The 72,089-nt window shown below is 42.2% G+C and overlaps 1 protein-coding gene and 2 long non-coding RNA genes across 5 annotated transcripts; all 3 read right to left on the reverse strand.

Moving 5' to 3' along the window:
• Positions 1 to 13,434: 13,434 nt before the first annotated feature.
• LOC311119890 (uncharacterized protein) lies at positions 13,435 to 14,759 on the reverse strand (the record flags this gene model as incomplete). The annotated part of the gene is made up of 5 exons (XM_084194540.1): positions 14,532 to 14,759; positions 14,334 to 14,420; positions 14,091 to 14,229; positions 13,803 to 13,977; positions 13,435 to 13,554 (listed from the first exon to the last, which is right to left on the reverse strand). The coding sequence occupies exons 1-5, from the start codon at positions 14,677 to 14,679 to the stop codon at positions 13,435 to 13,437; spliced, it is 669 nt and encodes a 222-aa protein (XP_084050666.1). The 5' UTR covers positions 14,680 to 14,759.
• A 9,321-nt stretch (positions 14,760 to 24,080) lies between these two features.
• Positions 24,081 to 33,122, reverse strand: LOC311119908. The gene is made up of 3 exons (XR_014612042.1): positions 33,064 to 33,122; positions 32,181 to 32,338; positions 24,081 to 26,519 (listed from the first exon to the last, which is right to left on the reverse strand). It is a non-coding gene; the product is annotated as an uncharacterized lncRNA (long non-coding RNA).
• A 15,455-nt stretch (positions 33,123 to 48,577) lies between these two features.
• Positions 48,578 to 54,708, reverse strand: LOC311119909. 3 transcript variants are annotated; one of them, XR_014612043.1, is made up of 3 exons: positions 54,663 to 54,708; positions 53,718 to 53,883; positions 48,578 to 51,184 (listed from the first exon to the last, which is right to left on the reverse strand). It is a non-coding gene; the product is annotated as an uncharacterized lncRNA (long non-coding RNA). The 3 variants fall into 3 exon arrangements; XR_014612044.1 differs by having other exon boundaries at positions 54,609 to 54,664; XR_014612045.1 differs by lacking the exon at positions 54,663 to 54,708 and adding an exon at positions 54,358 to 54,659.
• Positions 54,709 to 72,089: the final 17,381 nt, after the last annotated feature.

A 72,089-nucleotide genomic window follows, 5' to 3' on the forward strand; every position in this document is an offset into this window, starting at 1 on the left:
TGGAGATAGCAACAGCCAAATCAATAATTCGCTATTCCTCCTCTCTGTTCAAGACATGGCATTATATCGTACATGGCCAGAGCATGACGTATTATGGTGTGATTCGAAAAAACCAATCCCTAGTCTTCTCTCCCTCACTCCCCATCTCTTCTCTCCATTAACATCAGTAATGCTTTCCAGATGTTACAACCAAGTAGAGCAAAGTTCATCTGTTACACAATTTTGTAAACGTCAGCACAATCCTAGACTCTTAAGATACTACACCCTCACAGAGTGCAAAGAACCTTGGCGTGACCCTAGACAACACCCTGTCATTCTCTACAAACATCAAAGCTGTGACTCACTCCTGCAGGTTCATGCTCTACAACATCCGTAGAGTACGATCTTACTTCACACAGGAAGCGGCGCAGGTCCTAACCCAGGCGTTTCTCATCTCCTGTCTGGACTACTGCAACTCGGTATCATGTTATTAACATTAAAAAATATATATTAAATGCTCTTATTACATGCTAAAACAAATAGTGTTGCGTTTTTGCTCTCCTCTGATTGGCAGGTAAGCCATCAATCAACTACAAAGTAGCAGTAGGTGGGATCTCCACTCATAACAATAGTAACAATGCAAAACAAAACGTTTTACAATAAGATTCACATGGATACATTAATTCTGCGTAACAAATCACCAAAAAAAAGTAGAATGGTAAGGTATAAGATATTATCAAGTGTATTTCCAGAGTGAATAGAGAGAAGTTTGGTAGGAGACCTTACTGGCCGTGAGAAAACAGAAGAGTGTCATGTCTGTGGTTGACATTACCTATAAGTACTGATGGGCAGAGCTGGCTTCCTGCCCCCATGATGCCTCTTCCTAACAACCAACACATCCTTCGCTTCACAATAAAAATGTGTGAACATCTTTCTGGAGAACAATTAATATACAATAAGGAAATAGAAAAATATCACAATTAAAATCCTTTAAAATAAACGCAACAACATAATTTGACCACACTAATAGGCCTATGGCTTCTGTTCTTCCGTATGTCCCATCAGCTACACTAAAACCTGGTTGAAGGGATTGTCTAATCAAGGAGAGACTTTTAGATTTCTTCAAAACAATTAAACTTTATTATTTAATTACTGCAGTAATGGAGTTGGTCAGGAACCACCCGGGAGGTAGTTTCTGAGAACTCAAAGAGCAGAACTGGGTTACAGCTGTTTATTGAAAAGACACATCCTTCTGAATACATGACAAACAGATGTGTGGAATGGGTCAAAAGGTTAGGATTTGTATGAAAGAAATGAATAACTCACAGCAGACAGTACCTGCTGTGAAGACTGTTCTCATTGTATGGAAACTAGGGTTTAGCCCCCAAGACGAGGTTCTTCTTATCAGCTATTCATAACAGATCTCATCCTTGGTACCTTACACACACAGACACCAATTCAGTCTATGAAATGCAGGCTCAGTCACACCGGAGACATCTCCCTGTCATACACCACTAATAATAGAATGGAATGTGGATGTTGGTTTTATCACCTAGTCATCATTTAATCAGTTGCCAGCCCAAGCTTCAGAGGCTCAACTGAGTTCACACACAGATGAAAGAGTTCCAAGAACCCTATTCTATTGCATAAAACAACCATTCGATGCATAAACAGTATGATAACAATTTTGTAATTATTCTACCATAAAGGCTTCTCTCCTGTGTGTATACGTTGGTGTGTGATCAGGGATCCTGAATGATTGAAGCTCTTCCCACACTGATCACAGCTATAAGGCTTCTCTCCTGTGTGTATAAGTTGGTGTCTAGTCAGGTGCCCTGATTGATTGAAGCTCTTCCCACACTGATCACAGCTATAAGGCTTCTCTCCTGTGTGTATGCGTTGGTGTGTAGTCAGGTCTCCTGATTGACTGAAGCTCTTCCCACACTGATCACAGCTATAAGGCTTCTCTCCTGTGTGTATGCGCTGGTGTGTAGTCAGGTCCCCTGAATGATTGAAGCTCTTCCCACACTGATCACAGCTATACGGCTTCTCTCCTGTGTGTATGCGCTGGTGTGTAGTCAGGTTTCCGGATAGAGCAAAGCACTTCCCACACTGATCACAGCTATAAGACTTCTCTCCTGTGTGTATGCGCTGGTGTCTAGTCAGGTCTCCTGAATGATTGAAGCTCTTCCCACACTGATCACAGCTATAAGGCTTCTCTCCTGTGTGTATGCGTTGGTGTGAAATCAGGGATCCTGAATGATTGAAGCTCTTCCCATACTCATCACAGCTATAAGGCTTCTCTCCTGTGTGTATGCGTTGGTGTATAATCAGGGATCCTGATTGATTGAAGCTCTTCCCACACTGATCACAGCTATAAGGCTTCTCTCCTGTGTGTATGCGTTGGTGTGTACACAGGTTTCCTGATTTAATAAAGCTCTTCCCACACTGATCACAGCTATAAGGCTTCTCTCCTGTGTGGATGCGTTGGTGTGTAGTCAGGGTTCCTGAACAATTGAAGCTCTTCCCACACTGATCACAGCTATAAGGCTTCTCTCCTGTGTGTATGCGTTGGTGTGTAGTCAGGTGTCCTGATTGATTGAAGCCCTTCCCACACTGATCACAGCTATAAGGCTTCTCTCCTGTGTGTATGCGCTGGTGTATAGTCAAGTCTCCTGATTGTTTGAAGCTCTTCCCACACTGATCACAGCTATAAGGCTTCTCTCCAGTGTGAATCCGCTGGTGAATTATCAGTTCTCTCTGTTTAGCAAAATTCTTCCCACAGTCAAAGCAGCGGTGGTAAAGTTTATTTCCTATAAGTCTCTGCTGGTGTTTATTGAGACGTTCTGATCTGGAGAGACTCTTCTGGAGAATCTTCTTGTCAGCATCATGATGTTGTTGAGGCTCCCCAGATGATAAGCCACTCCCACTGAGATAGCAATGGTTAGGGCTGTCCCCTGTGAAACAAAGATATTGAATAGCATGGACATCTGAAATCAGGCTACCTGATGGGACTTTGATAAATGCTGAAAATTGCCAATCTAAATAAACGTACTACCACAGCGACCATTTAATTTTTGAGAAGCATATTTGATTCCGATTTAGGACATAGAAATAGTTTTCACATACAAACTTTGTAAGATGCATACTTTCAGTTTTTCCCGAACTCACCGCACTCGCGCAAAAGGAGGAAGCTTGCACTGCTCGTGCTAGCACATGTGCAGACAAAATATTTACATGTCCGAAATAATTTGAAAGATTGCTCAGAAAACCAGGTGTTTTTAACAGCGTTACTTGATTGCCACCTTAAGCCAATTAAGATATGCAGAGTAAGGTGTTTACATGACTAATGCCATACTCGGACTACTGCCATAACTAGTTTAATGTCAAATTATGAGTCATGTGTTGGATTCTAGCTTGAAATAAACCCATTCATGTTACCATACTAGAACTTATTGATTACTTTCCATGTATAAGGAATGTATATGTTGGGGTCAATGGAGGGTGGATAGGAACTAAGTGTTTGGAAAGTTACTGAGTGAGACAAGGGGGAGTGCTGAAAGTGTACATTCTGTCGAAACATGTTATTGTTCATATCATGGCTCCTAAGGAGGGAGGCAAAGGGCAACAGTCTGGTTTCAGTCACTGATAAGGTAGGACAGCCGTGGATTAGGGAGGACTGAGGAATTCATCCTGAGGTCAGGTCAGATGAAGTGAGAAGAAACAGTCATATTTCACACACATATACTTCCACGCCCACAAAGGTTCTAGCATCAGGCAGGGGCATGACTACAACAGTGAGAGGAACCAATTAAGTTCCTGCCTAGCAACAGAGATGTATTGGCTGTCTAGATGTGCAAGGAGTTGACTCCGCCTAGTAGGAGGGTATAAATATACGTGCTTGTGTAATCATGTCTTTGTCTTTGCAGCTGTATTAACCAGTGGGTGAAGTAACTTGGTTTGAGCTTTTTCTAGTTGTCTGTGAGTTTTTACTCTATTTGTTCAGAACAAACAGAGTAAAAACGATCACATGCGAACATACTCATTGTAAAGCACTAGTTATTTTGTTGCTTTGACAAAGTCATTTCTGAAGATTATTATGAATGTTATTAGTAATTGATTTACGTCTGTACCTCATTTTAAGTTAAACCCTGTTACTCTCGTTTTAATATAGTGAAACTATTTCTTAAAAAAACATGTTTCCAAAATAAATATTGAACATCTAATAGTCAAATCATACAGTAAAATCAGGTGAGCTGGTTCTACTCTTTGTCAATTTACTGCTGTTTTGTGGTGGAAAACTGAGCAAGTCAACCCTTTTACCCATACATAGACATGCTAGAAATGTTTTAACAATTACATTTTTTTGTTTAGATTGCATTCAATTACCACTCCCTGTTTCACAAAACAACCTTCCATTACTCCTGTCACAGGGGGTTTTATGGCTGATTTAAAGGACTATTTTACCCATGTAATCTGGTGGTTTTGTTGTTTTCCGTAGTCCCCTGTTACGGTCAACACTGTTACTTTATTTGGCACATAGGCACTTAGTGTAGTAATATTTTTATTAAATGTCTTGAGAAGGTAAAACATGTTTTTTTTATTAAGTTTTTACAGGTATTTTCATCAATATATAATTAATCAATTAATGACTAAATTGCATAAAGATGGCAGAATTCTTATATGATGCCATTGTTTTAGCACTCTCCACTGAGTTTTGAAACTACGGTGCGCGACACTGTTCAATGTTCCAATTAAATCAACACAATCTACTTCTTTGGATTTTCACATTTCCGGTGTCTTGAAGCTAAAATTGGGATCATGTTTACAATGCTAATGACCATACCAAAAAACAGTAAAGGAGAGCAATGTACAATACAGTGAACTTAGCAAAACAAGAATTTGTGGTAAGTATATGCGGGCCGCCATCTTTATGCACCTCCACTATTGTTACAGAAGCAGTCTGTAGTGAAATCAAATCTCCATCTTCCTTCTCTTCTCCTCCTCCTCTCTCAGTTCCACTCTGCCCCGGTGTTTTCCTGCAGTCGACCAGACCCTGCAGTAAAGCGGTACCGGGAGGCTTTTGACCTGGGGACTCTGGGAGGGTGGAGGGGAATGGGCTAGCTTTGTCCTGTTGGCCACAATAAATATTAAACAGTTTATCATTAAACCAAATATTTGATTAATTTAGTCTACACCTCTGATTGATTTGGGAGCATCCCTCGAATATCTCATTTTTCCTGAAATGTTCAATCATTCACTACTTCCCACAAATCTAATAGCATTGGGTTGGTGGAGACATGGGCTAGTCAGTTTCCACCATATTTCTTATACCAGTCATTTCCTTTCAAAACAGAGAGGAAGAGGCGACTTGTGGCTTATTTGATCGAAAATACATTTCGTAATGATTAGGTTGTTACGAGTGTACTGATAAAAGTAGGACACGTGACATGACAGAAACTTTGAGAAAAACACTAGTGCCAGGTCGACACTAGTTACCACAGCCACACATTCCTAAACCACACCTATTATTTCAACAATTTACTTTCTTAAAATGTAATATTAAACCTAACCTTAACCACACTGCTAACCTTATACCTGACCCTAACCTTAAAATCAAAAAAGCACATTTCTGTTACATGAATTTCTACGATCTATATTTTTGACTTTGTGGCTGTGGTAACGACTGCCTTCCATTTTTTAAATACATTTATTTTCATTGCCATTACATATTAGAAGGCAATCGCTGGCAATTAATTGTTGGGTTAACTTACAGGAACATGGGGTGTGTCATCCCACAAAAAGGGGTGATACAGAAAAGTTGGGAGCATGAACGTGGACAGAATAAAACCTTTGTGGGTGGGTGATAAGCAGGCGAGGCAGATGGGATTGTATGGCAGGGACTTTAGCCCCATGGTACCTATCCCTGTGAGTCCACCATGGCTATTCCCACCTCCAGTAGTTGATTTACAAGTGTTGGAGAGAGTACGGAAAGACAGGGAGGGGGTTGATCCATGTGAGTTCTTTAAAAAGCGACTGAAAACGGTAAATCTGTATTTTTTGGACATATATACAGATGGATCAAAAGACCCATGGACAGGTAGGACTGGATCAGCCTTTGTTAAACAGGAAAGTGGGTTGGCTGTGTACATGGCAGAGCTGATGGCCATACGTTTAGCCTTGCAATGGGTGGAGGAAGTCAAGCCAGACAGAGTAGTTATATGTTCTTACTCATGTGCTGTGTTGATAAGTCTGCAATCATTTAGCTAACATAGCAGACAAGGCCTGCTATATGAGGGAATACAAATTCATGCCCAGATGAGACAGCTGGGTGTCCATATAAGCTTTGCTTGGGTCCCGGCCCATGTGAGGGTGGAAGGGAATGAGGAAGTAGATATGCTAGCTAAACAGGCCCTTAGGAGACAGGAGGTGGAGGTGCCAATAAGCAAGACAGAGGCTAAGGGAATGATATGGGCAGTGGTGGTGCAGAGATGGCAGGAGCAGTGCAACAGTGACACTATTGGCAGGCATCTATTCATTGTTTACATTTTAGTCATTTAGCAGGCAATGTTATCTAGAGCGACTTACAGGAGCAATTGGGGTTAAGTTGCTCAAAGGCACATTGACAGATTTTTCACCTAGTCGGCTCGGATTACTGGCCCAACACTCTAAACCACTAGGCTTCCTGCCGCCCCTATTCCAGGTACAGAGTAAAGTAGGGGAGGATGGTAGGAATGGACAGAAGAGAGGAGGCCATCCTTACAAGGCTAAGGGTGGGACACAGAAGATGGTGTATTTTCATTGTGAGTGGCCACTTCCGAGTATCTGGTCATATAATGGATAATCTGATTTTCAAATCAGTGGAGGTGAACAAGTGCACACTTTGAGAGGAGGGAGAGATCATTAAGTACTAGACACAGATTCTTACACATGATATAGTAGTAGGTTACCTTGAAGGAAAAAAAATCCCAACAAGTTGTACAGTCTTTTTTTTGACCAGCCATTAACTCGAAACAGATGAATGTGGAGGATCAAATTTACATTTTAGTCATTTAGCAGACGCTTTTATCCAGAGCGACTTACAGTTAGTGAGTGCATACATTTTCATACTGCCCCCCCCCCGTGGGAAACGAACCCACAGCCCTGGCGTTGCAAGTGCCATGCTCTACCAACTGAGCTACAGGGGACAAATATGATAAAAACTAGGCCTGTACATTTTATACAGCAGGCCTATACTGTTAAAAGGAAACCCGACCTACCGGATCCATTGGGGAAGCTATTGTTTCTTCAGCGTTTCTTCATCAGACATTCTGGCTCACACTGGCCATGCAATAGCAAAATACACAACTATCTCGATTTAAGAGCTCGTTGCAGAGATATTAGAGAAAGGAGGATCTAGGAATCCCATTCGGCAATGAATGGAGGAACGTATAACGCCTCACCCAGCAGACTGTCGAACAATCGCGTTCACGTTGTCATGCTGGGTCACGCGGTTGCTAAGTTAATCGTAACGCAATCCCTTCTCAGAGTCAGGGTATGAGTCCAGAAACCGGCATATTTTCCTCAACACTAGGTAATGTCACGATTCCAACGCTATACGATATTACAGAGAACAAGTAAATTATCTCACGTATAGGAAAAGATTTGCAATGACGAAATTTGTCTCCTTCTTCTTCGTTGAGGTTTAACGGCGGTTGCATTACCGCCACCTACTAGACTGGAGTACAACTCCCTTATATTCTATTTGAAAAATTAAATGAAGTAAAGAAATACCCTACCGTCTAACACTATAATCACAAATTCAAAAATATTAGTAATAATTAACACCACCCTACTCCACTATTTAAATATATTAATTCCTACCGCATGCCCTCAACCTGAAATGATGGGACATCACCACTTAACACTCCCTGTAACTCTTCTGATGTATCGCACACCCAAATACCTCTCTGCAGCTGCCACCACAACCTCAACATTTCTGATCCCCAACCCCTTGGCCACCCCTACAATTAGCACATACCACTACTTTCCCCAATGCTACACATTCCTTTGTCTCATGCCCTTCTGCACAATACTCACACCTTGGAACCTCCCTCCTGCATACTGCTGCCACATGCCCATAAGTTTGACACCTGTAACATTGTAATGTATTTGGCACATAAGCTCGTACAGGATAACTGATATATCCTAACTTCACTTTGTCAGGCAAAGACTCAACTTCAAAACTAAAAAGAACAGACAATGACTCTTCTGTTTCCCCACTCTCACCACCCTGTTTGCGTCGCACCAAACGACGAGCATCACAAACACCGGGAATCTTCCCCTTCAGTTGGTCCACTTTTACATTTACTGCTACCCCAGTAATCACTCCTTTCAATGGTGCCCTTTTCTTATTGTTTCCCCCATTTGTGTAAATCTGAGCGCCTTCTCCCTCTGACCAACGAAACACAAACAATTATCACTAGACCACTTCTGGTTACCCTCACCGATTCCACTATACACAAAGCTTTTTTCACCCATCTTGAAACCACAAATGGATCAGCCAAAAGGCAAGGGTCCACTTTTTCCAAAACCTTCACTCCTACTGTCATCTTTATCCTGACCCTCTGTGCAAGCCTCGGCCTCCGAGTACTTCACCACACCAACTACCTCCGATACTTCACCCTCATTCACTTCCATTTCTCCTCCTGTCTTCAGCTCACTCTGCTTACATTTTCTACCATTCTTCTTTAACAAACCTTCTCCCTTTTTTCCGCCATTTTTAACTGACTCAACCTTACAATCTTCCTCCCTCTCTCTCTTAGACCTCCTCTGCCTCTCTTTTTCCCTCCAAGTATACGTCTCCTTATGATAATACTGCACTTCTCCTGACATACATCCGTTTCTTGCTTTCTCAAGGAACGCCATTTATGAGGCTCTCCCATTTGGGCCACAACGACAAAACAAAACATCCAGATCTTCTTCTTCTTCTTCCCTCCTTCTTCAGTGGACTTTAATGGTGGTTGGCATCCAATATCTTGCATTACCGCCTCCAACTGGACTATAGTATAAATCCATTATACTTTAGGGACAGGCAGAAATGTATGCAATTACTGTATTTCCCGGGAGAGGGTCATGCTTTTTCAATTTCAGTCAGGGGGAGATTTTTGTAAAAAAAAAAAATATTCCAGGGGAGGGTCATGCAATTTGTAAATATTGCTGCTGTGATGGCACACTGGTATTTCACCCAGTAGAAATGGGAGTTAATCAAATTTGGGTTTGTTTTCAAATTCTTTGTGGGTCTGTGTAATCTGAGGGAAATATGTGCCTCTAATATGGTCATACAATTGGCAGGAGGTTAGGAAGTGCAGCTCAGTTTCCACCTCATTTTGTGGGCAGTGTGCACATAGCCTGTCTTCTCTTGAGAGCCAGGTCTGCCTATGGCGGCCTTTCTCAATAGCAAGGCTATGCTCACTGAGTCTGTATGTACATAGTCAAAGCTTTCCTTAAGTTTGGGTCAGTCACAGTGGTCAGGTATTCTGCCACTGTGTACTCTCTGTTTAGGGCCAAATAGCATTCTAGTTTGCCCTGTGTTTTTGTTCATTCTTTCCAATATGTCAAGTAATTATCTTTTTGTTTTTTCATGATTTGGTTGTGTCTAATTGTGTTGCTGTCCTGGGGCTCTGTGGGGTCGGTCTGTTTGTGTTTGTGAACAGTGCCCCAGGACCAGCTTGCTTAGGGGACTTTTCTCCAGGTTCATCTTTCTGTAGGTGATGGGTTTGTTATGGAAGGTTTGGGAATCGCTTCCTTTTAGGTGGTTGTAGAATTTAACGGCTCTTTTCTGGATTTTGATAATTAGCGGGTAACGGCCTAATTCTGCTCTGCATGCATTATTTGGTGTTTTACATTGTAAACTGAGGATATTTTTGCAGAATTCTGCATGCAGAATCTCAATTTGGTGTTTGTCCCATATTGTGAATCATTGGTTGGTGAGCGGACCCCTGACCTCTCAACCATAAAGGGCAATGGGTTCTATAACTGATTCAAATATTTTTTGCCAGATCCTAATTGGTATGTCGAATTTGATGTTCCTTTTGATGGCATTTGTAGCGTGGTTCGTTCTGCGTTGTGTACTTTTACTTCTGATGGTTGGATCATTTTTATTCGACCTGCACATGAAGAGACAACACACAATATGTTAGCCCTTGGTGCAGTCACAGCTCTCAGGCACCTGCGTGAGCACATAGAAACTCACTCAAACACTGTCCCAAATACTCACGAGTTACAATAGGTACCCTAATTAGCAAGCTCGGTGAAAGTTGTTAACATAAATCGTTTATATTGTCCACATAGTAACAAAACCTATAGTTGCATAACAGCACTTTGTGTAACTTTACCACAGTTTTATATTGACAAATTACGGAGCCAAGGACAGCATACCTTGCTAGTTGAAGGTCAGGCAAAAAAGAATAATAAGAGATGGACCAAACCGAAATATACCAAACTTTTACAATTAGGTGTATTTACAATATAGATATCAAAAAAAATATTGTACACCGAAAAATAACATTAGCTATGCAGCTGTAATTAAATAAAGAAAACACATTGAATTATTATTATTACTAAATTATTAACATCCCCTCTTGATCTGGCCTACTTGAACTGGTCCTTGTGTGCAACTTGGTGCATAATCTAGGGGATCAACATCACACTACTACACATAGAAGACCCTTCTTGCCTTGTCTCTCAGAACGTTCACAGCTTTGTGGAAGTTACCTGTGGCACTGATGTTTAGGCCAAGGTATGTATCATTTTTTGTGTGCTCTAGGGCAACGGTGTCTAGGTGGAATTTGTATTTGTGGTCCTGGAGACTGGACCTTTTTTGGAACACCATCATTTTGGTCTTACTGAGATTAACTGTCAGGGCCCAGGTCTGGCACAATCTGTGTAGAAGATCGCTCTATCTCTTCCTCTCAATTAAATTTCAATTCAAGGGCTTTATTGGCATTGGAAACATGTGTTTACATTGCCAAAGCAAGTGAAATAGATAATGAACAAAAGTGAATTAAACATTTAAAATGTCATATTATGTGCAAATAGTTGAAGTACAAAACGGAAAATAAATAAACATAAATATGGGTTTTATCTTCTGTGCATTTTATTTAGTTGTTGGCAACCAACTTTAAGGTGCAATACCGCCACCAACTGGACTGGAGTGTGGACCAGAGACAGTGAAGGTCTAAATCCTGCCCAATGTTCTTGTCTCCCTAAGGAAACGAAATACGTCTTTAAATACTACCTCCCCTGAAGATTTCCCCAGCAGTTCACTTAATCCTGGCTCTTCAACCCCATTACTCCTCAAAACGAATAACAATCGCTCCCTTTCCCTCACATATTTCTGGCATTGTTCTACTGTCTCCAGCTCCTCCGGACAATGATCACACCTCCCAGTCTGATATTTCCCCACCAGATTCAATGTACTATTGAGCCTTGTGTGTCCCTGTCTCAACCTTGTGACTACACTTTCCTCCCTTCTCTCTCGGCCTGAGGACCTCCCTGCCTCCACCTTTTCCTGGATCTTATAAAGGCGTCTTCCCTTTCTCTCTCTTACCATTTGTTTTTAACCACTGTTGTTATTAACCCCTTGGCTTCTGCTTTACTGATTGGCAATTCCATCTCAACATTACACACGTGCTGATTGTCTAGTCACTTTTACCCCTACCTACATGTACATATTACCAAAATTACCTACCTTGTACCCCTGCACATTGACTCGGTAAATAGCCTCGTTATTGATATTGTATTGTGTTACTATTTTCCTTAGCAATTTTTTTTCTTACTTTTGAACTCTGCATTGTTGGGAAAGGGCTCGGCATTTACCTGTATGTGCTTGTGATTAAACTTAAACTTAATCCACAGTAATTTTTTTGAAACTATTGATCCTCTGTGGCTAAATTAAGCTCTCTGGTGTATTTTGAACATTGAGCGTGAGCTCCTGTGGTTGGATAAAAAATGTGTCTTGGGCCCAGCCCCTGACTCATAAAATTGACCAGTCACATTTATTTATTTTTTTGTTTATTTGTTTATTTTGTATTAATCAGTTACCCATCAAGGCATGGCCCCCCAGTTACCCAATCTGACGATTGCCACGTCTACTCCCGCACCCCCTCTCCGACGGTCGACGTCGCCGGTCTACTAACCACCGGTCCTGACAACCCATCATTATGCACACCTGGCAACCTTCATTACGTACACCTGCGCCTCATCATTAGGCACACCTGGGCCCGTATCTCTAAAGAATTTTTGTGCAAAAAGTGGCTCCTAGCGGCCAAATTCTAAGAAAATTCTCAGAGGCATGACGTTTTCTTAGAATTTCCCCTAAAAGTGACACGAAAATCCCAGTTAATATAAAAGCTATTCCTCAAGAGTCCTAGCGCTTAAAAGGGCTCCTAAGGCGAGATCTGCTAAGAGCAGGGAAGAGGACTTTTAGTGGCTTAGGAGTTACCCTAAGCAGCTGCACAAAATGGCCAACAGAGGAGGCAGGAGAGATGTCCTGCAAACACTGGATGACAGGGAATTATTGAGACGCTACAGATTGGATCGTGCAGGAATCATGTTTGTGGTGGATCTCCTTAGAGATGCAATTACTTCACCAACTCGACGCCACAACGCTATTACACCGGAGAAGAAAGTAATCACAACCCTGAGGTATTTGGCAACAGGGAAAATGCAACAATGCAGCAGTGATGACTTGGGTCTGTCCCAATCCTCCGTCAGCAGAGTCATCACCCAAACACTGACAGCTTTGTCACAACCTAATATTGTGACACAATTTGTTTCATTCCCGCTGGATGCCCGCACTTTACACACACATAAAAGGGCATTTATGGACATTGCAGGATTCCCTGGCGTTGTGGGTGTAATTGATGGAACACATGTGAGAATAATTGCGCCATCAGAGGACGAGGCTGTCTTTGTTAACAGGAAGAATTTCCACAGCATCAATGTGCAAATAGTGTTCAATGCGGCCTGGAAGATTTTGGACATTGTGGCTAAATGGCCAGGCTCCACACATGATGCGAGAATGCTCTCCGAGAGTGGCATCAGACAGCTTTTTGAGAGACGCTATGTGCCAGCTAATTGCCACTTGTTAGGGGACAGTGGCTACCCATGCAAACCATGGCTCCTTACACCTTACCTCCAGCCACGCCAAGGGCCCCAACTAAACTATAACAGGTAAGCCAAACAATACAAAAATCATGGAAATGAAATGCAAGCAATATGTTAGAGCATCCAAGTAGTGCAATATTTCCATCAAATAATTAAAGGTCTGTATTCTATTGTAGGGCCCACAAGACAACAAGAGCGGTGGTGGAGCGTGGCATAGGCCAGCTTAAGAGGCGCTTTCATGTTCTCCACAGAGAGGTGCGGCTGAGGCCTGAAAAAGTCAGCAAACTCATCATAGCCTGTGCAATATTACACAATATTTGCAAGGTTAGACAGATTGCAGAACCTCTGGAGGATGGCGATGAGGATGAGGATGGAGACAACGATGAGGATGGTGGTGAAGAAGATATTCACATTCCACAGGGGAACCTAGCCCAGAGTGGACTGCCTTACAGGGCAAACTTCACAAATTTACATTTCAGGCAAGCTGTAGCCCCATGTCATTTGAGAACTTGTGATGGTATTAAGAACTACCACAGTTTTACTGCACATCACCTGCAACTGTTAAATGCAAGACACAGAACACAATCTCTAAATGGTTTATTTTTTAGGTGTTCAATTTTAAGGCGGTAGTACTCCTCCTGAAGGGAAAGGACTTTTTTTTGTTGTTCAAACACATCAATTGTGAGTTGCAATCTTCTCTCCTGCAGGGATGCTGATGGAGCAGGTGCTGCGGATGGGAATGGTGTTTGATCCGCCGGGCTATCCTGAGTAGCAGCTGCAGATGGTTCAGGCGGCAAACTTGATGGGCCCGGTTCTTGTGATGGCTCCATGCTACAGAAATACATAGGCCTAGTTTAATTATTGTTTTGATTAAATTAATTTAATACAATGAGCATGGATAACACATGAAATGGCTTCTGCAATGAATAAACACTGTTGATATGAATAACCCTGTGTCCTACCTTTGCTGCATTTCAAGGGCCTGCATCATTGACGTGTCAATGCCTGTTGGCAGCCCGGTGACACTGACCTCAGAGTGTCCCAGGACTTGAAAGACAGTGTCGGCCACCTGGGACAGCCGCTTTGCAGGTGGTCCACCCCCTAGAAAGAAACAGTCAATGAACACAGTACTTAGGCATGTAAATTAACTTTGCCAGCAGGAGCAAATTGCCAGATTATGTGGTAGGCCATAGTATTTTGCTCACCTGTGAGTGAGGATTCCCGCTTGTGTGCTGCAATCTCATCTTTTGCCTTGGACTGCAGCACATACCACCTTTTCTCACAATCGTCGCCTGTCCGCACCACCAGTGGAAAAGAGGCATTGATTGTTTGGGATATTGTGTCCCAGGCGCGCCTCTTGCCTTGGCTAGTGACAGTTGGGCCAAATTTTCCTCGTAACATACCTTTATGTTCGTTCACCAACTGGGCCAGCAACAAACCTTGCTCCTCAGTCCAGTTCGGCTTGCGATTCCTTTTTTTCTCCATTTTCTGTGTTTGTAGGATATTTGTTAACAAGCCTTCATAAATAGACCAGCCAGCAATCACAGACATTGTTAAAAGCTGAGCTGTGTTACCCTCGTTAAGTTCACACTGAGTTGTAACGTTGCAATTTCTACTTCATTAAGGACAGCCCCTTGAGATAGGCCATCTTGTTTTCAATGGGGTCCATATGGAAGTGAAAGTACAAAATATGCCAGCTAGGATATTAATATGAGCAAATGAGACACAAATCATTATTTGAACAGGGTGTAATGAGCTTAAGTTTTCACATATTTTAGATTCTAATGTTAGGCTATAACCCCTACAGCTTACTATTCATTTTCCAGATATTTTCTTGAATGTGAAATATTATTTACAATTATAGTCTGCATAAGATTAGAGTGTATAATTATGTTTATTGATTTGAGGGTACATCCTTTGCTCATTATCACCAAAAGTTCATTTTCATCAAACTTGTAGGATCAACCAATCACGGCTTTTGAAATGATGACTCATACCTAGCAACGGGGTCAACCACACCTCCTCACTAAGATAGGATTTTTCATCCATTCCTGGCTCAGAGTTCACTGAAAATGTTCTGGAATCACTTCTAAGCTAAAACTCCTGGCAAGGAATTTTTAGGTTAAGTTAGGAGCTCTCTGAGAGGATTCTCAGAATCTTTAAGGATACGGGCCCTGGACTTCATCACTTCCCTGATTACTCCCTCTTTATTTAGCCCCTGTTGTCATCAGTCCTTAGGTGTTATTGGTTTTCCTCTCACGTTCAGTACACATTCCATGTTTGTGCTTTTGTATCTGTTCAGTATTAAAACTCACTTTCTGCACCTGATTTCTGACTCCCGGTGTATACGTTACAGAATAACACCTCCCAATATGGAAGCAGCAGAAGATTCAACCCTCTTCCAGACAGTTAACGAACAAGGTCATCTACTCCATCAACACCACGACCAGCTGGCAAGACTGGGTACGGCCATGGAGGAGGTCCTCCGTGTTCTCCACCGCCGAGGTTCTCCATACCCCTATCAGAGGTCCTCCAACCACAGGTTGTCACAGTGAGCCAGCCCCCCAGACTATCCAGCCGTCCACCCAGGTCAGCGATGCCCGACTGTCCCTTCCGGAGAAATATGCCACTACTCCATCGAAATGCTGTGGCGTCCTACTCCAGTGCTCCCTCTATTTCGTCTATCAGATGGGAGTCCCCACCACCGAGGGGTCCAAGGTTGCCACAGTCATTTCCCTGCTGACCGGAGGGGCGTTGGAGTGGGCTACTGCCGTCTGGGAGAGAAGAGGAGCCGGGTTCGTATTAGAGGTTAATGTATCTGCTCAGGGCGGTCTCCGACCATCCTCCAGAGGGCAGAGAGGGAGGTGAGTGACTTTTCCAGCTCCGGCAGGGTGCCCAGACCGCTGCGGAGTACGCCCTCACCACACTGTGGCGGCCTCCAGCGGATGGAATGAGCCGGCTCTCTGCACTCTATTCCGTAGTGGTCTGCGCAAGAAGGTCCAGACGGAGTTGGCATGTCGGGATGACAACATATCCTTGGATGCTCTCATCTCGATGGCCATCTGTTTGGATAACCTTCTTCGGGAGGTTAGAAGGTTATCGCCACTCGCCTCCCTCCTTTGGCTGTCCTGAGGCAGAGCTTGAACCAATGGAGGTAGGGGCCACACACCTCTCCGCGTCGCCGGAGACAGCTGGGGCTCTGTTCCTATTGCGGCCAGGAGGGGCACCAGCTTCAGAGGTGTCCGGTGCGCCCTAACCCAGGGTCCACTAGAGCAGAGGGGCGGCCCGGTAACCTCCTGCTCCGCCTGCCCTGCCGGAAGCTGAGCCCCCGGTTTGTGGGGCCATTCAAAGTCCTAAGGGGGATCAATGAGGCTACTTACCGATTACAGCTCCCCACTAACTGCTGTATCTCAACCTCTTTTCACGTTTCCCTCCTCAGGCCGGTGGTTCCTGGTCCCCTGGCTGATGCCGTCCCCCTCTGCCTCCCCTGGACATCGAGGGAAGCCCCGCCTAAGCAGTCAGATCCCTCCTGGACTCCCGACGTCATGGGGGTTGGCTGGTTGATTTCTTTATTTTGGGATATTAAAACAACAAAAAAGTTACTGTAAAAAATGACATCACTGCACCATAATAGAACAGTAGAATATGGACTGCACAGTTTTGCATATACTTTTATTTAAAGGGATAGTTCAAGACAAAATCTAAGTAATTCTAATTGAGTAATTATAGTATTTTCAAAAAGCATATATATATATTTTTTTATATTACATTAAAAGCTGCAATGCCTATTACCCATGATTTGATTGAATCCAACCCAATGTCTATTGAGCAGCACTGGGGCTGTTGAATTTCACAGTAGCATATTGGAAATCCTGGTCCTGTTTCTGGGGGTGGGACGGTGGAGTACAGAGGCACTTCCTGGTTTCTGTGTTGGATGCTGGCGTGGGTAACATCATCCTGATCATCTGTGATTGGTCTCTGTGCTGCAGTAGGTGCCATGGCCACGCCTGAGACGTTGTCATACACTGGATTATAATCTCTCTGATGGGGAGAGAGGACAGACAACATGAGGGGTGAAAACTTAAATATTACCACAGTCATTGAGTCCATCTATACACAGATCACTGTAGTTCTCAGTCAGCTGATTCCAACAGACTCACCTGTCCATTCTCTACTGTGTCTCTCCTGTCTTGTGTGTCAAACGTGGATAATGGAGGCCTTCTTCATGTTTTGTGAATGAATTAATGAATTAATAAATTAATAAATCAATCAACAATCAATCAAGCAATATAAATATTTTCATTGATTATAAAACAGAATGTGAAAAAGGGTAAATTCTTCTCACTCACCTGAACCACATGAACCCAAGGAGACAGATTATGAGAATTAGAACAACAACTATGATTCCTACAATTGGATTCTTCAAAGACTTTGGTTCCCCAACAAATGTAACAGGAGAACGGAGATTCTCGTAGCCTTTTACAGCACACGAGTAGCTGCCTGCATCCTCACTGCTGATTTGGTCTAGGGAGAGGTAGTTATCTTGGGTGTTTGGGTTGGTGAGACATTGTCTGTTCTTGTACCAGATGTAGGAGGGGTTGGAGTTGTCAGTTAGCGTACAGGTGGTGCTACAGGTCAGTGTCACCTTCCCTTCCTCTGTGGCAGGAGTCTCCTTCACCTGCAAGTCTGAAAAGGGGTAAATGAAGACAAAAGAGCACAATCATCATTTCCACCAATAATATAATGATTTAGACTAGATTATATAATACTGTAATGGCAGAATTACCTGTGACATTCAGAGTTATTCCAGGGAAGCTGTATCCCCATTTTACCTCAGTTGTTGTAAATCTAAACTTGTATTCAGCAGAGTCACTCTCTCTCAGATCTGTGATTCTCAGGGTGGAGTCTTTGTCTGTAGTTGGATGGTACTTCACACGACCTGCATACTCTGGGTCCTGGCTTAGATCTGCAGTAACTCCAGACTCCCATTTGTTGAACCAGGATACTTCTGTGACGTTATGCCAGCTGGGATGTCTATAAGTGCAAGTAACGTCCACTGTTGACCCCTTCAAGGAACAGATACTCTGATGGGTGTAAGTCACATTCAAACAGCTCTGATCATGAACACCTGAAACAAAAAACGTATCTATCTGATCAATTCCTGAAACGATAATGAGACTATTTTCAAGTGTTTTAGATGTATTGGACTGGTTCATTTAAAATGAATAAAGAATATAGACACATACAATGCATTCGGAAAGTATTCAGACCCTTTGACTTTTTCCACATTTTGTTACAGCCTCATTCTAAAATGGATAAAAAAATATATAATCATAAACGGTATAACAAGATAACATACCATCAGCCATTTTCTACCTTTTATATTATACCGTATAATTTCTACTAGTGTTACTATCCAAGAGTTCACAGATTTGTCTGTTTTTCCCCACGTTCTACTATTGGTCCACAGGCCTTAATGGTTGATACTTAAGATGATTATTAAAGGTGAGTCCAGACTACACTGTAGGAGCGAGAAAATCCTCATGGTCTTTTACAGTACAGGAGAAACTGTCTGCAGAGTAATGCCAGACCACTAGAGTATTACAGGAGTATTGTTGGGAAGTAGGGTCATGGAGATGTTGTCCGTTCTTGTACCAGATGTAGGTGGGGTTGGGGTTGTCGGTCAGAAGACAGGTGGTGCTACAGGTCAGTGTTCTCTTATTTTCCTCTGTGGAGGAAGACACCTTCACCTGCAGGCCTAAATGATTCTAATGAATTATTACAATTAGATATTATATATTACCTGTGACAGTCAGAGTTGTTCCAGGAAGCTGTAACACCATTCTGAATACTGTGTTTTAAATCTGAACTTGTACTCAGCTGAATCGCTCTCTCTCAGGTCTGTGATTCTCAGGGTGGAGTCTTTCTCTTTAGTCCCAAGGTACTCAGCACGACCTGCATACTCTGGCACTGAGCCCAGGATTTTAGGCACCTCATTAAATTTCTCTTGGATATACCAGTTTGGTTCTGAGACTTGGATGTTGATATGTGCAGGGCAGATCCACTGTTGAGCCCTTCATAGCACAGATACTCTGATGGGTGTAAGTCACGTTGAAACAGTTCTGACTCAGAACACCTAAAACAATAGTAGGCCCATTCATTTATTCATTAGTTTCTTCAGTTATTATTGCACTCAACAAAAATATAAACGCAACATGCAATAAATGAAATAGAAATAAATGAATTAGGCCCTAATCTATGGATTTGACATGACTGGGAATACAGATATGCATCTGTTGGTCACAGACAGTGGCGGCTCCTGAAAAAATTCTCAGGGGGGGCAATTTTTCTGACGATTTAGGTGACCTACACACATTTTTAAAAAGATATGTCCAGCAACAACATGAAGACAGGGGCAGCATATAAGTCAATACCAGAAGCATTTATTGACTGATCTCAAAAGTGTTGGCTTACAAAAGCAAAATAAGTTATCACAGTAAAAATAATCAAGGGTGTTCTTTCACATTCCTCAACACTGCATAAACAATATGCATTTCCATAAACAAATGAAATATCAGCTGAAAATACAGCATCTTGGTATTTGTTCAGATTGCAGGATCAACAAGAGCTTTTACCACATTTTTTGCCTCATGGTTGAATTGGAAATATGTGCACCTGAGCATAATTCACAACAAGCAAGCAGGAGCTTTTGATAGAGGCTACTGAAAACATTGATGCAAGTTATTGGTAATAAGAAATTTTTATAGACTTCCATATTCTGCCCTCTTGTATAGATTTGTGAAAATGAACAGTGATAGACATTTCGCCTGAAAACAGAATTTGAAAGTAATTTCTAGAAAAGGTCAACACAGCTATCTGTATGGCTTTGTAAAAATGAACAACCATATTCTGGCCAATTGTATAGATTTGTAAATATGAACAACCATATTCTGGCCAATTGTATAGATTTGTAAAAAAATTTTTTGAATGGCAGTACCTTTCAAACATGTCTGCTTGCAGTAAGGTAGCACTAACAAGGTGGCCAGAGAAAGAGAACCTTTATTTGGTGTGATCCAGGATGGTGTTGCAGACCTCTTCAGACAGCCTCTGCTTCTCCTCTTCTCTCAAAGCTGTTCTGGGTCTTTTGGCTCCAGTTGCTTCTTGCAGCTGCTGTTGAGAGGAGTCCCTGAAGGCAAACAGACCAATGTGTTTGTTGGCTTTGTACAGTATTGTTGTCTATGTGAATGAACCCGTGAATGAATGAACCCGTCCGGATGGCTTCAAAACATTCTATGAGATCGTCTCGATTCTCGTAGACAGTGTTCACGACTCTGCTGTTGCTAACCTCATCGTTGTGGCGGCAGACAGCTAGTGTCGTAGTAAATATATTCACTCTCCCCAAAGCAGACAATCTCAAACAGCTATCCATGTGGGTCTTTGACAGCTCATTTTTCTTAATCTTTTCTGAAAGATGGTGCATGTCAGTTACACCAGTCGCTGTCCAAGCGGTGCTGTCTGCCGTGCCGCCTTCAGGGTGAAAGAGTAGTTTCTTAGTTACGTTCATGGTTACGTTACGTTACGTATGACGAAAGCGCGTAAGTGCAAGTCCTCAGAAACCCATAGAGATTGTATTGAAAGCTCTGATATTTGAAAAAAAAATTTTTTACATTAGAGGCTATGAGAGACTTCTGGGCGATTTTCAACCTGACTGAAATCGGCCCAAAACGGGCGGGGACATTTGAAGAACGACTTTAGCCTGATTGGACATTTAGTGGCAGTCTGGCAGATCAGACGTCTAGATTAGAACACTGAACTACTGTTGCCGTGATATAATTGATTAGAAAAAAAATCCCTTCCTTTTCCCGTTTGGCAGTGCGTCGCCCATATCGCCCTAATGAACACACCGCCCCTGGTCACAGATACAGTGGGGAAAAAAAGTATTTAGTCAGCCACCAATTGTGCAAGTTCTCCCATTTAAAAAGATGAGAGAGGCCTGTAATTTTCATCATAGGTACACGTCAACTATGACAGACAAAATGAGAAAAGAAAATCCAGAAAATCACATTGTAGGATTTTTAATGAATTTATTTGCAAATTATGGTGGAAAATAAGTATTTAGTCAAAAACAAAAGTTTCTCAATACTTTGTTATATACCCTTTGTTGGCAATGACACAGGTCAAACGTTTTCTGTAAGTCTTCACAAGGTTTTCACACACTGTTGCTGGTATTTGGCCCATTCCTCCATGCAGATCTCCTCTAGAGCAGTGATGTTTTGGGGCTGTCGCTGGGCAACACGGACTTTCATCTCCCTCCAAAGATTTTCTATGGGTTGAGTTCTGGAGACTGGCTAGGCCACTCCAGGACCTTGAAATGCTTCTTACGAAGCCACTCATTCGTTGCTCGGGCGGTGTGTTTGGGATCATTGTCATGCGGAAAGACCCAGCCACATTTCATCTTCAATGCCCTTGCTGATGGAAGGAGGTTTTCACTCAAAATCTCACGATACATGGCCCCATTCATTCTTTCCTTTACTCGGATAAGTCGTCCTGGTCCCTTTGCAGAAAAACACCCCCAAAGCATGATGTTTCCACGCCCATGTTTCACAGTAGGTATGGTGTTCTTTGGATGCAACTCAGCATTCTTTGTCCTCCAAACACAACGAGTTGAGTTTTTACCAAAAAGTTATATTTTGGTTTCATCTGACCATATTATATTCTCCCAATCCTCTTCTGGAACATCCAAATGCACTCTAGCAAACTTCAGACGGGGCTGGACATGTACTGGTTTAAGCAGGGGGACACGTCTGGCGCTGCAGGATTTGAGTCACTGGCGGCGTAGTGTGTTACTGATGGTAGGCTTTGTTACTTTGGTCCCAGCTCTCTGCAGGTCATTCACTAGTTCCCCCCGTGTGGTTCTGGGATTTTTGCTCATTGTTCTTGTGATCATTTTGACCCCACGGGGTGAGATCTTGCGTGGAGCCCCAGATCGAGGGAGATTATCAGTGGTCTTGTATGTCTTCCATTTCCTAATAATTGCTCCCACAGTTGATTTCTTCAAACCAAGCTGCTTACCTATTGCAGATTCAGTCTTCCCAGCCTGGTGCAGGTCTACAATTTTGTTTCTGGTGTCCTTTGACAGCTCTTTGGTCTTGGCCATAGTGGAGTTTGGAGTGTGACTGTTTGAGGTTGTGGACAGGTGTCTTATATACTGATAACAAGTTCAAACAGGTGCCATTAATACAGGTAACGAGTGGAGGACAAAGGAGCCTCTTAAAGAAGAAGTTACAGGTCTGTGAGAGCCAGAAATCTTGCTTGTTTGTAGTTGACCAAATACTTATTTTCCACCATAATTTGCAAATAAATTCATTAAAAATCCTACAATGTGATTTTCTGGAAAAAAAATTCTCAATTTGTCTGTCATAGTTGACGTGTACCGATGATGAAAATTACAGGCCTCTGACATCTTTTTAAGTGGGAGAACTTGCACTATTGGTGGCTGACTAAATACTTTTTTCCCCCACTGTAACTTTTAAAAAAAAGGTAGTCAGTATCTGGTGTGATCACCATTTGCCTCATGCAGTGCGACATTTCCTTCACATAAGATATTGGATTTAATTTATTGATATATTGAAGTCAAACTTAAATGAATAATTATTTATTATCAGCAAGCTGGAGAGGTTCCAACAAACTTAATGCACCACAGTACACATCGGTCGGGATTATTAGAATTAGATATTATATATTACCTGTGACAGTCAGAGTTGTTCCAGGAAGCTGTAACACCATTCTGAATACTGTGTTTTAAATCTGAACTTGTACTCAGCTGAATCGCTCTCAGGTCTGTGATTCTCAGGGTGCAGTCTTTCTCTTTAGTCCCAGGGTACTCAGCACGACCTGCATACTCTGGCACTGAGCCCAGGATTTTAGGCAGCTCATTACATTTCTCTTGGATATATACCAGTTTGGTTCTGAGACTTGGATGTTGATATGTGCAGGGCAGATCCACTGTTGAGCCCTTCATAGCACAGATACTCTGATGGGTGTAAGTCACGTTGAAACAGTTCTGACTCAGAACACCTAAAACATTAGTAGGCCCATTCATTTATTCAATTAGTTTCTTCAGTTATTATTGCACTCAACAAAAATATAAACGCAACATGCAACAATTTCTAAGATTTTACTGAGTTACAGTTCAAATAAAGAAATCAGTCAATAGACATAAATGAATTAGGCCCTAATCTATGGATTTGACATGACTGGGAATACAGATATGCATCTGTTGGTCACAGATAACTTTTTTTTTAAAGGTAGTCAGTATCTGGTGTGACCACCATTTGCCTCATGCAGTGCGACATTTCCTTCACATAAGATATCGTATTTAATTTATTGATGTATTGAAGTCAAACTTAAATGAATAATTATTTATTATCAGCAAGCTGGAGAGGTTCCAACAAACTTAATGCACCACAGTACACATCGGTCGGGAGCTCTTTCGGGGCAGTCCCGTTAGTTCTCTTATATACTGCTTACGGGAGTCCCATAGGGCGGTGCACAATTGGCCCAGCGTCGTCCGGGTTTGGCCGGTGTAGGCTGTCATTGTAAATAAGAATTTGTTCTTAACTGACTTGCCTAGTTAAATAAAAGAAAAAGTTTGGTAGGAGAACTGACTGGCTGTGAGAAAACAGAAGAGTGTGAGGTCTGTGGTTGACATGACCTATAAGTACTGATGGCCAGAGTTGCACTAAAACCTGGTGAAGGGATTTACAATAAATATGTGAACATCTTTTAGGACCAAACTAATTATACAAGAGGCCTATGAACCTTATAAAAAAATATATTATTATTAAAGATTTAAAAAAACAATGTGATAAGCAGATGTTGTTGAGCAAATGTATTGATAATTGAATACTGTGGTGGATATTTTAATCAATAATGAGGAGAGACAAGGTCAATCACCAGTCAGGATTATTACTTTATTTAAAAAATTTATCAATAAAGGAGCAAGTCACAATACACACACAAAGTGAATAGAGTGAGAGCCCACTGAGTGGAGTGAGCCTCTGGGTTATATACTAGCTCAGGATAGGTGCAACCTCAGAGATGACATACAATGGTTCCAAACACTAACCCCACACATCCTGTGCCAGACCTTGGCCCCAAATACAAAGAACTTGTTATTTTGTTCAGTACTGAGAACTTAAAAGGACATTTGTTGTTACTTAGTCTCCACCTTGCTAAAAAGAGAACCAGGGGAAAGAACAATCTCCCCAAGGCCCAAGGAGGGAGTGACTGACGCACAGACATTGTGGAGACAAGTGATTGATTCCCATTACTCACACCATCCCTTCACATGGTTTGCAATAGGTAAAGACACATATTCACATATGGAAACAATGTCTCCTTCTGACCTTTGGCCTATTGTCTTTCTGATATTCTGCATAGCAACAGGGACATGTGATAGACAAGCCAGACTTCTCCCCTCTCTGGGCCCCAGGTGACTGAGGTCAAATAGACTGTGAGTGGCGTCTGAGGAGGATGTGAAAGCAGATACTTTCACCCCCGCCTAACCACAGGCCCATATGAGGGAGGAAGTGCAGCCACCAACACCAACATGTAAGCATATTCTGCAAATGAGACAACCTTAATTATGTCAATATTACTTAGCTAATTCTGATTTCCACCCCACAATACATACCTAGTATTGTTGAAACATTATCCTACATTATACAATTATTTAATGGATAATAGGAGTTAATTAAATAAGATACAGCCCTGAACACCCCCACCCACCTCAACATCCCCCTCTACACACAAATGGTTCACTATGACATTTTCTATGATGACTTTTAGCCATTTAGATCAAAATGCATGACAAAAACTGGACAATGGACCTGGTCCTAGATCAGCACTCCTACTCCAACACAGTTGATACATATGGATCCAGAACTGCATATTATGCTAAACAGGGTACCATGGTAATCAGACCTAGTAAACAGTTTGAGAATGGGAGATAAAAAAAATATTGTAAAGAGTAATGTATTTCAACTTTATTTAGGGATATGGACCCGGTGCAGGAGAGGAGGGAGATAAAATAATACAGGTTTGAGCTTTCTGGTGTTTTTTCAGAGACCCTGAATGAGCAAAGCTCTAAGGTTTCTCTCCAGTGTGTATGCGCTGGTGTTTAATCAGGGCTCCTGATTGATTGAAGCTCTTCCCACACAGATCACATCTATACGGTTTCTCTCCAGTGTGTATGTGTTGGTGTGTAGTCAGGGTGAAATCTCGAGCAAAACTCTTCCCACACTGATCACAGCTATAAGGCTTCTCTCCTGTGTGTATGCGTTGGTGTCTAGTCAGGGTGGAATCTCGAGCAAAGCCCTTCCCACACTGATCACAGCTATAAGGCTTCTCTCCTGTGTGTATGCGTTGGTGTCTAGTCAGGGTGGAATCTAGAGCAAAGCTCTTCCCACAAAGATCACAGCTATAAGGCTTCTCTCCTGTGTGTATGCGTTGGTGTGCAGTCAGGGTAAAATCTCGAGCAAAGCTCTTCCCACACTGATCACAGCTATAAGGCTTCTCTCCTGTGTGTATGCGTTGGTGTTCAGTCAGGGTGGAATCTTGAGTAAAGCTCTTCCCACACTGATCACAGCTATAAGGCTTCTCTCCTGTGTGTATGCGCTGGTGTCTAGTCAGGTGTCCTGAATTATTGAAGCTCTTCCCACACTGATCACAGCTAAAAGGTTTCTCTCCTGTGTGTATGTGCTGGTGTCTAGTCAGGGATCCTGAATGACTGAAGCTCTTCCCACACTGATCACAGCTATAAGGCTTCACTCCTGTGTGTATGCGCTGGTGTCTAGTCAGGCATCCTGATTGATTGAAGCTCTTCCCACACTGATCACAGCTATAATGCTTCTCTCCTGTGTGTATGCGATGGTGTCTAGTCATTAATCCTGAATGATTGAAGCTCTTCCCACACTGATCACAGCTATAAGGCTTCTCTCCTGTGTGTATGCGTTGGTGTGCAGTCAGGGCTCCTGATTGACTGAAGATCTTCCCACAATCAAAGCAGAGGTCAGGCCTCTCCCCTGTATGAAATCAATGAGATTTTAAGGTTTTAGATGTGGCGAAACTCTTCCCACACTGAGAGCAGCTGTACGGTTTCTCTCTATTGTGAATCCGCTGGTAAATGATCAATTCCCTCTGTTTAGCAAAACTCTTCCCACAGTCAAAGCAGCAGTGGTGAGGTTTCTTCCCTATACATTTCTGCTGGTGTTTCTTAAGGTGTTCTGATCTGGAGAGACTCTTCTCTGTCTTGTCAGCATCATGATGTTGTTGAGGCTCCCCAGATGATAAGCCCCTCCCACTGAGAGAGCAACGGTTAGTGCCGTCTCCTGTGAAACAAAGATATTGAATAGCATGGACATCTGAAATCAGGCTACCTGATGGGACTTTGATAAAATTGGCAATCAAAATAAACGTAATACCACAGAGACCATGTTATTTTTGATAAGCATATTTGATTCTGATTTCGGACATATAAAGTTTGTATGTGAAAGTTATTTCTAAGATGCAGACGTTACGTTTTTCACGAACTCATGCAAAAAAAGGAAGCTTGCGCTGCTCATGCTAGCACATGTGCAGATTAAATATACCTCTATGAATTAAGGCGTGTACGTGTACTAATCATTCAAAAGATTGCTCAGAAAACCACGTTTTTAACAGCGTTACTTGATTGCCACCTTAAGCCAATTAAGATATGCAGAGTAAGGTGTTTACATGACTAATGCCATTCTCGGCCTACTGCCATAACTAGTTTAATTTCAAATTATGAGTGTGCATGTGTTGGATTCTAGTTTGAAATATACCTATTCATGTTACCACACTAGAACGTATTGATTACTTTCCATGTATAAGGAATGTATATGTTGGGGTCAATGGAGGGTGGATAGGAACTAAGTGTATGGAAAGTTACTGAGTGAGACAAGGGGGAGTGCAGAAAGTTTACATTCTGTCAAAACATGTTATTGTTCATATCATGGCTCCTAAGGAGGGAGGCAAAGGGCAACTGTCTGGTTTCAGTCACTGATAAGGTAGGACAGACGTGAATTAGGGAGGAGTGAGGAATTCGGTCCAAGGTCATGTCAGATGAAGTGAGAAGAAACAGTCCTATTTCACACACATATACTTCCACGCCCACGAAGGTTCTAGCATCAGGCAGGGGCATGACTACACCAGTGAGAGGAACCAATTCAGTTCCTGCCTAGCAGACTGAACAGCGCCGGAGAAGATGGCTGCCGTTTTACAGCCCTCTAACCAATTGTACTATTATGTGTGTTTTTCCGCGTTATTTGTAATTTATTTTGTACATAATGTTTCTGCCATCGTCTCTTATAACCAAAAAGAGCTTCTGGATATCAGGACAGCGATTACTCACCTCGCATTGGACGAATATTTTTTCTTCAACGAGGCGGCCGAGAAGGATATCCTACAAACACCCGACAAGGCCCAAATCCCCGTCATTCGCGTGAGGAAGAGACGGAGATATCGCGGACGCAGATCCGGGTGCCTTGTAAGGATCCGACGGCGAGCGAGTAAACTGCCTCTCCCATCAATCCTATTAGCCAACGTTCAAGCTTTTGAGAATAAAATGGACGATTTAAGATTACGGTTATCCTACCAACGGGACATTAAAAACTGTAATATCTTATGTTTCACGGAGTCGTGGCTGAACGACAACAATGATAACATTCAGTTAGCAGGCTATACGCTACATCGACAGGACAGAACGGCAGACTCTGGTAAGTCAAGGGGTGGCGGTCTGTGTATATTTGTAAACAACAGCTGGTGCACAAAATCAAATACTAAGGAAGTCTCGAGGTTTTGCTCGCCTGAGGTAGAGTATCTTATGATAAGCTGTAGACCACACTATTTACCAAGAGAGTTTTCATCTATATTTTTCATAGCTGTCTATTTACCACCACAAACCAATGCTGGCATTAAGATTGCACTGAATGAGTTGTACAAGGCCAATAATCAACAGGAAAACGCTCATCCAGATGCAGCGCTCCTAGTGGCCGGGGACTTTAATGCAGGGAAACTTAAATCCGTTCTACCTAATTTCTACCAGCATGTTAAATGTGCAACCAGAGGGAAAAAAACTCTAGACCACCTTTACTCCACACACAGAGACGCATACAAAGCTCTCCCTCGCCCTCCATTTGGCAAATCTGACCATAACTCTATCCTCCTGATTCCTGCTTATAAGCAAAAACTGAAGCAGGAAGCACCAGTGATTCGGTTAATAAAAAAGTGGTCAGATGACGCAGATGCTAAGCTACAGGACTGTTTTGCTAGCACAGACTGGAACATGTTCCGGGATTCTTCAGACAGCATTGAGGAGTACACCACATCAGTCACTGGCTTCATCAATAAGTGCATCGATGATGTCGTCCCCACAGTGACCGTACGTACATACCCCAACCAGAAGCCATGGATTACAGGAAACATCCGCACTGAGCTAAAGGGTAGAGCTGCCGCTTTCAAGGAACGGGACTCTAACCCGTACGCTTATAAGAAATCCCGCTATGACCTCCGACGAACCATCAAACAGGCAAAGAGTCAATACAGGTCTAAGATTGAATCATACTACACTGGCTCTGACGCTCGTCGGATGTGGCAGGGCTTGAAAACTATTACAGACTACAAAGGGAAGCACAGCCGCGAGCTGCCCAGTGACACAAGCCTACCAGACGAGCTAAACCACTTCTATGCTCGCTTCGAGGCAAGCAACACTGAAGCATGCATGAGAGCACCAGCTGTTCCGGATGACTATGTGATCACGCTCTCCGTAGCCGATGTGAGTAAGACTTTTAAGCAGGTCAACATTCACAAGGCCGCAGGGCCAGACGGATTACCAGGACGTGTACTCCGAGCATGTGCTGACCAACTGGCAAGTGTCTTCACTGACATTTTCAACATGTCCCTGACTGAGTCTGTAATACCAACATGTTTCAAGCAGACCACCATAGTCCCCGTGCCCAAGAACTCTAAGATAACCTGCCTAAATGACTACCGACCCGTAGCACTGACGTCTGTAGCCATGAAGTGCTTTGAAAGACTGGTCATGGCTCACATCAACAGCATTATCCCAGAAACCCTAGACCCACTCCAATTTGCATACCGCCCCAACAGATCCACAGATGATGCAATCTCTATCGCACTCCACACTGCCCTTTCCCACCTGGACAAGAGGAACACCTACGTGAGAATGCTATTCATTGACTACAGCTCAGCATTCAACACCATAGTGCCCTCTAAGCTCATCACTAAGCTAAGGATCCTGGGACTAAACACCTCCCTCTGCAACTGGATCCTGGACTTCCTGACGGGCCGCCCCCAGGTGGTAAGGGTAGGTAACAACACATCTGCCACACTGATCCTCAACACGGGGGCCCCTCAGGGGTGCGTGCTCAGTCCCCTCCTGTACTCTCTGTTCACCCATGACTGCATGGCCAGGCACGACTCCAACACCATCATTAAGTTTGCCGACGACACAACAGTGGTAGGCCTGATCACCGACAACGATGAGACAGCCTATAGGGAGGAGGTCAGAGATCTGGCCGTGTGGTGCCAGGACAACAACCTCTCCCTCAACGTGACCAAGACAAAGGAGATGATTGTGGACTACAGGAAAAAAAAGAGGACTGAGCACGCCCCCATTCTCATCGACGGGGCTGTAGTGGAACAGGTTGAGAGCTTCAAGTTCCTTGGTGTCCACATCACCAACGAACTATCATGGTCCAAACACACCAAGACAGTCGTGAAGAGGGCACGACAAAGCCTATTCCCCCTCAGGAGACTAAAAAGATTTGGCATGGGTCCTCAGATCCTCAAAAAATTCTACAGCTGCACCATCGAGAGCATCCTGACTGGTTGCATCACCGCCTGGTATGGCAACTGCTTGGCCTCTGACCGCAAGGCACTACAGAGGGTAGTGCGTACGGCCCAGTACATCACTGGGGCAAAGCTTCCTGCCATCCAGGACCTCTATACCAGGCGGTGTCAGAGGAAGGCCCTCAAAATTGTCAAAGACTCCAGCCACCCTAGTCATAGACTGTTCTCTCTGCTACCGCACGGCAAGCGGTACCGGAGTGCCAAGTCTAGGTCCAAAAGACTTCTCAACAGCTTCTACCCCCAAGCCATAAGACTCCTGAACAGCTAATCATGGCTACCCGGACTATTTGCACTGCCCCCCCACCCCATCCTTTTTACACTGCTGCTACTCTGTTAAGTATTTATGCATAGTCACTTTAACTCTACCCACATGTACATATTACCTCAACTACCTCAACTAGCCGGTGCCCCCGCACATTGACTCTGCAACGGTACCCCCCTGTATATATAGCCTCCCTACTGTCACTTTATTTTACTTCTGCTCTTTTTTTCTCAACACTTTTTTTGTTGTTGTTATATTCTTACTTTTTTGTTTAAAATAAATGCACTGTTGGTTAAGGGCTGCAAGTAAGCATTTCACTGTAATGTCTGCACCTGTTGTATTCGGCGCATGTGACCAATAAAATTTGATTTGATTTGATTTGAACAGAGATGTATTGGCTGTCTAGATGTGCAAGGAGTTGACTCCGCCTAGTAGGAGGGTATAAATATATGTGCATGTCTTTGTCTTTGCAGCTGTATGACCCATTGGGTGAATAAACTTGGTTTTAGCTTTTTCTAGTTTTTACTCTGTTTGTTCAGAACCTAACACATGTAAACATACTCATTGTAAAGCACTAGTTATTTGTTTGCTTTGACAGTCATTTCTGAAGATTATTATGAATGTGATTAGTAATTTATTTACATCTGTCCCTCATTTTAAGGTAAATCCTGTTACATGAACTGAACTCATTTTAATATGGTGAAACTATTCCTTTAAAAATATGTTTTCAAAAGAAACATTTAACATCTAATACTCAAATCCTACAGTAAAAGCAGGTGAGTTTGTTCTACTCTTTTTGTTAATTTACTGCTGTTTTGTGGTGGAAAACTGAGCAAGTCAACCCATACATAGACATGCTAGAAAGATTTTACAATTAAATTTTTTTGTTTAGGTTGCATTCAATTGCCACTCCCTGTTTCACAAAACAACCTTCCATTACTCCTGTCACAAGGGGTTTTATGGCTGATTTAAATGACTATTTTGGTTATTATAGGCTAGCGTACTGGGAATGGTTAGGCTAACTATATTGCGGTTATTATACACAGTTGCTGAGAGATGTGTGTAAACCACAGGCCTAGGTATCCATTCCTGCTGTTCTCAAGCCCATTGTTGCATCTCCCTCCCTGCAGTCTTAGAAACATGAAGGTTTTAACAATTAATTTTTTTTGTTTAGGTTGCATTCAATTGCCACTCCCTGTTTGACAAAACAACCTTCCATTACTCCTGTCACAGGGGGTTTTATGGCTGATTTAAAGGACTATTTTACCCATGTAATCTGGTGGTTTTGTTGTTTACAGTCAACACTGTTACTTAATTTGGCACATAGGCACTTAGTGTAGTAATATTTTTATTAAATGTCTTGAGATGGGAAAACATGTTTTTTATGAAGATGACCAGAATGTAAAAATTACGTGAAATATTTTTTGGACCAAGTTAAACTTTTTAAAAATGGGTGGAATGACCCATATATTTTCATCAATATATAATGAATCAATAAATGACCAAAGTGGATAAAGATGGCAGAATTCTGGTATCACGTCATTGTTTTAGCACGATCCACTGAATTTTTGAAAGGAAGGTGCGCGACATTGTTCAATGTTCCAATAAATCAACTTTTTCGTTTTTTCTAATTGCCAGTGTCTTGAAGCTAAAATTGGGATCAGGTTTACTTGCTAATGACCATACCAAAAAAACAGTAAAGGAGAGCAATGTACAATACAGTGAACTTAGCAAAACGAGGAATTTGTGGTAAGTACATGCGGGCCGCCATCTTTATGCACCTCCGCTTTTGTTACAGAGCCAAACTGTAGTCTAATCTACACACCATGGTTCTTACTTAATGAAATCAAATCTCCATCTTCCTTCTCTTCCTCTCTCAGTTCCACTCTGCCCCGGTGTTTTCCTGCAGTCGACCAGACCCTGCAGTAAAGCGGTACCGGGAGGCTTTTGACCTGGGGACTCTGGGAGGGTGGAGGGGAATGGGCTAGCTTTGTCCTGTTGGCCACAATAAATATTAAACACAGTTGATCATTAAACCAACATTTGATTAATTTAGTCTACACCTCTGATTGATTTGGGTGCATCCCTCGAATATCTCATTTTTCCTAAAATGTTCAATCGGTCTCTACTTCACACAAATCTAATAGCATTGGGTTAGTGGAGGCATGGGCTAGTCAAGAGTTTCCACCATATTTATTATACAAGTCATTTCCTTTCAAAACAGAGGAAGAGGCTTATTTGATCGAATATATGTTTCGTAATAATTAGGTTGTTACGAGTGTACTGATAAAAGTATCTTACTTCGGATCTGAAACCAGTAGTAACCATCAACTTCAATGACAGTTAACACAATTAAAACATGAATCTGACATTCCTGCGCCACAATAACATTGTCGCCGAGGATGGCTTGCTAGCTAGCTAGCGTGGAACCGAATTATCGGCATATTCAACAGCGTTTAAGAAATATTACCTTCAACAGTGTTACCTTGTGAAAGCCATCAATGTTATGTGACTATTGGTGTCTTAAAAATGTTAGCTAACGGGTTAGCAATTAGCATGTTTGACATTTCAGTGGAAATACTTATATTATCAGCTTTTTGATAAGCGGTTTAGCAAAAAAATACGTCCCGTATTATCCCCAGGTATTGGCCACCTTACTATTTTGTTCAATTACAAGATATATCCGTTTAATTTTGTTAAAAGAGACACCAACCACGTACCCGAATTGTTTACTAGATAGTTGGCTAGCCTTCCGGTAAAAAATAATGACTTGCCTGTCAACTTTCATTGCGTAGCCCGGTGCGCCCTCCTATGGACTCTTAAAAAATTGTTCACCAACATATTCAGTGTTGTAACCAAATAATGTCTCATAATTTGTTTTACAGATTCGTCTTATGTTTTGAGAAAGTAGATAACAGTTGAATACTAAAATATGAGTATTAATAATTTACATCAAATAAAACTTTAATTTCAGTTATGTGCATTGACAAACAATGAAAACACTGTTGGAGTTTGTGTTGCAGAGGTGCACTTGGAAAGTAAAGGAAGAAATACACAAGATGGGTTCAATAAATATATATATTATATTTTAGACATTTATTTTTTGTACAAATAAATAATTTCATATGAACACAAACAAAACAAAAAATTAAATCTCGACCTCCATCTCTATATTGTCACAAATATCACAAAAATACAGCTCCACGCTACCTCTGGATCCCACTGCACACACCTGCAGTGGAACCAGTGCTGGCAGAAGTCACAGCACTCCCATGGCACCTCGGATCTACACTCCTGAGGGGAGCTTGCAGGCGGATCATGCTCCCTTCCGCGAGCACAGCAGGTGGTGTCTTTTATAAAAAATAAAATAATAATACAAATTGATTAATATGGTTTTGCAAAATGTATAAGTTCTTCAACAACAATAGTAATTGATACAACTGAGAGAGAGAGAAAAACAGATGATGAAGTACCTGAGAGTGGTGTCATGGGTGGCGTGACCGGTGGAGCTTTTCTCTTCCTTTTCTGTTCTGCAGTTGGAGAAAAAGTAGTGATAGACAGAGCATGTTTCATGAAAACCCTTTTCAACTTTTTTTTACATTAATACCTCTGGAAGAAGCTGCAGAGGTTTTGGAGGAGGTGGAGATGACTTGAGGGCTGATGCTATGTACTGTAGATATGTAAAGAGAGATTATTATTTTTGTACATTGCTGTTTTATAAAACAGATAACAAACAGTAATTTGTTAGTAATTTAACATGTGTTTACCTGTGGAGGAGGCGCTATTCAAATTGCAGGGGGCAGGAACACCAGACAAGGCTGCTATGGTGGTGTGACCAGGGGAGACGGAGGAGGCAGTTGGTCCAGAGGAGGCCGTGTTGGTGGTGTCAGACAGGGGGGGTGGTGTGCATCGTGGTGGTGGTGGACAAAACCGCTGACGATGGCTTGGAGGAGCTGGTGTTTGGAATGGTGGGGTTGAGGTGCCGACAATGGTGTGGCCGGGAGAGTAGGCACGTGGCCTTCTTCTGCAGCTGGGGACTCCGGCAGCTCCCACAGGTGTTGCACACTGGGAGGCACTGGCAGTGGTGATGCAGCTGTCAGGAGTGGTTCCAGCAGGGGGTCCAGCAGAAGCGATGGCGTCAATGGTCTCATCCATGGCAGCGCTCTCCTGTGCCCTCTGTGTTCTGAGGGCTGCCCGACGCTCTTTCTCCTCTGCCTCGGCCCTCTCCTTCTCACCCCTCTCCTGCCACTGGCGCGTGTATTCCTCCCTGGTGAGGCATGTGGCAACCACAGGGAGTCTTCTGTATCAGTCCAGCCGATACTTCAGGACAGTAAGGATGTGCCCCAGGTCCTTCGCTATCAGCCTCCCCTCTATTAGGGGGTGCTCTTCTAGAGCTTGGGCTGGAGCAGGGGCTGGGACTGGAGCAGGGGCTGAGGGTCCTCCTGTGGTCGCTGGGGAGGAGGTGCTGATGGACGGCACAGTGCTGCTGGTTCCAGGAGAGGTGGTGGTGGGACCCGGTAGGGACTGAGACGGCATTAAACGGGACCCTTCAATGGCTGAAGGGTCAAAAGGGAAGAGGCCACAGTTCTTAAACCCTTACACCACATAGCGCATGTCCTTGCATCGCTGGTACAGGAGGCGGAATACTCTGGCAAATTCTGATTTGTTTACCATGTAGGAGTGGTCAAAATGGCTAAGGTCTCCAGCTACCTTGGAGAACTCAGCCTTTAAAGGGCCAAAGTATGCCACATCCAGCAGCTGCAGGACATGGGTGCAGTGTGGTGGAAGACAAAGAAGTATAACCCCTTCCCTTATTGCTGCCGCGAGCACCTCCGGGTCCATGTGGCTCTTGTGCCCATCGAAGAGGAGAAGGAGAGGGCGCTCTTTCACTGCATGCTTAATGTGGTGTTTCAATGCATGCTTGTGGTCCTCTGTAGCTCAGCTGGTAGAGCACGGCGCTTGTAACGCCAAGGTAGTGGGTTCGATCCCCGGGACCACCCATACACAAAAAAATTTATGCACGCATGACTGTAAGTCGCTTTGGATAAAAGCGTCTGCTAAATGGCATGTTATGTTATTTAAACCACTTCCTGAACAGGTCCCCGTCAATGTAGCCACTGCTTGACCGTCCATACAAGGCTTGGGGGGGGGCCTCCCAGTGTGTAGTGGCCACCGGGGAAACACTTGGGGTAGATGATAAACGGAGGGACATCCTCACCAGCTGCGTTGAAGCAGGCCAGCACTGTGATGTGCTCCTTGGTCCCAGGAGCCTGCTGGTACACGTGTTTTGCGCCCTGGGGAGCCAGCACTTTGTGCCTGCTCTGGTCGCTACGAAACCCAGACTCATCGCAGTTATAGATTTGTCTGGGTTTCTCCCTCAACCCACTCTCCTCCAAGTGCTTCTCATAAGAAGTGAAGGTGTCCATCGTCGGACGTGTGGCACACTCAGCTCTCCCCCTGTCCAGGGTGTCCGGCCTCCTCATGCTCAGGTTCTTGTGCCTCCTCCTGAACATTTCCCACCACCTCTTCCCCAGTGGTGGGATTGTTTCCCCTGGGTGCCGAAACCTACAATAGAATAGAATATATAATTGTCCATCCAGGATGAAAATGTTTGTTTTGGCATCACCATACACATCCACATTTACATCACACACATTGAGAACAGTCAGTCCACCAATCTACATACATAAACACATAGAACACAAAATACCTGCGTATTTTGTCGGCGTATTTCATCAGCCTCTGTCTGGTGAAGGGGAACCCATGGCTGGCGCAGTAGATACAGTACTGCAGCAGAGAATTTTCATCCTCTGGTGCAAGCAATGTGGGTGGTCCACTGCGACAACCATGGGTCACCCGGCCGCTCAGCCTGTCCGCCAGGGTCTGCCGAGGTACACCATGCACCTTGGTAGATAAGAAAATAAAACTGTTACTAGCAGATAAAATTCAAATACACATGGTAATCTCCTAAAAACAAAAGATGCCTAACCTTGGCAGCCTGGCGGATAGCCATCCCTGCCCCGCAGTCCTCCATGGCATGGAACATGTCCACCTCACTCCACTGCTTCCTCTTGACTTTCTCCATGCTGTGGTGGTGGCATACTATACACATTTTTGAAAGATAACTCAATCTGAATATGTATAAACATTTACATTTCAAAGCTAAGGCATTGAAAGGTGATGAAAGTTTTCACAATAACTGGAAGTGTACCCACGTTTTTTGTTTGATGTTATCTGTAATGAAAATGTGTGTCCCAATTAGTTTAATACTCAATCAAATCAAATCAAATTTTATTGGCCACATGCGCCGAATACAACAGGTGCAGACATTACAGTGAAATGCTAACTTACAGCCCTTAACTTTTTAATAAAAAAGTAAAATAAAACAACAAAAAAGTGTTGAGAGAAAAAAAGAGCAGAAGTAAAATAAAATAACAGTAGGGAGGCTATATATACAGGGGGGTACCGGTGCAGAGTCAATGTGCGGGGGCACCGGGTAGTTGAGGTAGTTGAAGTAATATGTACATGTGGGTAGAGTTAAAGTGACTATGCATAAATAATTAACAGAGTAGCAGCAGCGTAAAAAGATGGGGTGGGGGGGCAGTGCAAATAGTCAGGGTAGCCATGATTAGCTGTTCAGGAGTCTTATGGCTTGGAGGTAGAAGCTGTTGAGAAGTCTTTTGGACCTAGACTTGGCACTCCGGTACCGCTTGCCGTGCGGTAGCAGAGAGAACAGTCTATGACTAGGGTGGCTGGAGTCTTTGACAATTTTGAGGGCCTTCCTCTGACACCGCCTGGTATAGAGGTCCTGGATGGCAGGAAGCTTGGCCCCAGTGATGTACTGGGCCGTACACACTACCCTCTGTAGTGCCTTGCGGTTGGAGGCCAAGCAGTTGCCATACCAGGCGGTGATGCAACCAGTCAGGATGCTCTCGACGGTGCAGCTGTAGAATTTTTTTTTTTTTCATGCCAAATATTTTCAGTCTCCTGAGGGGGAATAGGGAATATTGATGCATACATTGTAACATTTGACTAAATACTGCCTCTATGTAGCTGTTGTAAGATGAAACATAGCCAACAGTGATAGGTGTCAAAAAGTTCATGGTTCAAAGTTCCAAATACATTTTTGCAGATTGTGCAAAACGCCTCCGTCAGAGGACTCCAATTTTGATAGGGTAAAGCTTGACAACATTCAGCTGTTTTCGTGATATGTATTATCTAACGCTTACAATTTCTTTCCTTTTTGCTGTTTTAGCAGTTCTATCAACATTTAGCAACTAAGCTAGCAACATTAGAAAATCCGTTAGCTATATTTCAGAGGTAAAAAGTTGGATATGAAATGGTGTGGTCTGTCGCGCAGTCGAATTTTACAATATGCAGCGTGTCCCACAAAATGTGTACATATATAACTTTTTAGAAAACTCTAAAACCTAACTTAACTTACATAAATTGCACTGAAAATCGGTGGTCAGCTAGCTAGAAGGGTGTCTCTAGTCGCAAAACTTACCGTTATTTTCCAGTCCATTTAAATGTTGAGCTCGAGGTGATTTAGTCCCCCAACCGCTAGAGAGTATCCGATGTTGGGGGAAAATTAGCTAGTGTTTGATTCATATCATCGTTTTGTTATAAAACAGCTTAGCTACGTAGCGAAATGCTCAATCGCGACATTAGCTAGATGAGAGCTCGTGTAGGAACATAACATATGCTTCAAGAGCTAGTGGGTTAGATATGATTCCACCATGGGCGGCAACAACTGGCTACTAGTTCGTTTTATGACATGTTCAACTCATAGCTAGTTTATCCAGTGACCACCGCATTTGGAAGTACAACTACTGACTGAAATGTAGCTGACTAGTTAGCATTCTGACTCACACTAGCCATGCAGTAGTAAAATACACAGCTATCTCGATTTAAGAGCTCATGGCAGAGATATTAGAGAAAGGAGGATCTAGGAATCCCATTTGGCAATGAATGGAGGAACGTATAACGCCTCACCCAGCAGACTGTCGAACAATCGCGTTTACATTGTAATGACGAAATTCTTCTTCTTCTTCAGTGGGCGTTAATGGTGGTTGGCATCCAATATCTTGCATTACCGTCACCAACTGGACTATAGTATAAATCCATTATACTTTAGGGACAAGCAGAAATGTATGCAATTACTGTATTTCCCGGTCAATTTCAGTAAGTGGGAGAGTTTAGTATTTTATTTATTTATTCCAGGGGAGGGTAATGTAATTTGTAATTGATTAAATGTCAGTATTTGTCACCATTTTGGAATTTACGTAATGTATTACCAATTCAATTCATGGGTCTTTTTTTGGCATGGGAAACATATGTTTACTTTGTCAAAGCAAGTGAAATAGATAATAAACAAAAATGAAATAAACAGTGAAAAATTAACAGTAAACATTACACTCACAAAAGTTCCAAAAGAACAAAGACATTTCAAATGTCATATTATGTCTATATACAGAGTTGTAACGATGAGCAAATGGTTAAAGTAAAAAAGGGAAAATAAATAAACATAAATATGGGTTGTATTTACAATGGTGTTTGTTCTTCACTGGTTGCCCTTTTCTTGTGGCAACAGGTCACAAATCTTGCTGCTGTGATTGCACACTGTTGCTTTCCCCCAAATAGATATGGGAGTTTATCAAAATTTGATTTGTTTTCAAATTCTTTGTGGGTCTGTGTAAATTGAGAGAAATCTGTGTCTCTAATATGGTCATACAATTGGCAGGAGGTTAGGAAATGCAGCTCAGTTTCCACCTTAATTTGTGGGCAGTGTGCACATAGCCTGTCTTCTCTTGAGAGCCAGGTCTGCCTACGGTGACCTTTTTCAATAGCAAGGCTATGCTCACTGAGTCTGTACATAATCAAAGCTTTCCTTAAGTTTGGGTCAGTCACAGTGGTCAGGTATTCTGCCACTGTGTACTCTCTGTTTAGGGCCAATTAGCATTCTAAATTGCTCAGTTTTTTTGTTAATTCTTTCCAATGTGTCAAGTAATTATCTTTTTGTTTTCTCATGATTTGGTTGGGTCTAATTGTGTTGCTGTCCTGGGTCTCTGTGGGGTCTGTTTGTGATAGTGAACAGAGCCCCAGGACCAGCTTGCTTAGGGGACTCTTCTCCAGGTTAATCTCTCTGTAGGTGATGGCTTTGTTATGGAAGGTTTGGGAATCGCTTCCTTTTAGGTGGTTGTAGAATTTAACGGCTCTTTTCTGGATTTTGATCAATAGTGGGTATTGTCCTAATTCTGGCCTAATTCTGCTCTGCCTGCATAATTTGGTGTTTTACGTTGTACACAGAGGATAATTTTGCAGAATTCAGCATGCAGATTCTCAATTTGGTGCTTGTCCCATTTTGTGAATTCTCGGTTGGTGAGTGTATTCTCTCTCACTCTGTGTCTGTTTCTGTCTCTGTCTCTCACTCTTTATCTTCTGTGGATTTTATATGGTGGTTGGCAACCAACATGTATATATTTTTAAAAAATTTTTATTATTTTTTTTTTTTTACAAATTAAAAAAAATAATAATAATTAATATGTATATAGCTCCATCTTGTGTATTTTATTCCTTTTGTGTTACTATTACATTTTATAACTCTGGGCTCATAAGCAAGCATTTCACGGTAACGTCTACACCAGTTGTATTTGGTGCATGTGATTAATACAATTTCAGTTATTTCATCATGAATTCAAAACAGGATGCTTAAGCAGTTATTGTCTTTCTCTTTACTGTAATCAGAGAGCTAATATCAATACTATGCATGCCAGTCTCTCTTGGCTAAAAGTAAAGTAGAGACTGAGTACAGCTACATGCACTAAATAATGCCATTATTGTGGATATAACAAAATGGCCGCTACTGACCAATCAGCATTCATTTGGGCGTGGTGTGGCAGATATACGCTTATAAATCAGACATGGATATTGATACACATGTTCCAAATACTGTCAAGACTCAACATATCTAAGCACATTCAGATCGACCACACGGTGGCGCTACAACAAGCACATATTTATATCTCTTGATCCGTTTGACTCTGAGTGATGGAATTTGGCACACGTTCCCAGGGGTGTGAGTATAGCTAACCTGTAGCGTATGGTTCATGTTGCCCACATGGGGCCACCCTCCAGAGGACTCAGGCCTCCCTTGAGGAGACCCAGGCAACCCTTGAAGAGACCCAGGACTCCAACCACAATGGATTCATGGATACATGTCTGGCCACAATGTGAGGAACACAGAGGAGAGGGTGCTCCTTTGTCATTGGCAGTTGGGACATGTCAATATCAGGCAGGAGCTGTGTGCAGGGACGGGATGCTCCACCCATTTCAGCAGGCTGGACCGGCACATGGACTCACACATAGAGCTCAACAGAGCACAGAGGAGACAGGCTTTAGATGCAGTTAGGAGACGGCTGACAATGGAGTGGCTGGTGACGTTGAGGGCTTCAATCCCTGTCATCCCACTAGCGACCAACTTGCAACTGCCAAGTGCCGATCCTGAGGCTGTGCAAAAGAGGGATGAGGCCCTGACGAAGGGAAGTGAGACCATCCAATTCGTTAGAGGAGCACCTGAAGCTGACCTCTGAGATTGCTTTTATACAGCCTTTTTATATTTCTACCTGTCTACAGGGCCTGTATCGTGGTTATTATAGACTAGTATCATCATTAGTCCTGTACCGGTGTATAGGGCCTGTATCGTGGTTATTATAGACTAGTATCATCATTAGTCCTGTACCAGTGTATAGGGCCTGTATCGTGGTTATTATAGACTAGTATCATCATTAGTCCTGTACCGGTGTATAGGGCCTGTATCGTGGTTATTATAGACTAGTATCATCATTAGTCCTGTACCGGTGTATAGGGCCTGTATCGTGGTTATTATAGACTAGTATCATCATTAGTCCTGTACCGGTGTATAGGGCCTGTATCGTGGTTATTATAGACTAGTATCATCATTAGTCCTGTACCGGTGTATAGGGCCTGTATCGTGGTTATTATAGACTAGTATCATCATTAGTCCTGTACCAGTGTATAGGGCCTGTATCGTGGTTATTATAGACTAGTATCATCATTAGTCCTGTCCCAGTGTATAGGGCCTGTATCGTGGTTATTATAGACTAGTATCATCATTAGTCCTGTACCGGTGTATAGGGCCTGTATCGTGGTTATTATAGGCTAGCGTATTAGGAATGGATAGGCTAACTATATTGTGGTTATTATAGGGTAGCGTACCGGAAATGGTTAGGCTAACTCTGATGCAGTTTGTTACACAGTTGCTGAGAGATGTGTGTAAACCACAGGCCTATGTATCCATTCCTGCTGTTCTCAATCTCATTGTTGCATCTCCCTCCCTGCAGTCTTAGAAACATGAAGGTAAACAACTAAAATATACTTTTAACTGGTGAATAACTAAACCTTATACTCCAACTAAGCAGGAAAAATCACATATTAAAACAGACCTTTAGCACTGTAAGACACGTGTTTCTCTATTGATGGTATTAAACCTGTTTTATTCTCAGGACCATGACTATAACATTGAGTGTTGGGACACAGGGCAACAACATATCCTGGTCTCTTCTACATAATAAAACTAAATATTACAAAAATAAAGTGTTTAAAACACAATGCTAAACAAAACAAAATATATGAAACCACACTCCAGTACATTTTACAATACCATTCACATACAATCATGTGTTCTGCAGAAGAAATTCCCAATAAAAACTAGAATGGTGAGGTATAATGTCTTATCAAGTGTACTTACCTGGTGAAGAGAGAGAGGTTTGGTAGGGGACCTTACTGGCTGTGTGAAACAGAAGAGTGTGAGGTCTGTGGTTGACACTAACTAGATGTACTGAGGGACTGAAGGGTAATGCAGAGCTGGCTTCCTGTCCCCATGATGCCTCTTCCTAACAACCAAAGGGCTTCACAATAAATGTGTGAACTTTTGGAGCACAAGTATTATACTAGAAGGAAAGTTGGAAAAGATCCCTATTAAAATCCTTTAAAACAAATGCAACAACATAATGTGACCATACTAATAGACTTATGGTATCTCTGTAGTTCTGTATGTCCCACCAGCTACACTAAAACCTGGTGTTTCCAGTGTACTGTACTACAGCGCTCTCTACTGGCATCTTAACAACAACAACAGCCATTAATTTGACTCAAACACAGTCTATGGAGCAGCACTGGGGAGGTTGAATTCCACAGCAGCTTACTGGAAATCCTCTTCCTGTTTCTGGGGTTGAGTTAGGATTAAAAATACAGTTTAAGAAAACATAATAATTATATGCTGAGTGTTTGAAAATAAAAACATTAATTGGACCAGTGTCGTTGCTGATTCTACAGGATTAGCATTGAAAATGTGACCAGCGGTCGTGAAATCTAGTAATAACGTGGCTGTAGATCATTTGAATTATTGCGTTGGCTTATTCTTTGTTATCTTGAACCTTGTGTACTGTGTCTGTGCTGAGTACAGGTTTGGACACAACTCTATAGAGAGCCCTCTATCCTGACACCTCTGGAGCAGTGCTGCAGGTAAAACAATGATCCTCCTTTCACCCTCTCTCCCTCTTTCTTTCTGTCTCTCTGTCCTTCCTTCCTTCCTCTTCTCACTCACCTGAACCACATGAACCCAGAGAGACAGAGGATGAGAATCAGAACAACCACTATGATTCCTACAACTGCATTCTACAAAGACTTTGGTTCCCCAACAAACGTAACAGCAGAACAGAGATTATCATAGCCTTTACAGCACAGGAGTAGCTGCCTGCATCCTCACTGCTGATTTGGTCTAGGGAGAGGTAGTTATCTTGGGTGTTTGGGTTGGTGAGACGTTGTCTGTTCTTGTACCAGATGTAGGTGGGGTTGGAGTTGTCAGTTAGCGTACAGGTGGTGCTACAGGTCAGTATTACCTTCCCTTCCTCTGTGGCAGGAGTCTCCTTCACCTGCAAGTCTGAAAAGGGCTAAATGAAGACAAAAGAGCACAATCATCTTAATAATATAATAATAATATAATATAATAATAATAATCTTCATTTCCACCAATAACATAATGACTTAGACTAGATCAGTGGTTCCCAAAATATGTATAGTCCCGTACCCCTTCAAACATTCAACCTCCAGCTGTGTACCCCCTCTAGCACCAGGGTCAGCACACTCTCAAATGTAGTTTTTTGCCATCATTGTAAGCCTGCCACACACACACTATACGATACATTTATTAAACATAAGAATGAGTGTGAGTTTTGGCTCGTGGGAAGTAACAAAGTGCTCTTATAGGCCCAGGGCACAAATAATAATAATATAATAATCAATAATTTTGCTCTTTATTTAGCCATCTTACATATAAAACCTTATTTGTTCATCAATAACTGTGAATAACTCACCACAGGTTAATGAGAAGGGTGTGCTTGAAAGGATGCACATAACTCTGCAATGTTGGGTTTTATTGGAGAGAGTCTCAGTCTTAAATCATTTTCCACACACAGTCTGTGCCTGTATTTAGTTTTCATGTAAGTGAGGGCAGAGAATCCACTCTCACATAGGTACGTGATTACAAAGGGCATCAGTGTCTTAACAGCGCGATTTGCCAAGGCAGGATACCCTGAGCGCAGCCCTATCCAGAAATCTGGCAGTGGCTTCTGATTAAATTCCATTTTCACAGAACCGCTTGTTGCAATTTCGATAAGGCTCTCTTGTTCAGATATCGGTAAGTGGACTGGAGGCAGGGCATGAAAGGGATAACGAATCCAGTTGTTCGTGTCACTCAGGTGCTTCACTATATCACATTTGACATTGTCTGTAAGCTTGAGTTAATTTGCACACAAAAAATCATACAATGATGGAAAGAACTGTGTGCTGTCCTTGTTAATGCAGAAAGAGAAGAGCGCCAACTTTTTAATCATAGCCTCAATTTTGTCCCGCACATTGAATATAGTTGCGGAGAGTCCCTGTAATCATAGATTCAGATAATTCAGGCGGGAAAAAACATCACCCAGATAGGCCAGTCGTGTGAGAAACTCGTCATCATGCAAGTGGTCAGACAAGTGAAAATTATGGTCAGTAAAGAAAACTTTAAGCTATTCTCTCAATTAAAAAAAAACGTGTCAATACTTTGCCCCTTGATCACCAGCGCACTTCTGTATGTTGTAAAAGCGTTACATGGTCACTGCCCATTTCATTGCATAATGCAGAAAATTCACAAGAGTTCAGGGGCCTTGCTTTAACAAAGTTAACCATGTCACTGTAGTGTCCAAAACGTCTTTCAAGGTGTCAGGCATTCCCTTGGCAGCAAGAGCCTCTCGGTGGATGCTGCAGTGTACCCAAGTGGAGTCGGAAGCAACTACTTGCACGCGCGTTACCACTCCACTATGTCTCCCTGTCATGTTTATTGCGCCATCAGTACAGATACCAACACATCTAGACCACCAAAGTCCATTTGATGTCACAAAGCTGTCCAGTACTTTAAAAATATCCTCTCCTGTTGTCCTGGTTTCCAGTGATTTGCAGAAGAGGATGTCTTCCTTAATTGATCCCCCATAAACGTAACGGACATTACCAGGAGCTGTGCCAGGCCCGCCACGTCTGTTGACTCATCCAGCTGTAAGCATAGAATTCACTGGCTTGTATGCAAAGCAGTAATTGTTTCAAAAAATCTTATGCCACATCACTGATGCGTCGTGAAACAGTGTTGTTTGATGAAGGCATTGTCTGTATCGTTTTTTTTGGCCTTTTCCCCCAGCATTATCCCAGCCATATCCGCGGCAGCAGGAATAATTAAGTCCTCCACAATAGTATGGGGCTTGCCTGTCCTAGCCACTCGGTAGCTCGCCATATAAGACACTTCTAGCCCCTTCTTATTAATGGTATCTGTTGCTTTTATACATGTCTTACTACTCGAAAGTCGTCTTAATTCTCGCTCAAAAAACTCCTTTGGCTTATTTTTCAAATTGGCATGTTTCGTTTCTAAATATACGCGTTAAGAGTGAAGGTTTCATCGAGTTGTGAGATAGTACATTTGCACATATAACACACTGTGGCTGAGGCACTACTCCCAATATAAGTGAACCCCAAATCAATCATATTTGTGCCTCTTCGATGGTCCAATGTCCCTGTCTGTTGTTCGGTGCTTTCCCAGGTAAGGGGGCAGTAGCTCTTCGGCTGCATCCGATTCACAACTGTCAGTGTCCATGCTAGCTGTGCTAGCAACAAATGTAGAATTACTGATGCTAGCATTGGATGTGCTCGTGGAAGCAGAACCACTTGTGTCGTCGACAGGTGCAGGTGTAGTACTGCTGGTAGTAGCAGTACTACCAGTAGAGCTGGTATGTGTCTCTATGGACGTGGGCCGTACTGTTAAAAAAACTATTTATCCATTTTCGAGCAAACGGAATGAGCAGCAGCTACGTTTGGCTACATATGGACCGTTAGTGGAATTCCCACTAGAGAGTAACGGTTAATGTGATTGGATGTTAATTATTTGACTAGGCTACCTGTATTTGACATTGTGTTATTATTTCGCTGAACACTAGATTGTTTAATTTTATTTTTGGCAGTGAAACGAGGCTACTCAGGCGAGAAAAAAATCAATACCCAAATGTATAACCCTGTTGGAAAATTTAAATGGACTGTTTGAAAATGTGCATCACATTTTTATTGCTTGTACCCCTAGGCGTACGCGTGCCCCAGTTTGGGAATAGTCGGACTAGATTATATAATACTGTAAGGGCAGTATTACCTGTGACATTCAGAGTTATTCCAGGGAAGCTGTATCCCCATTTTACCTCAGTTGTTGTAAATCTAAACTTGTATTCAGCAGAGTCACTCTCTCTCTCAGGTCTGTGATTCTCAGGGTGGAGACTTTGTCTGTAGTTGGAAGGTACTTCACACGACCTGCATACTCTGGGTCCTGGCTTAGATCTGCAGTAACTCCAGAATCCCATTTGTTGAACCAGGATACTTCTGTGACGTTATGCCAGCTGGGATGTCTATAAGTGCAGGTAACGTCCACTGTTGACCCCTTCAAGGCACAGATACTCCTCTTGGTGTAAGTCACATTCAAACAGCTCTGACCATGAACACCTGAAAGAAAATGTATCTGATCAAATCCTCAAATGATAATGAGACTATTTTCAAGTGTTTTAGATGTATTGGACTGGGCTATTTAAAATTAAATAAAATATATAGGACACAGACAGTGCATTCGGAAAGTATTCAGAACCCTTGACTTTTTCCACATTTTGTTATGTTACAGCCTTATTCTAAAATTGATTTTTAAAAATGTTTTTAAAAAATGTAATAACAAGAACCTACCATCAGCCATTTTCTACCTTTTATATTATACTGTATAATTTCTACTAGTGTTACTATCCAAGAGTTCACATATTTGTCTGTTTTTCCCCACATGTTCTACTATTGGTCCACAGGCCTTAATGGTTGATACTTAAGATGATTATTATAGGTGAGTCCAGACTACACTGTAGGAGCGAGAAAATCCTCATGGTCTTTTACAGTACAGGAGAAACTGTCTGCAGAGTAACGCCAGACCACTAGAGTATCCAGGCTCTGTCCAGGCTCTGTCGCAGCCGGCCGCGACCGGGAGACTCATGGGCGGCGCACAATTGGCCCAGCGTCGTCCAGGGTAGGGGAGGGAATGGCCGGCAGGGATGTTGATAGAGCATGGCGTTTGCAACGCCAGGGTTGTGGGTTCGATTCCCACGGGGGGCCAGTATAAAAAAAAAATATGTATTCACTAACTGTAAGTCGCTCTGGATAACAGCGTCTGCTAAATGACTAAAATGTAAATGTAAATGTATTACAGGAGTATTGTTGGGAAGTACGGTCATGGAGATGTTGTCCGTTCTTGTACCAGATGTAGGTGGGGTTGGGGTTGTCGGTCAGAAGACAGGTGGTGCTACAGGTCAGTGTTCTCTTATTTTCCTCTGTGGCTGAAGACACCTTCACCTGCAGGTCTAAATGATTCTAATGAATTATTACAATTAGATATTATATATTACCTGTGACAGTCAGAGTTGTTCCAGGAAGCTGTAACACCATTCTGAATACTGTGTTTTAAATCTGAACTTGTAGTCAGTTGAATTGCTCTCTCTCAGGTCTGTGATTCTCAGGGTGCAGTCTTTCTCTTTAGTCCCAGGGTACTCAGCACGACCTGCATACTCTGGCACTGAGCCCAGGATTTTAGGCACCTCATTGCATTTCTCTTGGATATACCAGTTTGGTTCTGAGACTTGGATGTTGATATGTGCAGGGCAGATCCACTGTTGAGCCCTTCATAGCACAGATACTCTGCTGGGTGTAAGTCACGTTGAAACAGTTCTGACTCAGAACACCTAAAACATTAGTAGGCCCATTCATTTATTCAATTAGTTTCTTCAGTTATTATTGCACTCAACAAAAATATAAACACAACATGCAACAATTTCTACGATTTTACTGAGTTACAGTTCAAATAAAGAAATCAGTCAATAGAAATAAATGAATTAGGCCCTAATCTATGGATTTGACATGACTGGGAATACAGATATGCATCTGTTGGTCACAGATAACTTTTTTTTTAAAGGTAGTGAGTATCTGGTGTGACCACCATTTGCCTCATGCAGTGCGACATTTCCTTCACATAAGATATCGTATTTAATTTATTGATGTATTGAAGTCAAACTTAAATGAATAATTATTTATTATCAGCAAGCTGGAGAGGTTCCAACAAACTTAATGCACCACAGTACACATCGGTCGGGAGCTCTTTCGGGGCAGTCCCGTTAGTTCTCTTATATACTGCTTACGGGAGTCCCATAGGGCGGTGCACATTTGGCCCAGCGTCGTCCGGGTTTGGTCGGTGTAGGCTGTCATTGTAAATAAGAATTTGTTCTTAACTGACTTGCCTAGTTAAATAAAAGAAAAAGTTTGGTAGGAGAACTTACTGGCTGTGAGAAAACAGAAGAGTGTGAGGTCTGTGGTTGACATGACCTATAAGTACTGATGGCCAGAGTTGCACTAAAACCTGGTGAAGGGATTTACAATAAATATGTGAACATCTTTTAGGACCAAACTAATTATACAAGAGGCCTATGATCCTTATAAAAAATAGATTATTATTAAAGATTTTAAAAAACAATGTGATAAGCAGATGTTGTTGAGCAAATGTATTGATAATTGAATACTGTGGTGGATATTTTAATCAATAATGAGGAGAGACAAGGTCAATCACCAGTCAGGATTATTACTTTATTAAAAACGTATCAATAAAGGAGCAAGTCACAATACACACACAAAGTGAATAGAGTGAGAGCCCACTGAGTGGAGTGAGCCTCTGGGTTATATACTAGCTCAGGATAGGTGCAACCTCAGAGATAACGTACAATGGTTCCAAACACTAACCCCACACATCCTGTGCCAGACCTTGGCCCCAAATACAAAGAACTTGTTATTTTGTTCAGTACTGAGAACTTAAAAGGACATTTGTTGTTACTTAGTCTCCACCTTGCTAAAAAGGGAACCAGGGGAAAGAACAATCTCCCCCAAGGCCCAAGGAGGGAGTGATTGACGCACAGACATTGTGGAGACAAGTGATTGATTCCCATTACTCACACTATCCCTTCACATGGTTTGCAATAGGTAAAGACACATATTCACATATGGAAACAATGTCTCCTTCTGACCTTTGGCCTATTGTCTTTCTGATATTCTCCATAGCAACAGGGACATGTGATAGACAAGCCAGACTTCTCCCCTCTCTGGGCCCCAGGTGACTGAGGTCAAATAGACTGTGAGTGGCGTCTGAGGAGAATGTGAAAGCAGATACTTTCACCCCCGCCTAACCACAGGCCCATATGAGGGAGGAAGTGCAGCCACCAACACCAACATGTAAGCATATTCTGCAAATGAGACAACATTAATTATGTCAATATTAATTAGCTAATTCTGATTTCCACCCCACAATACATACCTAGTATTGTTGAAACATTATCCTACATTATACAATTATTTAATGGATAATAGGAGTTAATTAAATAAGATACAGCCCTGAACACCCCCACCCACCTCAACATCCCCCTCTACACACAAATTGTTCACTATGACATTTTCTATGATGACTTTTAGCCATTTAGATCAAAATGCATGACAAAAACTGGACAATGGACCTGGTCCTAGATCAGCACTCCTACTCCAACACAGTTGATACATATGGAGCCAGAGCTGCATATTATGCTAAACAGGGTACCATGGTAATCAGACCTAGTAAACAGTTTGAGAATGGGAGATAAAAAAAAATATTGTAAAGAGTAATGTATTTAAACTTTATTTATGGATATGGACCCGGTGCAGGAGAGGAGGGAGATAAAATAATACAGGTTTGAGCTTTCTGGTGTTTTTTCAGAGACCCTGAATGAGCAAAGCTCTAAGGTTTCTCTCCAGTGTGTATGCGCTGGTGTTTAATCAGGGCTCCTGATTGATTGAAGCTCTTCCCACACAGATCACATCTATACGGTTTCTCTCCAGTGTGTGTGAGCTGGTGTGTAGTCAGGGTGAAATCTCGAGCAAAACTCTTCCCACACTGATCACAGCTATAAGGCTTCTCTCCTGTGTGTATGCGTTGGTGTCTAGTCAGGGTGGAATCTCGAGCAAAGCCCTTCCCACACTGATCACAGCTATAAGGCTTCTCTCCTGTGTGTATGCGTTGGTGTCTAGTCAGGGTGGAATCTAGAGCAAAGCTCTTCCCACAAAGATCACAGCTATAAGGCTTCTCTCCTGTGTGTATGCGTTGGTGTGATGTCAGGGTAAAATCTCGAGCAAAGCTCTTCCCACACTGATCACAGCTATAAGGCTTCTCTCCTGTGTGTATGCGTTGGTGTTCAGTCAGGGTGGAATCTTGGGAAAAGCTCATCCCACACTGATCACAGCTATAAGGCTTCTCTCCTGTGTGTATGCGCTGGTGTCTAGTCAGGTGTCCTGAATTATTGAAGCTCTTCCCACACTGATCACAGCTATAAGGCTTCTCTCCTGTGTGTATGCGCTGGTGTCTAGTCAGGTGTCCTGAATTATTGAAGCTCTTCCCACACTGATCACAGCTATAAGGCTTCACTCCTGTGTGTATACGCTGGTGTCTAGTCAGGCATCCTGATTGATTGAAGCTCTTCCCACACTGATCACAGCTATAATGCTTCTCTCCTGTGTGTATGCGATGGTGTCTAGTCATTAATCCTGAATGATTGAAGCTCTTCCCACACTGATCACAGCTATAAGGCTTCTCTCCTGTGTGTATGTGTTAGTGTTTAGTCAGGTGTACTGAATGATTGAAGCTCTTCCCACACTGATCACAGCTATAAGACTTCACTCCTGTGTGTATACGTTGGTGTTTAGTCAGGTGTGGTGAATGATTGAAGCTCTTCCCACACTGATCACAGCTATAAGGCTTCTCTCCTGTGTGTATGCGTTGGTGTGCAGTCAGGGCTCCTGATTGACTGAAGATCTTCCCACAATCAAAGCAGAGGTCAGGCCTCTCCCCTGTATGAAATCAATGAGATTTTAAGGTTTTAGATGTGGCGAAACTCTTCCCACACTGAGAGCAGCTGTACGGTTTCTCTCTATTGTGAATCCGCTGGTAAATGATCAATTCCCTCTGTTTAGCAAAACTCTTCCCACAGTCAAAGCAGCAGTGGTGAGGTTTCTTCCCTATACATTTCTGCTGGTGTTTCTTGAGGTGTTCTGATCTGGAGAGACTCTTCTCTGTCTTGTCAGCATCATGATGTTGTTGAGGCTCCCCAGATGATAAGCCCCTCCCACTGAGAGAGCAACTGTTAGTGCCGTCTCCTGTGAAACAAAGATATTGAATAGCATGGACATCTGAAATCAGGCTACATTTACATTTACATTTAAGTCATTTAGCAGACGCTCTTATCCAGAGCGACTTACAGGAGCAATTAGGGTTACGTGCCTTGCTCAAGGGCACATCGACAGATTTTTCACCTAGTCGGCTTGGGGATTAGAACCAGCGACCTTTCGGTTACTGGCACAACGCTCTTAACCACTAAGCTACCTGCCGCCCACCTGATGGGACTTTGATAAAATTGGCAATCAAAATAAACGTAATACCACAGAGACCATGTTATTTTTGATAAGCATATTTGATTCAGATTTCGGACTTATAAAGTTTGTATGTGAAAGTTATTTCCAAGATGCAGACGTTACGTTTTTCACGAACTCATGCAAAAAAAGGAAGCTTGCGCTGCTCATGCTAGCACATGTGCAGATAAAATATACCTCTATGAATCTAATTAAGGCGTGTACGTGTACTAATCATTCAAAAGATTGCTCAGAAAACCACATGTTTTTAACAGCGTTACTTGATTGCCACCTTAAGCCAATTAAGATATGCAGAGTAAGGTGTTTACATGACTAATGCCATACTCGGCCTACTGCCATAACTAGTTTAATTTCAAATTATGAGTGTGCATGTGTTGGATTCTAGTTTGAAATATACCTATTAATGTTACCACACTAGAACTTATTGATTCCTTTCCATGTATAAGGAATGTATATGTTGGGGTCAATGGAGGGTGGATAGGAACTAAGTGTATGGAAAGTTACTGAGTGAGACAAGGGGGAGTGCAGAAAGTTTACATTCTGTCAAAACATGTTATTGTTCATATCATGGCTCCTAAGGAGGGAGGCAAAGGGCAACTGTCTGGTTTCAGTCACTGATAAGGTAGGACAGCCGTGAATTAGGGAGGAGTGAGGAATTCGGTCCAAGGTCATGTCAGATGAAGTGAGAAGAAACAGTCCTATTTCACACACATATACTTCCACGCCCACGAAGGTTCTAGCATCAGGCAGGGCCATGACTACACCAGTGAGAGGAACCAATTCAGTTCCTGCCTAGCAACAGAGATGTATTGGCTGTCTAGATGTGCAAGGAGTTGACTCCGCCTAGTAGGAGGGTATAAATATATGTGCATGTCTTTGTCTTTGCAGCTGTATGACCCATTGGGTGAATAAACTTGGTTTTAGCTTTTTCTAGTTTTTACTGTGTTTGTTCAGAACCTAACACATGTAAACATACTCATTGTAAAGCACTAGTTATTTGTTTGCTTTGACAGTCATTTCTGAAGATTATTATGAATGTGATTAGTAATTTATTTACGTCTGTCCCTCATTTTAAGGTAAACCCTGTTACATGAACTGAACTCATTTTAATATGGTGAAACTATTCCTTAAAAAATATGTTTTCAAAAGAAACATTTAACATCTAATACTCAAATCCTACAGTAAAAGCAGGTGAGTTTGTTCTACTCTTTTTGTTAATTTACTGCTGTTTTGTGGTGGAAAACTGAGCAAGTCAACCCTTTTACCCATACATAGACATGCTAGAAAGATTTTACAATAAAAAAAATTTGTTTAGGTTGCATTCAATTGCCACTCCCTGTTTCACAAAACAACCTTCCATTACTCCTGTCACAGGGGGTTTTATGGCTGATTTAAAGGACTATTTTGGTTATTATAGGCTAGCGTACTGGGAATGGTTAGGCTAACTATATTGCGGTTATTATACACAGTTGCTGAGAGATGTGTGTAAACCACAGGCCTAGGTATCCATTCCTGCTGTTCTCAAGCCCATTGTTGCATCTCCCTCCCTGCAGTCTTAGAAACATGAAGGTTTTAACAATTACATTTTTTTTGTTTAGATTGCATTCAATTGCCACTCCCTGTTTCACAAAACAACCTTCCATTACTCCTGTCACAAGGGGTTTTATGGCTGATTTAAATGACTATTTTACCAATGTAATCTGGTGGTTTTGTTGTTTACAGTCAACACTGTTACTTTATTTGGCACATAGGCACTTAGTGTAGTAATATTTTTATTAAATGTCTTGAGATGGGAAAACATGTTTTTTATGAAGATGACCAGAATGTAAAAATTACGTGAAATATTTTTTGGACCAAGTTAAACTATTTAAAAATGGGTGGAATGACCCATATATTTTCATCAATATATAATGAATCAATAAATGACCAAAGTGCATAAAGATGGCAGAATTCTGGTATCACGTCATTGTTTTAGCACGATCCACTGAATTTCTGAAAGGAAGGTGCGCGACATTGTTCAATGTTCCAATAAATCAACTTTTTCGTTTTTTCTAATTGCCAGTGTCTTGAAGCTAAAATTGGGATCAGGTTTACTTGCTAATGACCATACCAAAAAACAGTAAAGGAGAGCAATGTACAATACAGTGAACTTAGCAAAACGAGGAATTTGTGGTAAGTACATGCGGGCCGCCATCTTTATGCACCTCCGCTTTTGTTACAGAGGCAAACTGTAGTCTAATCTACACACCATGGTTCTTACTTAATGAAATCAAATCTCCATCTTCCTTCTCTTCTCCTCCTCCTCTGTCAGTTCCACTCTGCCCCGGTGTTTTCCTGCAGTCGACCAGACCCTGCAGTAAAGCGGTACCGGGAGGCTTTTGACCTGGGGACTCCTGGAGGGTGGAGGGGAATGGGCTACCTTTGTCCTGTTGGCCACAATAAATATTAAACAGTTTATCATTAAACCAAACATTTGATTAATTTAGTCTACACCTCTGATTGATTTGGGTGCATCCCTCGAATATCTCATTTTTCCTAAAATGTTCAATCATTCACTACTTCACACAAATCTAATAGCATTGGGTTGGTGGAGGCATGGGCTAGTCAAGAGTTTCCACCATATTTATTAAACAAGTCATTTCCTTTCAAAACAGAGGAAGAGGCTTATTTGATCGAATATATGTTTCGTAATGATTAGGTTGTTACGAGTGTACTGATAAAAGTATCTTACTTCGGATCTGAAACCAGTAGTAACCATCAACTTCAATGACAGTTAACACAATTAAAACATGAATCTGACATTCCTGCGCCACAATAACATTGTCGCAGAGGATGGCTTGCTAGCTAGCTAGCGTGGAACCGAATTATCGGCATATTCAACAGCGTTTAAGAAATATTACCTTCAACAGTGTTACCTTGTGAAAGCCATCAATGTTATGTGACTATTGGTGTCGTAAAAATATTAGCTAACGGGTTAGCAATTAGCATGTTTGACATTTCAGTGGAAATACTTCTATTATCAGCTTTTTGATAAGCGGTTTAGCAAAAAAAATACGTCCCGTATTATCCCCAGGTATTGGCCACCTTACTATTTTGTTCAATTACAAGATATATCCGTTTAATTTTGTTAAAAGAGACACCAACCACGTACCCGAATTGTTTACTAGATAGTTGGCTAGCCTTCCGGTAAAAAATAATGACTTGCCTGTCAACTTTTCATTGCGTAGCCCGGTGCGCCCTCCTGTGGACTCTTAAAAAATTGTTCACCAACATCCAAATACACCAACGTTCACCAACATCCAAATTCACCAACGTTCACCAACATCCAAAATCCAAGTGTTGTATCCAAATAATGTCTCATAATTTGTTTTACAGATTCGTCTTATGTTTTGAGAAAGTAGATAACAGTTGAATACTAAAATATGAGTATTAATAATTTACATCAAATAAAACTTTAATTTCAGTTATGTGCATTGACAAACAATGAAAACACTGTTGGAGTTTGTGTTGCAGAGGTGCACTTGGAAAGTAAAGGAAGAAATACACAAGATGGGTTCAATAAATATATATATTATATTTTAGACATTTATTTTTTGTACAAATAAATAATTTAATATGAACACAAACAAAACAAAAAATTAAATCTCGACCTCCATCTCTATATTGTCACAAATATCACAATAAAAATCCAGCTCCACCGCTACCTCTTGATCCCACTGCACACACCTGCAGTGGAACCAGTGCTGGCAGAAGTCACAGCACACCCATGGTACCTCGGATCTACACTCCTGAGGGGAGCTTGCAGGCGGATCATGCTCCCTTCAGCGAGCACAGCAGGTGGTGTCTTTTATAAAAAATAAAATAATAATACAAATTGATTAATATGGTTTTGCAAAATGTATAAGTTCTTCAACAACAATAGTAATTGATACAACTGAGAGAGGGAGAAAAACAGATGATGAAGTACCTGAGAGTGGTGTCATGGGTGGCTTGACAGATGTGACCGGTGGAGCTTTTCTCTTCCTTTTCTGTGCTGCAGTTGGAGAAAAAGTAGTGATAGACAGAGCATGTTTCATGAAAACCCTTTTCAACTTTTTTTTACATTAATACCTCTGGAGGAAGCTGCAGAGGTTTTGGAGGAGGTGGAGATGACTTGAGGGCTGATGTTATGTACTGTAGATATGTAAAGAGAGATTATTATTTTTGTACATTGCTGTTTTATAAAACAGATAACAAAAAGTAATTTGTTCGTAATTTAACATGTGTTTACCTGAGGAGGCGCTATTCAAATTGCAGGGGGCAGGAACACCAGACGAGGCTGCTATGGTGGTGTGACCAAGGGAGACGGAGGAGGCAGTTGGTCCAGAGGAGGCCGTGTTGGTGGTGTCAGACAGGGGGGGTGGTGTGCATCGTGGTGGTGGTGGACAAAACCGCCGACGATGGCTTGGAGGAGCTGGTGTTTGGAATGGTGGGGTTGAGGTGCCGACAATGGTGTGGCCGGGAGAGTAGGCACGTGGCCTTCTTCTGCAGCTGGGGACTCCGGCGGCTCCCAGAGGTGTTGCACACTGGGAGGCACTGGCAGTGGTGATGCAGCTGTCAGGAGTGGTTCCAGCAGGGGGTCCAGCAGAAGCGATGGCGTCAATGGTCTCATCCATGGCAGCGCTCTCCTGTGCCCTCTGTGTTCTGAGGGCTGCCCGACGCTCTTTCTCCTCTGCCTCGGCCCTCTCCTTCTCACCCCTCTCCTGCCACTGGCGCGTGTATTCCTCCCTGGTGAGGCATGTGGCGACCACAGGGAGTCTTCTGTATCAGTCCAGCCGATACTTCAGGACAGTAAGGATGTGCCCCAGGTCCTTCGCTATCAGCCTCCCCTCTATTAGGGGGTGCTCTTCTAGAGCTTGGGCTGGAGCAGGGGCTGGGACTGGAGCAGGGGCTGAGGGTCCTCCTGTGGTCGCTGGGGAGGAGGTGCTGATGGACGGCACAGTGCTGCTGGTTCCAGGAGAGGTGGTGGTGGGACCCGGTAGGGACTGAGACGGCATTAAACGGGACCCTTCAATGGCTGAAGGGTCAAAAGGGAAGAGGCCACAGTTCTTAAACCCTTCCACCACATAGCGCATGTCCTTGCATCGCTGGTATGGGAGGCGGAATACTCTGGCAAATTCTGATTTGTTTACCATGTAGGAGTGGTCAAAATGGCTAAGGTCTCCAGCTACCTTGGAGAACTCAGCCTTTAAAGGGCCAAAGTATGCCACATCCAGCAGCTGCAGGACATGGGTGCAGTGTGGTGGAAGACAAAGAAGTATAAGCCCTTCCCTTATTGCCGCCGCGAGCACCTCCGGGTCCATGTGGCTCTTGTGCCCATCGAAGAGGAGAAGGAGAGGGCGCTCTTTCACTGCATGCTTAATGAAGTGCTGAAACCACTTCCTGAACAGGTCCCCGTCAATGTAGCCACTGCTTGACCGTCCATACAAGGCTTGGGGGGTCCTCCCAGTGTGTAGTGGCCACCGGGGAAACACTTGAGGTAGATGATAAACGGAGGGACATCCTCACCAGCTGCGTTGAAGCAGGCCAGCACTGTGATGTGCTCCTTGGTCCCAGGAGCCTGCTGGTACACGTGTTTTGCGGCCTGGGGAGCCAGCACTTTGTGCCTGCTCTGGTCGCTACGAAACCCAGACTCATCGCAGTTATAGATTTGTCTGGGTTTCTCCCTCAACCCACTCTCCTCCAAGTGCTTCTCATAAGAAGTGAAGGTGTCCATCGTCGGACGTGTGGCACACTCAGCTCTCCCCCTGTCCAGGGTGTCCGGCCTCCTCATGCTCAGGTTCTTGTGCCTCCTCCTGAACATTTCCCACCACCTCTTCCCCAGTGGTGGGATTGTTTCCCCTGGGTGCCGAAACCTACAATAGAATATAATATATAATTGTCCATCCAGGATGAAAATGTTTGTTTTGGCATCACCATACACGTCCACATTTACATCACACACATTGAGAACAGTCAGTCCACCAATCTACATACATAAACACATAGAACACCAAATACCTGCGTATTTTGTCGGCGTATTTCATCAGCTTCTGTCTGGTGAAGGGGAACCCATGGCTGGCGCAGTAGATACAGTACTGCAGCAGAGAATTTTCATCCTCTGGTGCAAGCAATGAGGGTGGTTCACTGCGACAACCATGGGTCACCCGGCCGCTCAGCCTGTCCGCCAGGGTCTGCCGAGGTACACCATGCACCTTGGTAGATAAGAAAATAAAACTGTTACTAGCAGATAAAATTCACATACACATGGTAATCTCCTAAAAACAAAAGATGCCTAACCTTGGCAGCCTGGCGGATAGCCATCCCTGCCCCGCAGTCCTCCATGGCATGGAACATGTCCACCTCACTCCACTGCTTCCTCTTGACTTTCTCCATGCTGTGGTGGTGACATACTATACACATTTTTGAAAGATAACTCAATCTGAATATGTATAAACATTTACATTTCAAAGCTAAGGCATTGAAAGGTGATGAAAGTTTTCACAATAACTGGAAGTGTACCCACGTTTTTTGTTTGATGTTATCTGTAATGAAAATTAGTGTCCCAATTAGTTTAATACTCAATCAAATCAAATCAAATTTTATTGGCCACATGCGCCGAATACAACAGGTGCAGACATTACAGTGAAATGCTAACTTACAGCCCTTAACTTTTTAATAAAAAAGTAAAATAAAACAACAAAAAAGTGTTGAGAGAAAAAAAGAGCAGAAGTAAAATAAAATAACAGTAGGGAGGCTATATATACAGGGGGGTACCGGTGCAGAGTCAATGTGCGGGGGCACCGGGTAGTTGAGGTAGTTGAAGTAATATGTACATGTGGGTAGAGTTAAAGTGACTATGCATAAATAATTAACAGAGTAGCAGCAGCGTAAAAAGATGGGGTGGGGGGGCAGTGCAAATAGTCCGGGTAGCCATTATTAGCTGTTCAGGAGTCTTATGGCTTGGAGGTAGAAGCTGTTGAGAAGTCTTTTGGACCTAGACTTGGCACTCCGGTACCGCTTGCCGTGCGGTAGCAGAGAGAACAGTCTATGACAGTCTATGTAGCTCAGCTGGTAGAGCACGGCGCTTGTAACGCCAAGGTAGTGGGTTCGATCCCCGGGACCACCCATACACAAAAATGTATGCACGCATGACTGTAAGTCGCATTAGATAAAAGTATTTGACAATTTTGAGGGCCTTCCTCTGACACCGCCTGGTATAGAGGTCCTGGATGGCAGGAAGCTTGGCCCCAGTGATGTACTGGGCCGTACACACTACCCTCTGTAGTGCCTTGCGGTTGGAGGCCAAGCAGTTGCCATACCAGGCGGTGATGCAACCAGTCAGGATGCTCTCCACGTTGCAGCTGTAGAATTTTTTGAGGATCTGAGGACCCATGCCAAATCTTTTCAGTCTCCTGAGGGGGAATAGGGAATATTGATGCATACATTTTAACATTTGACTAAATACTGCCTCTATGTAGCTGTTGTAAGATGAAACATAGCCAACAGTGATATGTGTCAAAAAGTTCATGGTTCAAAGTTCCAAATACATTTTTGCAGATTGTGCAAAACGCCTCCGTCAGAGGACTCCAATTTTGATACGGTAAAGCTTGACAACATTCAGCTGTTTTCGTGATATGTATTATCTAACGCTTACAATTTCTTTCCTTTTTAATGTCTTAGCAGTTCTATCAACATTTAGCAACTAAGCTAGCAACATTAGAAAATCCGTTAGCTATATTTCAGAGGTAAAAAGTTGGATATGAAATGGTGTGGTCTGTCCCGCAGTCGAATTTTACAATATGCAGCGTGTCCCACAAAATGTGTACATTTATAACTTTTTTGAAAACTCTAAAACCTAACTTAACTTACATAAATTGCACTGAAAATCGGTGGTCAGCTAGCTAGAAGGGTGTCTCTAGTCGCAAAACTTACCGTTATTTTCCAGTCCATTTAAAATGTTGAGCTCGAGGTGATTTAGTCCCCCAACCGCTAGTGTCCGATGTTGGGGGGAAATTAGCTAGTGTTTGATTCATATCATCGTTTTGTTATAAAACAGCTTAGCTACGTAGCGAAATGCTCAATCGCGACATTAGCTAGATGAGAGCTCGTGTAGGAACATAACATATGCTTCAAGAGCTAGTGGGTTAGATATGATTCCACCATGGGCGGCAACAACTGGCTACTAGTTCGTTTTATGACATGTTCAACTCATAGCTAGTTTATCCAGTGACCACCGCATTTGGAAGTACAACTACTGACTGAAATGTAGCTGACTAGTTAGCATTCTGACTCACACTGGCCATGCAGTAGGAAAATACACAGCTATCTCGATTTAAGAGCTCATGGCAGAGATATTAGAGAAAGGAGGATCTAGGAATCTCATTCGTCAATGAATGGAGGAACGTATAACACCTCACCCAGCAGACTGTCGAACAATTGCGTTTACATTGTAATGACGAAATTCTTCTTCTTCTTCAGTGGGCGTTAATGGTGGTTGGCATCCAATATCTTCCATTACCGCCACCAACTGGACTATAGTATAAATCCATTATACTTTAGGGACAAGCAGAAATGTATGCAATTACTGTATTTCCAGGGGGAGTGTCATGCTTTTTCAATTTCAGTAAGTGGGAGAGTTTAGTATTTTATTTATTTATTCCAGGGGAGGGTAATGTAATTTGTAATTGATTAAATGTCAGTATTTGTCACCATTTTGGAATTTACGTAATGTATTACCAATTCAATTCATGGGACTTTTTTTGGCATGGGAAACATATGTTTACTTTGTCAAAGCAAGTGAAATAGATAATAAACAAAAATGAAATAAACAGTGAAAAATTAACAGTAAACATTACACTCACAAAAGTTCCAAAAGAACAAAGACATTTCAAATGTCATATTATGTCTATATACAGAGTTGTAACGATGAGCAAATGGTTAAAGTAAAAAAGGGAAAATGAATAAACATAAATATGGGTTGTATTTACAATGGTGTTTGTTCTTCACTGGTTGCCCTTTTCTTGTGGCAACAGGTCACAAATCTTGCTGCTGTGATTGCACACTGTTGTTTTCCCCCAAATAGATATGGGAGTTTATCAAAATTTGATTTGTTTTCAAATTCTTTGTGGGTCTGTGTAAATTGAGAGAAATCTGTGTCTCTAATATGGTTGTGGTGTATTAACATTATGACTGTTTTGGAGGAACAAGGAATGTTGTTTATGTTAGTATCAAAAGGGAATGTTTTAGGGTGACGCCCCAGGGGAGACTGGTGATTGGCCAGAAGAGGGAGCATCATTTTATATAAATAGGGGGGAAAACGAAGGAGAGGGCAGAACGAGCAGCCATTCTGAGGCGTCGCTCTCCGGGTGTCATGTCACCTGTCACTCATGCTGAAGCTTGTGGTCTGAATAAACCTTATGATCAACGTTCAGTATGAGCAGACTCCTTTTGTTCATCAGCAATAATTGCCACCACTCACTCGATACGACATGGTCATACAATTGGCAGGAGGTTAGGAAATGCAGCTCAGTTTCCACCTTAATTTGTGGGCAGTGTGCACATAGCCTGTCTTCTCTTGAGAGCCAGGTCTGCCTACGGTGACCTTTCTCAATAGCAAGGCTATGCTCACTGAGTCTGTACATAATCAAAGCTTTCCTTACGTTTGGGTCAGTCACAGTGGTCAGGTATTCTGCCACTGTGTACTCTCTGTTTAGGGCCAATTAGCATTCTAAATTGCTCAGTTTTTTTGTAAATTCATTCCAATGGGTCAAGTAATTATCTTTTTGTTTTCTCATGATTTGGTTGGGTCTAATTGTGTTGCTGTCCTGGGTCTCTGTGGGGTCTGTTTGTGATAGTGAACAGAGCCCCAGGACCAGCTTGCTTAGGGGACTCTTCTCCAGGTTAATCTCTCTGTAGGTGATGGCTTTGTTATGGAAGGTTTGGGAATCGCTTCCTTTTAGGTGGTTGTAGAATTTAACGGCTCTTTTCTGGATTTTGATCATTAGTGGGTATTGTCCTAATTCTGGACTAATTCTGCTCTGCCTGCATTATTTGGTGTTTTACGTTGTACACAGAGGATAATTTTGCAGAATTCAGCATGCAGAGTCTCAATTTGGTGCTTGTCCCATTTTGTGAATTCTCGGTTGGTGAGTGTATTCTCTCTCACTCTGTGTCTGTACCTGTCTCTGTCTCTCACTCTTTATCAAAATTTATATGGAGGTTGGCAACCAACCTGTATATAGCTCCATCTTGTGTATTTATTCCTTTTGTGTTACTATTATGTTTTATAACTCTGGCCTCATAAGCAAGCATTTCACGGTATGTCTACACCAGTTGTATTTGGTGCATGTGATTAATAAAATTTCAGTTATTTCATCATGAATTCAAAACAGGATGCTTAAGCAGTTATTGTCTTTCTCTTTACTGTAATCAGAGAGCTAATATCAATACTATGCATGCCAGTCTCTCTTGGCTAAAAGTAAAGGAGAGACTGAGTACAGCTACATGCACTAAATAATGCCATTATTGTGGATATAACAAAATGGCCGCTACTGACCAATCAGCATTCATTTGGGCGTGGTGTGGCAGATATACGCTTATAAATCAGACATGGATATTGATACACATGTTCCAAATACTGTCAAGACTCAACATATCTAAGCACATTCAGATCGACCACACGGTGGCGCTACAACAAGCACACGTTTATATCTCTTGATCCGTTTGACTCTGAGTGATGGAATTTGGCACACGTTCCCAGGGGTGTGAGTATAGCTAACCTGTAGCGTATGGTTCATTATGCCCACATGGGGCCACCCTCCAGAGGACTCGGGCCTCCCTTGAGGAGACCCAGGCAACCCTTGAAGAGACCCAGGACTCCAACCACAATGGATTCATGGATACATGTCTGGCCACAATGTGAGGAACACAGAGGAGAGGGTGCTCCTTTGTCATTGGCAGTTGGGACATGTCAATATCAGGCAGGAGCTGTGTCCAGTGACAGGATGCTCCACCCATTTCAGCAGGCTGGACCGGCACATGGACTCACACATAGAGCTCAACAGAGCACAGAGGAGACAGGCTTTAGATGCAGTTAGGAGACGGCTGACAATGGAGCGGCTGGTGACGTTGAGAGCTTCGATCCCTGTCATCCCACTGGCGACCGACTTGGATATTGTGAAGGTTGCAAGGCAAGAAGAGGAGGAGGACTTTTTAGATTCACCTCCTTTGGCAGAGGAAGAGGAGGACGTTGGCTTCAAAGTTTATTCCTGCAACTGCCAAGCGCCGATCCTGAGTGAGACCATCCAATTCATTAGAGGACCACCTGAAGCTGACCTTTGAGATTGCTTTTATACAGCTTTTTTATATTTGTACCGGTCTATAGGGCCTGTATCGTGGTTATTATAGACTAGTATCATCATTAGTCCTGTACCGGTGTATAGGGCCTGTATCGTGGTTATTATAGACTAGTATCATCATTAGTCCTGTACCAGTGTATAGGGCCTGTATCGTGGTTATTATAGACTAGTATCATCATTAGTCCTGTACCGGTGTATAGGGCCTGTATCGTGGTTATTATAGACTAGTATCATCATTAGTCCTGTACCAGTGTATAGGGCCTGTATTTTGGTTACTATAGACTAGTATCATCATTAGTCCTGTACCGGTGTATAGGGCCTGTATCGTGGTTATTATAGACTAGTATCATCATTAGTCCTGTACCGGTGTATAGGGCCTGTATCGTGGTTATAATAGACTAGTATCATCACTAGTCCTGTACCGGTGTATAGGGCCTGTATCGTGGTTATTATAGACTAGTATCATCATTAGTCCTGTACCGGTGTATAGGGCCTGTATCGTGGTTATTATAGACTAGTATCATCATTAGTCCTGTACCGGTGTATAGGGCCTGTATCGTGGTTATTATAGACTAGTATCATCATTAGTCCTGTACCGGTGTATAGGGCCTGTATCGTGGTTATTATAGACTAGTATCATCATTAGTCCTGTACCAGTGTATAGGGCCTGTATCGTGGTTATAATAGATTAGTATCATCATTAGTCCTGTACCGGTGTATAGGGCCTGTATCGTGGTTGTTATAGACTAGTATCATCATTAGTCCTGTACCAGTGTATAGGGCCTGTATTGTGGTTATTATAGGCTAGTATCATCATTAGTCCTGTACCAGTGTATAGGGCCTGTATCGTGGTTATTATAGACTAGTATCATCATTAGTCCTGTACCGGTGTATAGGGTCTGTATCGTGGTTATTATAGACTAGTATCATCATTAGTCCTGTACCGGTGTATAGGGCCTGTATCGTGGTTATTATAGACTAGTATCATCATTAGTCCTGTACCGGTGTATAGGGTCTGTATCGTGGTTATTATAGACTAGTATCATCATTAGTCCTGTACCGGTGTATAGGGCCTGTATCGTGGTTATTATAGACTAGTATTATCATTAGTCCTGTACCGGTGTATAGGGCCTGTATCGTGGTTATTATAGACTAGTATCATCATTAGTCCTGTACAGGTGTATAGGGGCTGTATCGTGGTTATTATAGACTAGTATCATCATTAGTCCTGTACCGGTGTATAGGGCCTGTATTGTGGTTATTATAGACTAGTATCATCAATAGTCCTGTACCAGTGTATAGGGCCTGTATTGTGGATATTATAGACTAGTATCATCATTAGTCCTGTACCAGTGTATAGGGCCTGTATCGTGGTTATTATAGACTAGTATCATCATTAGTCCTGTACCGGTGTATAGGGCCTGTATCGTGGTTATTATAGGCTAGTATCATCATTAGTGCTGTACCGGTGTATAGGGCCTGTATCGTGGTTATTATAGACTAGTATCATCATTAGTCCTGTACCGGTGTATAGGGCCTGTATCGTGGTTATTATAGGCTAGCGTATTGGGAATGGATAGGCTAACTATATTGTGGTTATTATAGGGTAGCGTACCGGAAATGGTTAGGCTAACTCTGATGCAGTTTGTTACACAGTTGCTGAGAGATGTGTGTAAACCACAGGCCTATGTATCCATTCCTGCTGTTCTCAAGACCATTGTTGCATCTCCCTCCCTGCAGTCTTAGAAACATGAAGGTAAACAACTAAAATATACTTTATAACTGGTGAATAACTAAACCTTATACTCCAATTAAGCAGGAAAAATCACATTAAAACAGACCTTTAGCACTGTAAGACACGTGTTTCTCTATTGATGGTATTAAACCTGTTTTATTCTCAGGACCATGACTATAACATTGAGTGTTGGGACACAGGGCAACAACATATCCTGGTCTCTTCTACATAATAAAACTAAATATTACAAAAATAAAGTGTTTAAAAAACAATGCTAAACAAAACAAAATATTTGAAACCACACTCCAGTACATTTTACAATACCATTCACATACAAGCATGTGTTCTGCAGAAGAAATTCCCAATAAAAGCTAGAATGGTGAGGTATAATGTCTTATCAAGTGTACTTACCTGGTGAAGAGAGAGAGGTTTGGTAGGGGACCTTACTGGCTGTGTGAAACAGAAGAGTGTGAGGTCTGTGGTTGACACTAACTAGATGTACTGAGGGACTGAAGGGTAATGCAGAGCTGGCTTCCTGTCCTCATGATGCCTCTTCCTAACAACCAAAGGGCTTCACAATAAATGTGTGAACTTTTGGAGCAAAAGTATTATACTAGAAAGAAAGTTGGAAAATATCCCTATTAAAATCCTTTAAAACAAATGCAACAACATAATGTGACCATACTAATAGACTTATGGTATCTCTGTAGTTCTGTATGTCCCACCAGCTACACTAAAACCTGGTGTTTCCAGTGTACTGTACTACAGCGCTCTCTACAGGCATCTTAACAACAACAGCAGCCATTAATTTGACTCAAACACAGTCTATGGAGCAGCACTGGGGAGGTTGAATTCCACAGCAGCGTACTGGAAATCCTCTTCCTGTTTCTGGGGTTGAGTTAGGATTAAAAATACAGGTTAAGAAAACATAATAATTATATGCTGAGTGTTTGAAAATAAAAACATAAATTGGACCAGTGTCGTTGCTGATTCTACAGGATTAGCATTGAAAATGTGACCAGCGGTCGTGAAATCTAGTAATAACGTGGCTGTAGATCATTTGAATTATTGCGTGGAATTATTGCGTTGGCTTATTCTTTGTTATCTTGAACCTTGTGTACTGTGTCTGTGCTGAGTACAGGATTGAACACCACTCTATAGAGAGCCCTCTATTCTGACACCTCTGGAGCAGTGCTGCAGGTAAAACAATGATCCTCCTTTCACCCTCTCTCCCTCTTTCTTTCTGTCTCTCTCTCCTTCCTTACTTCCTCTTCTCACTCACCTGAACCACATGAACCCAGAGAGACAGAGGATGAGAATCAGAACAACCACTATGATTCCTACAACTGCATTCTACAAAGACTTTGGTTCCCCAACAAACGTAACAGCAGAACAGAGATTATCATAGCCTTTACAGCACAGGAGTAGCTGCCTGCATCCTCACTGTTGATTTGGTCTAGGGAGAGGTAGTTATCTTGGGTGTTTGGGTTGGTGAGACGTTGTCTGTTCTTGTACCAGATGTAGGTGGGGTTGGAGTTGTCAGTTAGCGTACAGGTGGTGCTACAGGTCAGTATTACCTTCCCTTCCTCTGTGGCAGGAGTCTCCTTCACCTGCAAGTCTGAAAAGGGCTAAATGAAGACAAAAGAGCACAATCATCTTCATTTCCACCAATAATATAATGACTTAGACTAGATCAGTGGTTCCCAAAATGTGTATAGTCCCGTACCCCTTCAAACATTCAACCTCCAGCTGTGTACCCCCTCTAGCACCAGGGTCAGCACACTCTCAAATGTAGTTTTTTGCCACAATTGTAAGCCTGCCACACACACACTATATGATACATTTATTAAACATAAGAATGATTGTGAGTTTTGGCTCGTGGGAAGTGACAAAGTGCTCTTATAGGACCAGGGCACAAATAATAATAATATAATAATCAATAATTTTGCTCTTTATTTAGCCATCTTACATATAAAACCTTATTTGTTCATCAATAACTGTGAATAACTCAACACAGGTTAATGAGAAGGGTGTGCTTGAAAGGATGCACATAACTCTGCAATGTTGGGTTGTATTGGAGAGAGTCTCAGTCTTAAATCATTTCCCACACACAGTCTGTGCCTGTATTTAGTTTTCATGTAAGTGAGGGCCGAGAATCCACTCTCACATAGGTACGTGATTACAAAGGGCATCAGTCAAGGCAGGATACCCTGAGGGCAGCCCTATCCAGAAATCTGGCAGTGGCTTCTGATTAAATTCAATTTTCACAGAACCGCTTCTTGCAATTTCGATAAGGCTCTCTTGTTCAGATATCGGTAAGTGGACTGGAGGCAGGGCATGAAAGGGATAACGAATCCAGTTGTTTGTGTCGTCCGTTTCAGGAAAGTACTTGCGTAATTGCGCACCCAGCTCACTCAGGTGCTTCGCTATATCACATTTGACATTGTCTGTAAGCTTGAGTTAATTTGCACACAAAAAATCATACAATGATGGAAAGACCTGTGTGTTGTCCTTGTTAATGCAGACAGAGAAGAGCGCCAACTTTTTAATCATAGCCTCAATTTTGTCCCGCACATTGAATATAGTTGCGGAGAGTCCAGTGGCGGCTCCTGAACAAATTCTCAGGGAGGGCAATTTTTCTGATGATTTAGGTGACCTACACACATTTTTAAAAAGATATGTCCAGCAACAACATGAAGACAGGGGCAGCATATAAGTCAATACCAGAAGCATTTATTGACTGATCTCAAAAGTGTTGGCTTACAAAAGCAAAATAAGTTATCACAGTAAAAATAATCAAGGGTGTTCTTTCACATTCCTCAACACTGCATAAACAATATGCATTTCCATAAACAAATGAAATATCAGCTGAAAATACAGCATCTTGGTATTTGTTCAGATTGCAGGATCAACAAGAGCTTTTACCACATTTTTTGATATCAGTTTAATCTTACCTTATGGCCTGCACTTGCTTGTGAAGCTGTCGAGGGCACGTTTGATAGAGACAGCATCGATGTCCTTCTTCTGTAGCTTCTGGTACAGAATGTCGACGTGGGGCATGATTTTGTGAAAAAGCCGCAGGAAAAAAATTAAATCTTCATCATGTAGTATCCTCACGTAGCCAGCTGCCTCTCTCAAGGTGTGCTGGTCAAATGAACCCAATGAACCCGTCCGGATGGCTTCAAAACATTATATGAGGTCGTCTCGATTCTCGTAGACAGTGTTCACGACTCTGCTGTTGCTAACCTCATCGTTGTGGCGGCGGACAGCTAGCCTGTATCCCTCATCCAGTTGAGTGGCAATATTCACTCTCCCAAAAGCAGACAATCTCAAACAGCTATATGTGGGTCTTTGACAGCTAATTTTTCTTAATCTTTTCTGAAAGATGGTGCATGTCGGTTACACCAGTCGCTGTCCAAGCGGTGCTGTCTGCTGTGCCGCCTTCAGGGTGGAAGAGTAAGCAGGGGTAGCAAAAAACTGCATTAGCTACATCGCAGCCTGCTAGCCAGGTTTTCCGTTCATACCAATTTTTGGAAAATCCTCGGGTGTAGGACTTCCCCCCTTTAGTAGACACCTGTTGAATTATTAAATTTGGTCTGGGAGGTCCTAATTGTTTCGTTGCCAATTTATCTTCATTTGTTCGCCGACAAAAAGGAACTTCTTTCAAAGACACAATCGAGTTGGACTGAAGCCTAGCCATTTTGATAGTAGTAGTGAATTGATTGAGGCTGCTACCTGGTCTTTTCTTAGTTACGTTCATTCGTGGTTACGTTATGTATGACGAAAGCGCGTAAGTGCAAGCCCACAGACACCCATAGAGAATGTATTGAAAGCTTTGAAATGTGACAAAAATAGATTTTACATGGGAGTCTATGACAGACTTCTGGGCGATTTTCAACCTGACTGAAATCGCCCAAAAAACGGGCGGGGCCATTTGAAGCACGACTTTAGCCTGATTTGACATTTAGTGGCTGGCAGATCAGACGTGAACACTGATAACTGCTGTTGCCGTGATATAATTTTTTATAAATTTATAAAAAAAATATATATATTTTTTTTTTATTTTTTTTTATATAATTGATTATAAAAAAAATCCCTTCCTTTTCCCGTTTGGCAGTGCGTCGCCCATATCGCCCTATTGAACAAGCCGTCCCTGGGAGAGTCCCTTTAATCCTAGAATCAGATAATTCAGGCGAGAAAAAACATCACCCAGATAGGCCAGTCGTGTGAGAAACTTGTCATCATGCAAGTGGTCAGACAAGTGAAAATGATGGTCAGTAAAGAAAACTTTAAGCTCTTCTCTCAATTAATTTTTTTTTGTCAATACTATGCCCCTTGATCACCAGCGCACTTCTGTATGTTGTAAAAGCGTTACATGGTCGCTGCCCATATCATTGCATAATGCAGAAAATTCACAAGAGTTCAGGGGCCTTGCTTTAACAAAGTTAACCATGTCACTGTAGTGTCCAAAACGTCTTTCAAGCTGTCAGGCATTCCCTTGGCAGCAAGAGCCTCTCTGTGCATGCTGCAGTGTACCCAAGTGGTGTCGGGAGCAACTACTTGCACGCGCGTTACCACTCCACTATGTCTCCCTGTCATGTTTATTGCGCCATCAGTACATATACCAACACATCTTGACCACCAAAGTCCATTTGATGTCACAAAGCTGTCCAGTACTTAAAAAATATCCTCTCCTGTTGTCCTGGTTTCCAGTGATTTGCAGAAGAGGATGTCTTCCTTAATTGATCCCCCATAAACGTAACGGACATTACCAGGAGCTGTGCCAGGCCCGCCACGTCTGTTGACTCATCCAGCTGTAACGCATAGAATTCACTGGCTTGTATGCGAAACAGTAATTGTTTCAAAACATCTCCTGCCATGTCACTGATGCGTCGTGAAACAGTGTTGTTTGATGAAGGTATTGTCTGTATAGTTTTTTTGGCCTTTTCCCCACAGCATTGTCCCAGCCATATCCGCGGCAGCAGGAAGAATTAAGTCCTCCACAATATTATGGGGCTTGCCTGTCCTAGCCACTCGGTAGCTCGCCATATAAGACGCTTCTAGCCCCTTCTTATTAATGGTATCTGTTGCATTTATACATGTCTTACTACTCAGTAGTCGTCTTAATTCTCGCTCAAAAAACTCCCGTGGTTTATTTTTCAAATTGGCATGTTTCGTTTCTAAATATATGCGAAAGAGTGAAGGTTTCATCGAGTTGTGAGATAGTACATTTGCACATATAACACACTGTGGCTGAGGCACTACTCCCAATATAAGTGAACCCCAAATCAATCATATTTGTGCCTCTTCGATGGTCCAATGTCCCTGTCTGTTGTTCGGTGCTTTCCCGGTTAAGGGGGCAGTAGCTCTTCAGCTGCATCAGATTCACAACTGTCAGTGTCCATGCTAGCTGTGCTAGCAGCAAATGTAGAATTACTGATGCTAGCATTGGATGTGCTCGTGGAAGCAGAACCACTTGTGTCGTCGACAGGTGCAGGTGTAGTACTGCTGTATCAAAGGAGTGGGAAAGGAGTTCACCATTGAGTGAGAATGGAGAAAGATCTGTTCAAATGCAACATTTCTCATGTTGTTGGTATAATGGTTGGTAAATGGAAATGACATTGACGTTGTGGAGTTGGTGGTGAATCGAATGAGACATTGTAGTTGTGACATTGTCATGGGCAAGTCATTTTGAACTATGAAGCTGTCTGAAGAACATAATGAAGAGACGCCAGAAGATTTAAGTGCCGGGAGGAATAAAGGGGTTGTTTGTTGATAATAACATTTGATTTGTCCAAATTTGATAATTTGGGTAGTAGGTATATACACTGCCAAATTAATAGTATTAAGAATGCATTGAGATAATGATCTGTATTTATTATCAGGATGAGGAAGGTCATAATTGAATTATGGATGTTTATAATGTATGATAAGATAAGTAGCTTAGTGGGTAAGAGCGTTGTGCCAGTAACCGGAAGGTCACTGGTTCTAATCCCCGAGCCGACTAGGTGAAAAATCTGTCGATGTGCCCTTAAGCAAGGCACTTAACCCTAATTGCTCCTGTAAGTCGCTCTGGATAAGAGCGTCTGCTAAATGACTAAAAATGTAAATGTAAATAAGTATACATTCTGAAAGTTGTAATGGGTGATTAAGTTGAGGGTTTTAATTTTCAATAGATAAGGATAAAGTGAAGCAATAACAATGGGTATTTTAAATTTGGTTGAGTTAAGTAATTTGGTTGGTTATAATTTATAAGATTAATTAGTGATTTAAGTAAATTATTAGTATGTATTAGTATAATTATTTTCCAAATGAAGGATAGTGATTGTTAAATTCAGAACTGTTTTATATAGATGTTATGGGTTAAAACAGTGATACATTATGGTAATGTCTTAGGATACACTTATATGATTTATGTTGAGTGGACATTGTTGAATCATACTGTTTGAATCATGGAAGTTAAGGTGAGGATTGTGAACGAAATCATGAATATGTTGAATAATTGGGTTAAAGTATTAACATATTAGTAATGATATAGATTTGAAGTATTGGGTGATATTGAAATGGATGTTTAGAGTGGTAAATATTTATGTTGATAGGCAAGTACTTAATTGGTTATTATCATGGGGTTATGATATTTTCATATGATCTGAATTTGGTTGAATTATTAAAGCAGGAATAGTTTAGGGATGTGATGATTTAACAGGGAGTGATAATAGAGTGTTATAATGTGTATGTCATATCAGGAATAATAGGAGAACAAAGTCGGAGTTGAACATTGTATATTTTAACAACCATGGGTTTTTAAGAATTGGGCCTGAGATTTTAATCATTAGAATGTGTAATTGATAATCACATAGCATTGGATGCTATTATATTAAGATTAGGAGGATATGGTCATTTAAATGCTGTTGAAGTCTTTTCAAAGTTTTTTTAGTGGTAATTCCGTAGGAACATGGATGGCAAGCATTCTAGGTCCTCTAGTGGCCATAGTAATTATTGTAGCAAAAGTTATGGGGTGTTTTCACATTTTTAGGGGATGGATTTTAAGATCTGTACAAACGATTACTAACATGCATGTGATTACAGCTAGAGATGTATCAGTTAATGTTAATACAAGGAGGGCGAGGACACATTCTTATTTTATATAGTCTTATTCCTGTTTAGAGTCTATTAATAATGTTGATTGAGGAAAAGGAATGTTAAGTTGAAAATGTATAACATGGAATTTAAGATTTACAGGATCGTAGATGTGGACAGATGAATATTTTGATAGATCAGATAGCACCCCTTGTGACCAGGGAAAAATGTGGGGTTCCTCTGACGGTGCAGAAATTATGAAGACGGGTGTTTTTGTTATTTTTATATTCATGTGTATAGATTATAATATTCATGTGACTTAGTAATGGTTATGTATAATTGTTGTGTATTGTTGATGTCATTATGTTAACAATTTATTTATATGTATGTTTTATTGGTTGCATGGCTCAGAAAAAGGGGTCATTTTAAAAGGGGGGAT

Source organism: Coregonus lavaretus (genome assembly GCF_964263955.1).
Source record: "Coregonus lavaretus genome assembly, contig: HAP1_SCAFFOLD_55, whole genome shotgun sequence".
NCBI lineage: Eukaryota > Metazoa > Chordata > Actinopteri > Salmoniformes > Salmonidae > Coregonus > Coregonus lavaretus.